Genomic DNA, 72,089 nt, shown 5'->3' on the forward strand with positions numbered 1-72,089 from the left:
ATACTTTTTTAAACTAAATAAATAACTGTTCGCGACCCGACATAGGCATACATTAATGACATTAATGTGGACATGTTTTAAAACATTTAAGTAATCAATTAGTTTTCCCGCAACCTCCCCTTATTCTTTCCTCACTATATATGTATCACTTTTAAAGGGTTATTCTACAATTTCAAATGAAAATATTTCCTACCTGGCCGCAGATCAGCTTCCTGCTGCTTCCTCCTCCGATGCTCTGCAAAATGGCGCATTACGTCGACGCTCACGTCATTACGTCATCGCGTGCATCTAAATTTATAACGGACTACTTTATTTAACAAATCTGTAAATAAATGTTTATTAATGTTAATAAAATATTTATATTATGTTTTAAAAATGTTACTTACATTGCAAAATTCATTAAAAATATGGTTTATTTTTTCATGATTTTTCAGTAAATAAAAATTTTGACAAAAATAATTGTTTGCTGTTATTATTTTTTTATTAGTTATTTAAACTTCAAAAATGAAACTAATTAAATGTTAATTTACTAAATATGTTCCTTACCTCGACTCTATTGTTTTTTCCCTTCAAAACTTTCTCTTTCTTCACTTTCCAATCCTTCTTTTCTTATTCCGCGGGTTGTATATTCTGAAGCTGCCAAAATAAATGAAGGACAAAGACGCTCATAGACTTCAATGGAAAAGCGTGGGAATTTTTTTTAAAAAGTAAGTAATTTTTTTTTTTCCTTTTTTTAACTATTATTATTTTTAAAATGCATTCCTTATTACTCTTTTAATATTTAAATTTTTATTATATTTTTAAATTTTGTTACTAAATTTCTCTAATTTTTTTAACAAATAATCCAAAAGTACTCTTCCTTTTTAATATTAAAATTTTCTTTATTTCTGGAACTTATAAATACTCTAGTATTAATATATCTGATTACTCACCTTTTTGAAAAATACTCTTCTATTAATATTTTTAGAAAGTACTCACAAATGTTTATTTATTAAATTTTAAAATATGCTGTTTCTTATTTTAAATAAACCAATGAACTCATTAATTTTTCGAAATACACTTTAATATTTATAAAAAACTCAAGTATAATAATTTTCTTACTCACTCTTATTTATTTTAAATAAAATATTAAATACTCTTTCTATTTAGAATAATTCTCAATTATTAATTTAACTTTAAAAATACTCACTATTCTCTTTAATATGTATAAAATTAAATATAACAATAACTCATTCTATTTTGAGAAATACTCAAGTATTAATTTAACTATCCAACAAAACATTTCTACTAGACAAAATACTCAAGTATTAATTATCAAGTATTAATATTAAAAAACTCAAGTCTTAATTGTACTATCCAACAAAACATTTCTAATAGACAAAATACTCAAGTATTAAGTATCAAGTATTAATATTTTAATACTCAAGTATTAATTTAACTATCCAACAAAACATTTCTACTTGACAAAATACTCAAAAATTAATATTTTGAAAAACTACTCACTTTATATCAATTACAATTTTTTAAAAAAAAAATAATTATACACTATATATTTATTTAAATTAAAATTCCAACATTTAAAAATGCGTTGTAATAGTATATGCGTTGTAAAAGTACTTACCATGTAACATCTTGCGTTGTAAATGCATGCGTTGTAAATGCATGCGTTGTAAAGGCATTTTCTAATAATGCGTTGTAAAGATATATGCGTTATAAAAGTACTTACCATATAATAGCATGCGTTGTAAAAGCACGCGTTGTAAAAGTTTTTGCGTTGTAAAAAATGCGTTGTAATAGCATAGCGTTATAAAAGTTGCGTTGTAAAGGTGGTTCCCTCCCAAAAAATATTGATAGAATAAAAACATGGGGTGGATCTCCACAACCAGAGCCCAAGGAAAAACTTTATAATTTACGTAGCCACAATACACTTAAACAACCTTATAGGTATCTGTATACTTATACAGATCCTTCTCATTCCTTTCAGGACTCACCCGACAAATTTTCGGAGAGAGTGGAACATCCAGAGTGCAGGCAAGAAGAGTACGTGAAACCGAGAAAGGACTCAAAATGTGCAACTGACATCATTATAAAATAGGAAGCCAAACTTCTACAACAAAAACCCCAATTTAGAAAGAAGAGGCACGTATTTTCACTAAACATGCCACACACATTGAGAACGGCCCTTCAGAACAAGACGTGGCCAACTATATTTCAAGACAGCGCAGCAGAGGTCACAATAGTTCTCCAGGCTCGTTAAGAGTTTTTGGTTTTGAGAGCAACTACTGAATTTATTCAAGTTGAATCACCAGATTATTGGGGTAGCCCTTCTGACACATTGTATGATTTGGACATTCAAACTGAAGGTGACCTACTGCGTACTCTATAAGGATTATTCTGGGAAAATTTAGCAAACACCTATGATATTCTCTTGGCTGAAATGGATTGGCCGCCTAGGTTTGTCAGAAAAGTCCCACAAGGGGAAGACATCATCATAACTTCCTTTGCTGTTCTTGTTCCTGACATTGCCAAACAAGAGCATGCCGCATAATGGGACATTGCACAAGCCTTGTCATTATATTGCAATCATGTCGGCTGGGATAAGGACTCACCTTATCATGTTATACCCAGAAGGCCCAGGCAGCAAGTGCAATCATAATGCCCAATGAAACATTAAGCTAAATACACAGTTAGGCAAATTCTCTCACAAAAAGCGTATCAAGGCTTCATTGGGCCTTTTATTTCTGCAATGAACAATCCATAATTTCCAGTGGCTAAACCATATCATTCCTATTATCTAGTTTTGGACTGCAGACATTTAAACAGTCACAAACGCACCTATGCAATTCAAAATGCACACATCACAGCAATAATGAACAACTTAATGTGCAAAAACATATATAACTACTTTGGCCATTTCCAATGGCTTTTTTTTTTTTTTTTTTTGAATTTTCAAAAACCTTTATTGAGACACAGTAAATATACATAACAGACTGCCGTGTGCTCCTCCTGCAGTTCGTTACTTCAGAAAAAACGGCCATTGTGGTCCAGCAGCTCTCACACAGCCATTTAGCCGACATCCCGGAGGACCGGCGGCATTGCGGTTTTACATAATGCAGTTCGGGCTGAAACGCTTCCAATGCATATGGTACGTGTGCCCACCGGGCCGCGCCATAATGTGATCGGCCATCTCGGCCCACCTGCCGGCAGTCTGCTCAAGTACCCGTAACTTCGCACTTCGAGTCTCAACACCCGCCCCTCCCCCCTCGTTCGCCATCATGCATCTATCTTCACTCGTTTCATGCATACTCACGCACGCTGTCTCTGACCAGAGTACCGAACTCCGGGCCGACATCACCTCCCATGTCTCCAGACCTGGCCAATCCTGTGGTTCCGGTGCCCGCCGCGCGGGCCCGTCTCTAGGTAGCCCTTGCCTCATACAAGGGATGCCCCGTCCCTCCTCCCGCCAACAAGTCTCTCTCTCGAACATCACACAGGCCTCATGGCTTATCTCACCACTATCGCACTCTAGTCCGGAGGCATACTCTCCACTACCCCACCGCACACCGCCGGGGCTTCCTGCTGCGTGTCCCCTTTACCAGGTTCCTCAGCATGTTCCGCGGATATGTAGGTGCTGTACAGCGCCCAGAAGTTCTTAGGGCGACTTCTAGGGGGCAGCAGTTTGCTATATGTTTCCGCCTGCGTGCTACAGTACAACATATCCCTGGCCCACCTCTTCTTAGTGGGAAGCGGCCCTCTCATCCAGCAGGCCGCCACAACTCGCCTCGCGATCAGCAGCGCCACATCCGTCAGTCGCCGCAGCGCCCGCGGAAGCGGCTTGGAGTAGCCCAGTAACGCTAGAGCCGGGTCTGGGGGGATCTCCCTTTCCAAGATCTTGCTCAACTCTCGGAATACAGCCGTCCAGAACCGGGCCACTCCTGGGCAAAGCCAGGCCATGTGTAGGAAGTCAGCCACAGGAGCATGGCACCGCTCGCATTCCGCCGAGGGGCGCAGCCCATATCTGTGTAGTCTTTCAGGGGTGTAGTATACCCGCTGCAAGAACTTAAAGTGTATTAAACGGTGACGACCGTTCAAAGAGACCTTTTTGGTGTTGGAGCAGCAGTATCTCCACATCTCATCCGAGATGTCCATTTCGAGGTCCGTTTGCCAGGCTCGCCGCGCGGCAGAGCACTGAGGCTCCCTGTGTTGATCCCCAATCTTTTTGAGTGTCGAGACTAGCTTGGACGGCGCCGCCGCTTTAATGACATAGGTAAGCTCCGGGATCTCGGGCGGCTCCGCCGCAGTCGGCCCCAGAAGAGACAGCAGTGCACCCCGAACCCGGTGGAATTGGAAGCGTTGGAGTAACGTGCACCCCGGATGTGCCAATACGACGCTCTCCAGCGTCTTAACCACGCCGTCTTGGAACAGGTCTGCCATCCTCGCTATACCCAGGGCGCCCAAAGCCCGCGTCACCCCCGCTTCTCGCAGAGGAGGGAGCCAAACCGCCCACTCCACCCGCATCAGCGGCGAGTATAAGATGGCACAGTCCTGCCGTTTCATAAGCATGTGCCACGCGTGGTTAGTGGATCCGAGCGAGTCCAACAGTCCAGTCCGTCGATCCACGGGCAGACAAATCGTCGCCGGGAGTGGTACCGGCTCCGCGAACAAGCGCTCCAGCAGCACATGTGGGACATCTGGGTCAGCGTGTATCCACGCATGCAGATGGGACGCCTGCGCCACCCTGTAATAACTCTCCAGGTCCGGGGCTCCAAGCCCCCCCATCTCATATGGCAACGTTAGCACTTTCCACTGGACTCTCGGTTGTCTACCTCCCCAAGCCAGCCGGAGGAGGGTCTGAGTCAGCTGCGCAAAGAAAGACCTGGGCAACACTATAGGAATGTTGGCAAAGAGGAACAGAAAGCGCGGTAGGATGATCATTTTCATAATGGCTATCCTGCCCATCAGCGAGAGGGGCAGTCTGTTCCACACTTCCACCTCATCCACGAGTTTGGAATAAGCCACCCCATAGTTTTCCCTCATCAAGACCTCCGGGTCCCTGTGCAGTCTAATGCCCAGATAGCGAATAGAGTCTGTTGTCCACTGCAGTGGGTATTCCATTGGGAACGGCAATGTTGCTGTGGTCAGCGGGAATGCCAGCGATTTGCTCCAGTTGACTTTGAGGCCCGATAGCGCCCCAAATCTAACCACCTCCCGCAGTATAGAGGCGAGATTCTCCTCCGGGTCTCTGATGTAAAGTAGCGTATCGTCAGCATAGGTAGAAATACCTATCTTGTAAGAGGGAAAATTAATGCCCTTGAATCTGTGGTATTCCCTTATCGCGCACGCCAAGGGCTCGGCCACCAGCGCATAGAGGAGTGGGGAGAGAGGGCAGCCCTGCCTGGTCCCTCTAGAGATTGCAAACGGCTCCGTGACTCGATCTCCGAGGCGAAGCCTGGCAGTAGGTCTGAAATACAAAGCCCCTATCATCTGTAGGAAAGGCTCCCCCAGCCCGAGCTTCCTGAGAACCCGCACCATGAACGGCCACTCCACGGAGTCAAACGCTTTCTCCATATCGAGGAAGAGCGCTATGGCCTTACTCTCTGGGCGCACATGTTGCATGACGCCAAGGACCGTGCGGATGTTATACGTAAGGTTCCTGGCTGGGACAAAGCCCGCCTGCTCCGGCGCCACGAGCTCCGGGACCAGGAGCGCCAAGCGCGTGGCCAGCACTTTCGCATATATTTTGGCATCGACATTAATCAGTGAGAGTGGCCTATAGGATCCGCACTGGTTAGGGGGCTTCCCGGGTTTAGGGATTGTAACGAGCAGGGCCTCTCGCATCGTCTCGGGCATACTGCCTTCGAGGCAAATGTCATCAAAAAGGGTCAGAAGATGCGGGATGAGCTGGTCCTGAAAGGCCTTATAGAAGGCCACCGTCAGCCCGTCCGCTCCCGGGGCGGAGCCCGCCCGCATACTCCCCAATGCCTCCAAGATCTCATCTTTTTGTATGGGCAGGGCCAAGAATTCTCGCCTCGAGTTAGACAAAAATGGCATTTTGAGGTAACTGAGGTAGTCGTCTATCTCCGCCTCCATACGCGAGGACTGCGATTTGTATAGGCCAGCGTAATAGGCCCTGAATTCTTCTATGACCCCCTCCTCCTCGGAGATCACATCGCCCGCAGCCGTGACGAGCTCGTCAATGACCAGAGGTCGCCTAGAATTGCGCAGTATTCCCGCCAGCACGGATCCCGGGCGCTCACCCTCCCCGTACGTGCGGGCCGTGGCATACTTCCCCATATGTTTCACCTCTCGGTCCGCTTCACTATTGAATTCAGCAACCAGGTGCTGCAGCCGCGCGGCCACCTCCGGGTCCGCCGAGTCCCCCTGTCTCATCTCCATTTGAGCTATCTGCGACTCCAGTGCCCCGAGCTGCCGCCGGATGGACTTAAGCACTCCCGAATGCTTAGTCATCGCTACACCACGGATATAGGCCTTAAACGAGTCCCACACTATTTGGAAACTCTGGACTGTGCCCGTGTTTACCTTAAAGAACGTGTCTATTTCGTCCGCCAGTTCCCCACGGAACACGTCATCCAGCAGTGCATACGGCGGTAGTCGCCACGTGAACGGCGGTGGCCGCCGACGCGGAGTGGTCAGGACCAGTAGCAGAGGAGAGTGGTCTGACAACGTGCGTGGCAGCACCCTGCAGTCCGCGACGCTCGCGAGCAGTGCCCGGGACACCAACCAGTAATCTATTCTGGTGTGCACATCATGGAAAGCCGAGTAATGCGTAAAGCCCCCTTTACCCGAGTGACGGTGTCGCCAGACATCAAGCATGTCAAGCCTGATCAGCTCCGCCTGCATGTGTAAGGCGGCGGTCGCTGGGCGGCGGGCCTGCCCCGACGAGCGGTCCAGCTCTGGGTTGAATGTGAAGTTAAAGTCGCCTCCCCACACCATGCCAGAGGGCACGTGCTGCCTGCACTGTGCCGCCAGAGCGTCGAAGAAGTCTGGGGAATCATAGTTAGGGCCGTACACATTGACCACAATCAGGTCATGGCCTTTACCCACGCACCGCGCTATTAAGTATCGCCCGTCCGGGTCGGCAAGCAGCGACGTCAACCGGAGTCTCGATCGTGGGTTCACCCAGGTAATCACCCCCCTAGAATGCGATGTGAAGCCCGCGGCCGCACTGGAACCCGCCAGGCCCCTCGCCGCCAGCAACCTACTCGTAAGTGGGAGGTGAGTCTCCTGGAGCAGTGCCAGGTCGATGTGATGTCGGTGGAGGTAGTTTAAGACCTTTCTGAGTTTGCGATGGTCATTCAGCCCTCGGACATTCCACGTCAGCGCTCTAAGAACTTCCCCGTCAGAGTCATCCATTCTTTCATCCGTTCCAGTCATCCCAGTTACGCGTTCTAATATCAGCACTGCACGTGGGGCAGCAGGAAGTCCCCTCCCGCCCCTCTAGTTCAGACAGTCCGAAACAGCCACACATCAGTAAATCAAATAACTTGCCATGCAAGAGACAGTACCGAGCACAAATGCACAACGCCGAACGTCCCCCAAACTTCCCAGCCCCCCTCCCACAGCCGACCGTCCCCAACCTGGCCAGACAGATCCCCCGTCCCTCCCCCCACCCTACCCCACAACAACAACCATACAAAAACATCCCCAAACCAGCCCCCGTGGGGGCCAAGAGAGCCATTAGCGCTGGGGCAGGGGCCTCCGTTGGGCTGCTCCTCAAAACTCTCAAGAGTCCGCCGTGTGGCCGTGCCCCCGCCTCCAGACCCCCAAACGAAGCTAAACGCAGCTCTAGCGAATAACACCTCACCTCAGTGGCAAGCGCCCCAGTCTATCCGAATCTGCACAGCACCCCCCAGCCTCCCCCGGACAGTCAACCGGGTCGCGGCCCATTGCTCGCAGATCAATCCATGCGGTGCGCTCCAGTAGCCCTCCCCACTAAAGTCTCGCAGTGCCTAGGGACACCGGGCTCCCCCGCCCCCGATCAGAGCCGTAGCAGAAGTCCAGTCTCTCGCCCCCCCACCGGCACTAGGGCAGCGAAGCCCAGGGCTCCCACAACACAGCATAATGGCCTCACCCAGCTGCAGCCTCAGCGTCCTCCATGGCGTTCGTCGCCTCGTGCGCGCCAACATAGTCCCCGCTGTTGCCGAGCCACCTGTGGAGCGGCAGCCCCCGTCACGGGTCGGTGTCCACTCACCCGGAGACAAGTCAGATCAAGCAGCCACCGCCAGTGTTCTAGTCCTGGTCCCCCAGGTCGGAGACCTCCGTGCGGGCAGTCGCGTCGTCCTGCATTCCACGCCGCTGCTCCCTCGACCACTCTTTCAGGGATCGCTGCAGCTCCCTCGGGTCTGTGAAGAAGTGCGACTGCCCCTGCCTGTTGATACGGAGCCGCGCCGGGTATAGCATCGCGTAGTCCAGGCCCAAATCGCGGAGCTGTTTTTTGTAGGGTGCAAACTGCCTGCGTTCCTCCTGCACCTTCGCCGTGAAGTCGGGGTAGATGGAGATATCCACCCCTTCATATTGCAGCTTCCCCTTTTCTCGCGCCAACCGCAGGGCCGTGTCTCTGTCCCTGTAATTGAGCAGTTTTGCAATTATAGGTCTGGCAGGCGCCCCAGGCTTGGGTCGAGGGCCCAGCGAGCGGTGGGCACGCTCAACCACGAACATTGGGGAGAACACCTCCTCTCCGAGCAGGGCCCGCAGTAGTTTTTCCACAAATAGTTCCATTCGGCCCGTGTGCGTCGACTCCGCCACGCCGGTGATACGGACGTTCGATCTCCTCGAACGGGCCTCCAAATCCTCGGACTTATCCTGGATGACCTGCAGGAGTTTACTGAATTGCCGGCGGTCCGCGTCCCATGCCATCTGCGTCTCCTCCACCTGCATTATCCTCTGCTCGGTCGCGTCCAGCCGCTCTGCGTTCTTATCCACTCGTTCCGACATGCGGTCCATGCGGTACGTGAGTGCATCAAGCTTAGTGTCTATCGCGGTCAGACTGCCCTGCAGCCCTTTTTCCATTGCTGCCAGTGTTGCTTTGATGTCGGCGCACATGGAGCTCTCCGCAGTCGCCCCGTCCGGGGGTCGCGCCGGCGAGGCCTCGACCGGTCCCTTCGGCTTGCGGGGATCAAAAGACAGTTTGGACTGTAGTTTATCACTTTTGCCCATGGCTGCGCCTGGGGACGGCCGCTGGCCCGAGATCGCCTCCACTGCACAGAGGCCCAGTCCGGCTGACCACCGCCGTCTCCACTCGATGTCGACCTCCCCGCCACGCGGTCCCGCACTCCGGCGGCTATGTGCTACTGCAAGTGTCCGGTCACCTCCTCAGAGCGGGAGCGAGAGGGGCACGCCGTGCCTGCGCAAGTGGTTCTCCACTACTCCAAGTGTGGCGTCTCCCAGCGCCAAGATGTCTCGGGTGAGGGCCTCCGTGCCCGCGTCCCCGGGGCGCCCGAAGACCGACACGGCGCGGGCCGCAGGTCGCACTTAGCTGCCCACTCAGTCAGCAATCCAGGGGGGGCGGGGGGGGGGGCGCCACCGCAGCCGACCCCCCGCACTCGGGTCCAGGGCGCTCGACCGCACCACGCAGCCGGTTGGACCCCGTTGGTCGGGTCCGCCTCGTGCCTGGCAGCCGCACGTCGGCTGACGCACGTCGGGTCGAGCCGCAGGCCAGTCCGGGGATCGTGGCCCAGCCCGCCTCCTCGCCCCGAGTTCGCCGGGATCTGTGCACCAGGGCTCAATCGCCTCCGCCGGACTCCCGGGGTGACACCACCCAGTGCCAGGGGGGACCCTCCGCATCAGCGCGTAGTACAATGCTGCTATTCAGGATCATATGTACGGATAGAAAGGGGTCTCGAGCGGGAGCTCCGCGCTCACACGTCCGCCATAGCCGCCGGCTAGCTCCGCCCCCCCATTTCCAATGGCTTTTTCTGCCAAAATATAGCACCTGAAAGCAGGGACTTAACTGTGTTTAGGGCTTTGGGAGGTCAGAGAAAATTCTATTGACTTCCTCAGGGGTATAAAAACAGCCCAGGTCTGTTTCCTGCCAGAGTAACGTCAATTCTACATTACACTTGCCCAGATGCATTTTCATATGTTAATATCGTAAAACTAGCCGTCGATGACAGTAGAAAGGCAGGATACCTTTGCTCGTCATACGTGTCCCCAAAAGTGACAGGTGCTAAGCCCCTCGCTGTGTCCCCAAAAGTGACAGGTGCCACACCCCCTTGCTGTGTCCTTAAAAGTGACAGGTTCCAAACCCTATGATGGATGTAGGTGACCATTTGACCCAAGGGGCGGTCTGCCATAGGCCGGGCTGTTTTTGGAGATAGCAGCGAATCAGAGCCCTATGACGGCGGTTTGCCATGTTGTGGTGTAGAGGTGCCCGCCCCTTTTAGGGGCTGTTTAGGATACATATAAGGCCTCCTTAAGAGCCTTGTACAGCAAGCAGACGCCTGAATACGAAAAGGTGCCCATAGCAAAATGAAGAGATACAATCTGTTCGTGAAAAGGCCCGTGTTGGGTGGCTCCCCGCCCACTATCAATAGATATTACCCCAGCTTAACACCCCAGGTAATGGACGAGAATGTTCAACAAGAAACACCTAAGGATATGGGCTGCGACGTTACTGGTTTTGGCAATAACCTTTGTCGGAGTTTGGAAGAAGGTCTCAAGGATTGGGTATGCCGGATGTCCCCGATTATGATCGACAGCAGCAAAAGTGAGGGCTTATGTAGTGGCAGCGTGTATGCTGGCCTTAGCATCATGGACATGGAGGAAGATGAAGAATCCATAGTTCCACCTAACACACCCATCTATAAAGACATGGGGCTTCAGGAGGATATGACTGCTGAGAAGGTCGGTGTGCAACAGCCTGGTACAAGCGGCGAAGATGATGGGGCATCGCATGACATTAGCAACTGTCAAGATTTCAGAGCTGCTGCAGAGGGCGGTGAAAATGCTGAGGTTAGTAAAAATGTTATGAGCAGACAGTTACATAATGATGTATTTTATTTCTTCAGCTAACGGTCCATCAATCTTTCTTCTTTTTGACCCCTAGAGAGCAACCCCAGCTGGATGCACCTACTTTAGAATGTTATGTTATGTTATGTTATGTTATGTTATAATCGGTATTTGTAGAGCGCACAGCTACTCCCAGGAGTGTCCCGGCGCTGAAAATAAACACGCAACCACGTAACCACGAAGGAAAACACGGATACCAAGCAACAGATGCCAGTGGAGCCAAATTAAAGTTGGAAAAGCCATGTCTTGAGCATTTTTCGAAAAGTAAGCAGATCCTGAGCCTGACGGAGAGTCAGGGGGAGGTTGTTCCATAGACCGGAGGGGACCGCCTGAAAAGAGCGGCCTCCGGCCCGAGCAAGTGCAATTTTCGGAACAGAAGTCAGGAGTTGGGAAGAGGATCTCAACGTACGTTGAGGGACATAGCGGGGGAATCTATGTCTTAAGTAAGGAGCTCCAATCTGATTAAAAGCTTTAAACACGAGAATCAGAGCTTTAAAATAAATTCTCTTTTGAACCGGCAGCCAATGCAGGGAGGACAAGAGAGTGGAAGTACGAGTGCTGGGGGCGGCCAGAAATATGGCACTAGCAGCCGCATTTTGAATAATCTGCAAACGGGAGATCAAGTAACTGGGAAGACCCAAATACAAAGAATTTGCATAGTCCAAACGCGAGGTAACCAAAGCTTGGACTATGATTCTTCTATGAGGGACAAAAAGCAGGGCTAGAAAATTCTTCATCATTCTTAAAATCCCGAAGCAGGTCCCTGCTACAGACTGGATCTGGGATTTCACAGAAAGCGAGGAGTCCATTCTGACTCCAAGGTTCTTAACCACGGTCACTGAAGACCCAGGGGGGGACAGATCCTGCGGCCACCAGTTATACCAGGTCTCGCAGGGACGATGGCCGAAAAAGATGATCTCGGATTTATCAGGATTACATTTCATTTGATTATCCTTCAACCACAAAAAGACTTCTGAAAGACAAGTATTTATTACCTGGCCATCAAACTCGGCGCACTTCGCACAAGTGAACAGCAGCTGAGTATCGTCTGCATATGATACAATCTTTGCCCCATGTTGTTCAGCGAGACGAGCGATAGGGGTCATGTATAGATTGAACAAAGTAGGGCTCAAAATAGAGCCCTGCGGGCCCCCGACATTCAAGGGTGGAATAGCTGCTGCAAAAGGAGGGGACCATAGAGTTTGAAGACGATTACTGAGAAAGGACCTGATCCAACTCAATGCAATGCCGCCAACGCCCTCCTCGACCAATCTTTGCACCAGTCTGTTATGGGGCACGGTGTCAAAAGCCACGGATAGGTCCAAAAGAACCAACACTGCGTTGCCTCCCCTGTCAAGCGTGGCTTTAATGGTCTCGGATATTTCTAAAAGGGCTGTTTCAGTACTGAAATTAGCCCTAAAACCAGACTGACTAGGGTGCAAGAGATGATTAGTCTCAATATATTCAGTGAGGATGGAGTTAACATATTTCTCCAAGACCTTTGCAAAAAAAGGAAGCAGCGATATGGGACGGTAGTTACCAGCTTCCTCAGGATCCGCCGTAGGATTTTTAACAAAGAAAGAATTCTGGCATGTTTCAGCAAGGCGTTGTTTAAAATCCGATTCACTATAGGATTGATTGCCTCGGAAATTACCGACAGCACCCTGGCAGGACAGGGGTCGGCTGGTGAGCCCAATTTCAAGGACTTCATAATAGTTAATGACTGGATCATGGAGATAGCAGGAAACTGCAAAAGGGAACATTCAGAGCTTACAGCAGCACTAGAAAAATCTAGGTCTGATGTTGAGTTCGACGGCTGTATTTCAAAAGAATTCTGGATCTTTTTAATTTTATCATAAAAGAAAGAAGCCATCATGTTAGTCCATTTACTGGATGGAACAAACGGGCGTCTAATGACTGCGGGAGAGGCATCATTTTTAACAATGTTATAGAGTTCTCTACTTTTATTGCCGGCCTGGTCGATTTTTGTTGACCCTCACGAACTTTCCGGTAGTGATCTCTGAGGAAATTCAAAATATGGCTCGTCTTTGCTTGTAACGCCACCACGCTGTTGCCCTCACTCAGGCCCCTTCAACATTCATAGCGTTTCTTTCACGTTCTATACTGTTGCACATATTACACGACCTTTCCTGTTTCCCCGAGCCAAGTCCATTCTGAGACCCGGCTCGAAGCAACGAATCCCCCAGATAACCATCTATTGACCCTTGGTGACCATTCTCAGCCTCTCCAGTTGTGTTACGAATCACCATCTTCAACACGCAAACATGTCCTGTCGTAAATTAATTCAACCTAGGAATGGCTATGCCACCTGACCTATAGGGTCGGGTAGAGAACACGACCTTAGGGAAGGAATTTCTATTGCCCATTATCCTGTATCTTGTACAAAGAATGTTTTCTTGTGGATGATTTGTATTTTTATTGCACCTTGTGGGGGTTGTTGCTTCAGGGGATTCAAGCGCTACAAAAGACTGTGAGCCACAGATTGAAGTGGCAGTCTCCTGAGAACCTACCACCGATGTACCTCTAGGACAACTGTGCTTAGCTGCAGCTAATAAATTGAAGTTCCTATGCCAGACAGAGTGTTTCGTGTCTCTGTAATTTGGAAGGCGAACTCAGAAGATTTCAGGCGTACCCTGCGCCGTTGGGTTTTAAAAGCCCGGTTCTTCATCTCTTAAAGCTGTTTTATAAGTCAATTTGTCATGGGCCATGTAGTTTGCTCGCCATATCCTTTCTAGGTGTTTACAAGTGGTTTTACTTTTCCTTAACGCTTCAGTAAACCAAGGGGCAGAAGCACGATTCGTTATTGTCACTCTCATGGTAGGGGGGGCAAGTTCTGAAGCTCTAAGGGATAACCATTGTTCCAAGGAATGCACATCATTTTCGAGGGTCCCACAAGATGGAATGGGGTGGGATTGCAAAGCACTTTGTATGGCCTCGGGAGTGATTAGGTTGAAAGGCCTAAAACTGCTGGCGCGGACATTTCCCTGTGATCGGGACCTATTGAGACCCTTAGGGACTCTAAAATGTAACAAACAGTGGTCCGACCAGGTAAGGGGAAGAGGTGCTTCCATGTCTATTGGTGTGGAAGAAAAAATCTGATCTAAAATATGGCCTTTGTCATGAGTAGGTAGGTGTACAAAAGGGGTCAGATGTAATATATCAAGGGATTCGTACAGTTTGAGCACCTCCGGTGCTAACAGATTGTCCATATGTAAATTAAAATCACCGAGGACCATGCAGTGACTATATTTAGCAGCTAAAGGGGAGATAATGTGGCTGATCGCCTCCAGAAACTTCCCAGCCAGCCCTGGTGGACGGTAAATAACCACCCCGGCAATAGACTGATGGGCCGAGATGGTTAGAAGGAAACCCATGGACTCAGCCACCTCCATCTCGGTAAGAGCTAGCGGGACGCAACTGAAGGTGCTTTTGTAGATAAGGGCCAGCCCCCCACCCCTCCCTTTTCCCCGATCTTTCCTCAGGATCTGATAGCCTGAGGGGATCGCCCCGGCGATGGTGGGATTAGAAGCCTCGGTTAGCCATGTTTCAGTTAGAAACATCATGTCTGGGCTAAAGTCCTCTAATAGTTCCTGAAGTTGAAGCTCATGTTTTTTAACTGAGCGCATATTGAGCAATGACGCTAAAAGATGCAGGCCATCCCCGCCCCTGTGCATTTTGTTCATCGCTGGATTCGGTGTTTCACCCCATAACCCATAGGCATGAGAAGCCGACCATACGTCTGCCGATACTGAGTAAATGTTCCCTTTCATATGTAATAAATGGTGACCGTCCCGTAGGTGAACCAACAAAATGTCCAGCGCCAGCCGCCTCCGGGACGCTGACGGGCGCAGACGGGCTTGCCTTTAGGCGTGCCTTTGGCGCGCCAGCGTCGAGCCCGCTGCAAAATGTCTGATTAAAAAATTACGGGTTCAAGCGCGCTCATGCAACGTCCCGTTTTGAAGCCAGCGTGAAAAAACAACTAGACCGCGTCCGTCCCAAAAGATGGCGGTGTCTGTAAGAATGATTAAAAAGATCAGGGTTCGATTCCCCCACCCTCTCCAGCAGCAATAAATCTGTTATTTTCAACAAACACCTCCGTGTTCGAGCCCAATATACAATTTAAAATACACAAAGTTAAAAATCAAAGTGCAATCATTAAAAACACAGGCTAAAACTAATCGGAAGGCAATTCAGGCAAGCAGCAAGTGTATCGTGGTAGCAAAATGTCTGGTTTGAAAATGACATAACGCGCTATGGTAAAGAAGCTGTAGCACCTCCTAACACACCCGTCTACGAAGACATGGGCCTTCAGGAAGATACTGCGCCTGAGAAGGTTGTTGTGCAGCAGAAGTGTACAGGCGTCGAAGATGATGGGACATCACAGGACATTAGCGACTCACAACATTTCAGAGCCGCCGCAGAAGGCAGTAAAAATGCAGAGGTTAGTAAGAAAATGTTATGAGCAGGCTGTTACATAATGTTGTATTGTATTTCTTCAACTAGCGGAATGTCAATCTTTCTTCTTTTGAACCCTAGAGAGCAACCCCAAAAAGGCCTGCGGCAGAGTGGAGACCTGCAAAAGCAAGCACTGTGATTTTATATTGTCTGTGGTGTTCAAAACAGGCTGAAAGTTCCACATGCCAAAACAGTGATGGGTGCGACAAGTGTGTATGCGGCTCTAAGAGCGGCGCGGGTGAAAAGGAAGATCCAGGATTGTTCTACAATGACCGGCAGGGTGTTAAGGGTTTCACATCGGTGGTTGTACTAAACTGTGTCAAGCGTGACTATAACAGCCTCTGTCACGGACACCAAATGAACGATCCACAGCAGGCGGTGGACGAATGTTTGTGCGAATCATACAGAACAAGAACAATACGATATATTTGTAGTTTGATAGACCCGTACAAGGTGTATAAACTGATAAGGGTGGTGTACGGGCGGTACACTGGAAAGAAATATGTCCACCCTGATATGTTAAGGATCGTGTCAGCGGCACACAGTGAGATCCGATACGCCCATGACCCGAGCTTAACATGTATGCAGGGGCTGTGCACAGCTTTTGATAGAAAGATGATAGAAAGATTCATAGAAAGACGTATGTGTAATCTGTATAAAACAGTAGAAAAATAGGGTCTTTGGCCCCCAGAAAACTATTTTAAATAGGGTCTAACGTTACTTGATAGCATGTATTCAGAACAAAGTAGTAGAATGTTACACCGCAAGGTGGCTATGTGTTAATCCGTCCTTACGACGCTTACTGTGAAAATGTAAAGTACCTTCTGTGTATGTTTTGTTAAAATTTTTCTTTACTTTTAATTAAAGGTCCTTATGCAAAACAAGCGCCGTTCATTGCCTGGGGTGTAACGGATGATAACATGTCGGGGGCCCGGTTAAGAAAACGTTATTATGCTACAAGGGGAGTTGGTAGCTTGGGAAGTGGCGAAGCTCTGTATAGAAGGGCTGTTGATGAAAACAAACCAGTAAGCAGAGACCTGGTGGAGATGTGGTTATCAGGACAGGAGGCGTATTCACTCCATAAACCCGCCAGAAGACGCTTTAAAAGGCACCCTACAATCGTTAATGCGCAAATAGATTATCAATGGCAGGCGGATATCATCAGCCTTCAAGATATAGCAAAATATAACAGCCACTCTCATTATATATTAACCGTCATAGACGTCTTCTCCAAGTACGCCTACACAGAAGCACTACACGATAAAAGTGGGACCAGTCTCATGGGCGCTTTTAAAGCAATCTTCGAGAAGGGCCGAATTCCTCAAAAACTACAAACAGACGCCGGTAAAGAATTCTCAAACAAGACATTTCAGAAATTATTAAAGCATCACTGGGTTCAACATTTTGTAACACACACAGAGGTTAAACCAGCAGTTGTAGAGCGGTTTAACAGAACTTTAAAGTCATAGATGTCAAGGTATTTTACGGCCCACAACACCTACAGATACGTCGATGTTCTATAGGCTTTTTTAGCTGTATATAATGCTAGTTATCACAGGACCATCAAAACAGCACCCATAGGGGTAACTCCTAGTAATTCTTGATCTGTTTGGAGAACGGTGTATGGGCGTACTTTCGCTATAAAGGTGAAGAAGCCTATTTTAAAAAAAGGTGATCACGTAAGGATTTCCAAATTAAAAGGTGTCTTTACGTAGGGCTACCAACAGACTTTTAGCGACAAAATATTTATAGTGGAAAGTGTGGAGCTTAAAGAAGTGCTGAATATTTACAGGTTAAAGGACTACGATGGGGAATCGGTGTCGGGGGTCTTTTACTAGGAAGAGTTACAAAGGATACCCGACGATCCGCACAGGGTGTATAGGGTTGAAAAGATTCTGAAAAGGAAAGGTAGAGTTGCTATTAGCCAGGCATATGTCAAATGGCGGGGTTGGCTAGAGAAATGTAACAGTTGGGTGTTGGCCAGCTCCCTGAAGGGTGTGTGAACTGAGGACCATCTAAAAGCTGCTGTTAAGATGGAGACAACGCCCTTTTATATCACCCTGCTGTCCAATGCTTCTAAAGGCATGTTCCCCGACAACCAGATTTCTAATTATACCGTGAAATTGGCTAAGCCTGTGGACCTGAAAGGGGATTGGGAGGAAGCCCTAACCGAGATCCAATACCCTAGAACCTGGAATACATTTACACAGAGCGAGGCTACGTTTTACATAAAGCGTGAGCAGGACCCTCTGAGAATGCACAAGAGCATCCCATACGGCTACTACTCAACCGTTTCAAGTGTTGTCGACGCCATCAACAAAGCCATAGGCAGCATCGAAACATATACGAATTCTCATCTGTCACTAGATAACATCAGAAGGAAGGTGTTTTTTAAAACCCCTAATCGCACCACAACGTTTAACTGCTCCGGTAAATTAAGAAGAGTTTTAGGCACAGTACAGAATGAGAAAAGTCCGATCGAACAGGATCACACGTGCCCTGATATTAACGGGGGGTTCTGTACGCTCTATGTGTATAGTGATATTGTAGAGGTCCAGAGGATCGGTTATAGTTCCTCGCCGCTGTTAAGTTGGGTCCATATACAGAGCGAAAATAATACAATGGCCAATATTCAATTCAACAAGCCTGACTATGACGCAGTTTCTAAAAACCATTTTGACACTATTTAAATTATGATCTTCGATGATCAGTCCATCCCAGTGTCCTTTAAATAGGGGAAAGTTATTGCTAAGCTTTATTTAAGGCCGAGACGCGACAGAGGCTATTAAGCAGGCATCATGGTGGTTGTGAAAGCATACGGGGACCCGTCTTTCTTCAGGGACTATTACCAAAACCAGGCCGGCTATAGAGGCCCGCCGTACTTTCAAGGGTCCCCGGTTATGTACGGGGCTGGTCTAGGAGGTTTCTTCCGCTGTCTGTTTAGAAGAGTTATGCCCTTCTTAAGAAGAGGCTATGAAATTGTAAAACCGCATGTTAAAGGAGTGGCTACGAACATTGCCCAGGATGTGGTAGGGTCTGTTACTTCAGCAGTTGCCAAACGCATGAACAAGCAGCCGCAAGAAGGCGCTGGTGTCATATACAGGCCTTGCGCCAATATTAAAAGAAAGCGCCACGCTTCGAGACACAGAGGACCGCCTGCCCCCTATAAAAAAAGGAGGAGTTCTTCAAAGCATGCTCAGAAAAGAAAAACCCCAAGACGGAAGAGAGCTTCAAAGAAGAAGAGAACCGTCTCTCAAGTGAATATTTTTTAAAGTGGCGCAAGCTAAAGAATGGCCTTCGTACACTGTGCATCGGGTGAGTGCTCCAAATCCGAGTTAGACTTGTTTACTCTAAAGCCCACGCAGACAAGCATCGAAAACAGCTTCTTCATGGAGGTATCACCTCTAGTCGCTTTGACACCTTTGGCCCCTATAGATTTTTATGTATCAGGGTCCACGGATATGTATTTGGATATCAACAACATGCTACTCCATCTTATGAGTAAAATCGTAAATCCGGATGGTTCCGACATACCCGCAGACACTAAAGTGGCGATGATCGCTTACCCCCTAGCAACCTTGTTTAATCAGGTGGACATCACCCTGGGCGATCGGCTCATCACACAGAGCAATAACATGTACGCCAATAGAGCCTACCTCGAAAGCATTCTAAATTACAGTAGCGATACCCTTGACACGCAGCTTTCAGCGGGCCTCTTCTTCAAGGACACAGCCGGACACTTGAAGCCAAGGAGCTGGATGGTGACAATCAAGGTTTTGTAAAAAGAGCAAGTTTTGCCGTGGGCAGTCGCCAGTTTGACCTCCTGGGTCGTATACGTTCAGACCTCTTCTTCCAAGATAAACTGCTCATCAACGGAATTGATCTTAAGATCAAGCTCACTCGCAACAAGGGCGCATTCTGTCTCATCAGCGGGCATGAGGACCAGTACAAGCTGGACATACTGTCAGCAAGTCTGTTGGTAAAGAGGGTGAAAGTGTCCTCGAGCGTCAGACTCGCTCATGCCGACGCTTTGCAAATATCAAACGCTAAGTACGAGGTGGAAAGAGTAGCTCTGAAGGTATTCAGCATCCCTGCCGGTACCCGATTAACTCAGCAGCAGATTTTATTTCTGGGACAACTACCCAAGCTTATCATCATTGGATTTGTCGACAATACAGCTTTTAGTGGCATCTACGGCTCAAATCCCTTCAATTTTAAGCACTACAACATCAGCTATTCTGTGCTGGTCCACGAGTGCACTGTGATACCTGCGAAACCCTACACACCCAGTTTTACTACCTCCAACTACATCAAAGAATATCAGGGGCTGGTTTCGATAACCGGGAAGCATCTACGGGACTGCAGGTAGCCGTGTCAAGATAAGGCTACAGGGCAGGATACAAGCTGTTCGCATCCGACCTGACTCCTGACATGGAAGAGGGCGATCACTACAACCTGGTCAAAAAAGGCAATCTAAAAGCTGAAATACGATTTAGTAATCCACTACCTGCAAATATGAACATGGTCGTATTCCCCGGTATTTGACAGCATCATTCAGATCAACCACGCCAGACAGATTTTGTTTGATTATCTTTAAAAGTTTGTGAAATGGACATTGTGCAGATACAGGACTTCTTAAGCAGGCATAAATACACTAGGAAATACTTTTCAGGTGCTTTCCCTAGCGATGGGTTACCAGCCGAAATAGGGCCGGAAAGACCGCGCACCCAAGTCTTTAACAAAGACCCTCATTACAAGGGTGGAACACACTGGGTGACTGTGTTTATAGATAGTGACAAGGTTACAGTGTTTGACAGTACAGCAGAGTTCCACGAGCACTGTATCTATACACAGCCCATATTCAAGTTTGTGAAAAAAGCCGTAGTGAGGGTTGAGTATAACAAGCCCAGGGTCCAGGATTTGCAAGCCATCACATGCGGGGAATTTATTTTATCAGTAAAATGTTGGAGGGTGTGGCGCTTAGAAATTTCTTAAATCTATATTCGAGTGACCTTGTTAACAATGACAGTCTAGTTGTGAAATATGTAAAAGAAAACAGAAGGGCATTGGTCAGACCTGTGAAAACAGAATATAACGTTAGTCAAAATTGTAAGGGCCTGTAACATGATGAACATTTAAAATAAAGTCATTTTTAAAACAAGCATTCAGACTATGTTTTTCTATGTTGCCGCATACACCATAATTTTAAATGTTTTAAAAGACGAGTGGGACGGGATGAAAAGTTATAAAAGTGTTTATTACAAACAGTAATATAGGTTGCGCATTACAATGACATCCATTACTGAAGGAAGATATGAAGAAAAATCAGACACGATTATACATGTAATAGGTACAGTTATTCAAAAAGTCTGCAGAAACATTAAGGATTAATCCACGTATGGGATTTGGAAAGCGGCCTTTTTCTCCGTACAGATGGCGCAAGGGGGGTGCTCCAAGAGGGGGTTAGTGGTGGGGCGTCAGAGGCGTCTGGCGATGGCGGGAGGCGTGTCTTTAAACTTTCAAGCATACGATGGTGATCGTTATTACCCACGAGTGTGGAAGGGATGTTGAGTTCAGCGGCGGCTCGTAGAAACTGATCCCAACCTCTAGGAGCATTTTGAAGCGTTAGGGTCTTGGGGTACGTGAGACCTTTGACTAGATCATACATGTGTGAACCAACAACCGGCTGTCCCTTGTCGAGGAATTTGCCTTGCTCATTCCACACTGTTAGGTCTTTAGAAGCGGCTAGTTTACTCATCAACATTTGCGCTGCCCCCCTGTGCCTCTGACTTATATTTATTAGGAGATCCTCAACAAAGTTATCCTAGGGCGGGGTCTGGGCCGGTTGCAGCTGTTTGGGATGCGTAGCAGGTGCAGGCATTGCTGGCTGTTCAGAGTGCTGGGCATATGAAGCTAGCTTATTTTTTTCGGTATACCACTGCTTGTAGTAGCTTAGAACATTTTTAAGGGTGCTGGTGTAAAGGTAGCTTTATTGTAAGGGTTTAGATCTGCCCGGTTCAAAATGTCTTTAATTTCAGCATCCAGTCGTAGAGCCTCATTTCGCCGTATATACCAGGCATTGTCCGCAGAAAGAGCCCAGTTGCTCCAGCTGTTGTCTAGGAACTAAATACGTCTTTGCAGCATACTCCATCACTGGCCCTTAGAGGAGGCTTGTAATTAAGGGTATAGCTATGCCCAGCAATGAGCCAATAAAACCCCCAGATTGTTTCACCAGTTTCTTTTTGGTAATGAGTGAGGCCCTTTTATTACTGAGCTTCTTAATAAGATGTTGCTTCTTCTTCAACACCTGTAACTGGCTCTTTGATATAGGGACGTTGCCTATTAGGGTGTTTAGGACTATTTCTGAAATGGCCCCCACTAAATCGTCAGAAGCAGCGCAGAGGAGGGCCTTTCTGTGCTGGGGACTGGCTGTAACCAGCATTTTCAGGAGAGATAAATTGCGGCATAGGCGTTCAGACATGGTCAACACAGGGTGTTTTAAGGGTTGGACTGCAAATGTCTCTAAAGGTCTTCAGCGCGATTTTTTATAGGCTCGGCACTTGATCTTTGCGGTGTAAGTGACGGGGAGATCAGGGGAAAAAATATCAGTCCTCAGTCTGTAGTCTTCTAGAGTGTTGTTTTTTAAGTCGACCAATAAGTAGCCGTGGGGTTTTGCTATAGCGTCGTTAAAGGCCTCCATGAAGAATTGTGTATTTCCTGGGTACATCTGTTTAGCTACGATGGATATTTGCTGTTTGTCACAGGGATTTTTAAATAAAACAAGGTATGAGACATTGAGTGCTATAGAGCGACTGTTCTTATCCTTGTAAAACAAGTTCTGCACAATGTAGCATAGGCTTAGATTGTGGTGGTGGGAATATTGAATAAAAGCTCTCTCTAACTAAGGATGGCCACCACCTTCAAGCATAAGGTCATCGACAAATACCATGTTTGCAAGGGTCGGTGGCAGCAACTGATCGTCATTGAGATTATCAGGTATACCTTCTGTAAATCTGATATGAGGGAAGCTGCGGAACAGGTTGGTAATAAGATCTTGCCAGCACGAATAAAGCAACACAATATTATTAGGTGTTTGGGATAAAGCACCGGCAGCATTTTCTAAGAGCTTTTTTATAAAGTAGCTTTTATCACAGTTTGAGGGCCCTGATAACACGCAGGAGACCGGATGCTGTAATCTGGTGTCCATAGTGCGGTGTTGACCTCTCTAATGCGTCTAATAACTGGACGGCAGTGTTTGATAGTCCTTAGTCAGGACCCTTTTGTCAAAAACAACGCGTAAGGTTTTATGTAGGGGCTGGATTGTAATGTCCCACTTCATTTTGGATCTGACTATGCAGGGCTGATTCACAACTATGGTTTTATTGTTTTCACGATCGTCCAATGCAGAGTATTCGTGTACCAGATCCTTCAGACTGTCAAAATTGATTTTTAGGGTGTTGCTGATGTTTAATGTTATACCTTTGACCTACATGCACACTTTGTTGGTTGGTGTTTGTTTTGTAGGAGTATGTCTTAGGCCCGGAGGAGGTAAACTCTAGTATATGTTCATCCTTATCGAGTTCTCTGGTCAAATTACCTAAGTAATCCCCAAAAGGAGGGTCTTCATCCCCCGGTTTACTCTAGGTGGGCGTAAAGATGCTATGACGATGTTTATGTTGTTACACGTTGTGGGGTATTGTTTTGTCTATTTCCAACACACCGCCGCGGTCTCATCATCTATAAACTCGCAGCTGGACACCTCGTAACAAGGGGCAAAAAGGTACTTAAACATTTTGTCATGTTCTGTTTTTAACATCGTATTTGACATGTTTGTACGTTGTGCGAATTTTCCCTAGAAGGAGTTGAGGCAGAGTTTGGCTAACTGTCGGCTGGCAGGGTTGACCTCTATCAAATAGGGTCATAAATAACCCTGGGCGTAGTTCGCGAAGTAGCACTTCGCGAAGCTACGCAAAGTGCAGTTCGCACTACGCGAGCTACGCGTAGCACTTCGCGAACTGCGTAGTACCTTGTTCGCACTGTGCCAGATGTCATTTTCAATGATTGCACAGTGCGGACAAGCAACCGGCACTGTGCAATCATTGAAAATGGCATCTTGCACAGTGCGAGCTGTAGTTTTCTGCTGCTCGAGTAGATTTTTACTCGAGCGGCAGCTTTCTCAACGCGAACTGGTTGTTTCTCATCGCGAGCGGTCGCGAGCTTACACGACCACTCGCAATGAGAAACCTGACCTCCTCGCGTTGGGAATCTCGCCGGGAGGTTTATTTTCCATGCTCGCGATCGCCAACTTGACGTTGCTGATCGCGAACAAGGAAAAAGTCCCGCCGGGATGTAATTTTGCTTGCTCGCGGTCGCCAACTTGACGTTGAGGACCGCGAGCAAGCAAAAAATGACCGCAGCACTACGCAACACTAAGCTACGCGTGTTTGCACTGTGCTACATGCAATTCGCGTAGTGCGAAGAAGCGCGAACTTCGCAAACTACGCGAGCGTAGCGTAGTGCTTTGCCCAGGCTTAGTCATAAACGTATACCCTCATGAGCATAGTAGTCATCGATGTATTTCTGCTTTGCATCTTGACTAGTACACCATTCGGGATATCCTGAGGCCTCCTGTTTGTCTCTGAGAAACAAATTAATGTAACGTGAAAAGAGACGTGTTGTGGTCCTCTTAAATTACCACACCTCGTGTACTCTCCCGAGTCTGTAGCCTTTCTCTAAGGCAGCTTGGACCTCGATGATACACCAGGTCCCTGTGAGCATCCTTTGTTCTTCGGTGTGACTACAACCACCAACCTCTTTAAATACTGCGCATGTTCGACAGAGGGGGGACATCAGCTTACCATCGACTCTGTATGGAAACACTGGAAAGTAAAGCTGCCTTGGAGGATAGATTTCACATTTGATTAGCCCAAAGTATTCGGAAAGGGGCTTAAAGTCTCTATATATGATGGTGGTGTGTCCTAAGGGGTGTGCCTTCATTTTGTTCACAAATGGGTACAGACTGGTGAAATCATAGTAGTGTATTTTCTCACCCTCACCAACAGCTCTGTACAGTTGTATGGCATTTGTATGACCCCCGAATAAGGCATCGCGGGGCTCCAGAGGTTGTGGTAAATCATGACTCTGAAGGAAAGAGCGGAGCTCTGTGTCAGTTGCTAGCATATCTAACCACTTATGCTCCCATAGCACCCTCACAGCAAAGCCAAATTTTTCAACATATTGGGCCCTCATCAGAGCACGTCTGTGCAAGTGCTCAAATTTGGCACCCATCATTCTGTGAAACTCGTGGGGTTTGTAACAGTGAGGTCAGCCGTGGTAAAAACAGCCATTCTATTCAAAGGCCGTCGGCACTCCCTTAATTACAGCGTACCCATCCAGGAAATAAGGACCCAGGCGGTATTCACCACCCTGTAAGGCGTGTTGAATATGTATGTCTTCCTTCTCAGAGATGTACATGAGCCACTGAATACACGGGGTTGAATAACACTCCTGTTTACGGTTATAGATGTCTGGAGGCACTAGAGCGATACTTTTTGGTCTTTAAAACATGTGCTTGTAGATGGACATACACATGGAGGCCAACGTAATGTTTTGAAAAGGGTCTATGTATTCAACCGTCTTTGTCATTTGAGGCACCTTGGGTTTCGAGACCCTGACTTTCTTAGTCATAGATACCACAGCATCTCTGAAGAAGTTGCATGCTTGTCGCAGGATCATTACATTAGCCTGATAATAAGCTTTCAACTCTGTTTGAAAATGAAACTCCTTTTCATGGTTTTCAGAGTACCATTGTAGAAAGCTCTCTTTCTCAGAAGACATCATATATTCAACCCCATAGCTGTCTGGAGGTGGCATGTGAACCACATAATTCTGGTTCGCCCAGGGGTTAAAAAAGTGTGGAAAATAACATTTACACCCGGGGAAACCAAAGGCTTTTGGCAGCTAGCTCAATTTCATGGGTAGGTAATTCAGGGTGTCTATGAACCTTATTTGTATCTGGCCAGCCATTAACAACATTAGCTTGGAACCTTGAGTGATGAGTTCTGCTTGTACCTTTTCACGAATCATATTTTGTAAAATAAAGAATGAATCATAGGCTTTTGAGTTATGTGTCAGCATGGTATACCCTTTGAATTTGGATTGAATGAATGTATTAAGGAAATCACCAACGCATATTCGCCCCTCAAACTCCTAGCTGTCACCGGAAGTTAGATGGTGTGCGTAAATATAGTTAGGTTGGTGTACCCCATCTCCTGTGCACTCTATATCAAACACTATGTAGTCTTCGGTTTTGGTCTGGGGTCTGCCTTTAACCAAGTAACACCAGTGTACAATTCCTACCCTACATGGAGTCTGACACCTTGGGCATTTCATGCCTTTGCATTTATGATCTGTCGCCACATATCGGCCGCACACACGGCTGTCCATTTTAGGGGTGCATTTAACAGCTTTGCGGTGTATGCTCAAGCAGGCTTGCGAGCGACAAAACATCTTTCAGTTGCGGCATCTCACCTTCAGGGAGGCATCTACGACGCACCCGTCCCTCTGACACATCTTACAGTGCATTTCACACTGACGATGTGCCTTAGTGTTGTAGATGTGGTCGCAGTGTGTGCATACATACTTGACTCCCAGAAAACCTTTAAGGTTCAAGATACCGCAAAAGTGATTTTCATGGTGAAGGACATATACGGTCTTATATTTCACACGTTTCCCAGTTGTAAAGTACTTCCAAGATCCGTTGTGATAAAGAACTTTCACCGTAACGGCGAAATAGTTCTCAAAAAGACCTGTGTCGCCAAAGCCGACCATGTGGTCTGGAGGTATTTCAAGAACCTCATGGGCTTCAGCCACTCTAGACAGGAATGCAGCTTCGGTGGTGTTGCGCCCCATCAGCAACCCCACATTGCTGGCCGCCAGACATGTGTTGGCCGCTCCGTTGTGAAAGTTGAGCAGCCAACATTGTTTCTTACCAATTATCTTGCTGTATAGGATGCTCTTTAAAGGCCTGGAAACACCCCCTAACGGCCCCGTACAACGAGGGCTATGACTCTGAAAGTGCCATAGGCGACTAATTCAGCCTTACTCTGTAAAAGCCTCAAGAGTTTTTCTAAAAATTCCACGGCGTCAAACACATCGAGGGACCTTCATTTGGCGAACAAAGGACTGTCAAAACCCTGCCTCTGGAAGCGTAGCTGGAAAAAATCATTAGGCCCCGCATAGCGTAACAACCTTTCTATGAGTGTTTGTACAGCCTGATGCATGGCTCAAACCCCATGAGTGGAGGACCTTATCTGGTGAAGGTTAATAAACCTAAACTCCTCATAGTGTTCTGTAGCGTTAAATCTCTCTACAGTACGACTGTAGCTTCTAACGCTCACTAAAAATACGGTCTCTGAATGCTCATCTTGAGGAATTTGCCTGGATGGGGAGCTTGCTGCTGTATCATTTTGGGGATTCTGGTTTAGCAAGGGCTCTAGGGGTCTTTTAAGCCACCTTGTAGTGCATATTCTGGCTTTCTTTAGTTTACTTGTTAAAAGCGCTACTAGCCCACTTTTGTTTTTAACAGGACCATGCTTTTCTAGATAGCCTACCCCATCCTATCTGAACAGTATGGTTTGTGCCTGTGGGTGGCGTGCTTATAGAGGCCTCTGCTACAGCCCCATCCCACGGACCTTCTGGGTGTTCATGGTATTGAAGTGCAGGCTCTCTACCCCTAGAACCCTTCAATTTCACACCCGCCGGGATGCTCTCTCCTGAACTTGTGTAATGCAGGGTGCTTGGTTCCTGTGTATGTGATTCAGGAATTATTGGTGAAACTGTATGACTTTGGTTGAGGGGTTCCCTATACTTTTTATGCTTGAGCAGGCGTAAGAAGCACAGGGACTTTGTCAGTACCGTGTTGACCTTACTGCTATAATTGGATTTGTGTCTACTTTTATTAATACCTGGGACATGTTGGGTCTTTAGGGGACGGGGTAGGTCTAGTCACGCAGGGAGACACAGTTGCTTGACACGTTTGGAGGATCACGCTTTTACACTGGTCAACAATTTGCAGTATATGCCGCTGCGCCTCAAGCCCGACCTTGTCGTCGCTACCACACATCCCCAATTTTAAGGTGGCTGTGCTCGCTTGGCGTTTTAGCTTTCTGACAGCCAGTTGTATATGTTTTATGTTTCACAAGGGCCCCTAGTACCTCTTTTGGGTTTACAGAATCAGATTGCGGTGGATTAGGGATGAATACAGTGCCTGGTTGTACAATGACCAGTAACACCCCTGGACCTTCTCTCGCCCCGTCCGCCACAACACCATTCTGTAATGGAGGGCCTGGGGGGACCATAGAAACAGGGTCCCAATGTGAACACCCTGGGGAGGCCGTGTAAGGGTCCCCAGTAATTACGCCCTCCAAGCCCTGATTTGACCAGTCGTCCCAGCCCTTACTGTTATCGTCGTTGGGTCGTACGCTCCTGGAGTGGTAATAGGGGACATAGGGCATGGCGAGTGTAAATGGCTGTTGAAATAATCGAGGGTCCTAGCTGCTGAGGAATTGTCGGAGTTGTGGTTGGGTGAATGTCTAACCGACGTATGCAAAGCCCCATTGTCGGTGTTAGAAGGCCCCGCGTGCGCTGCTTCTGAGGGTCGATCAAGTCTGTCCACCAGCCCTGTCAGCGTTTTGAGACACCCACTGCTGTCGGTATAAGGGGCTCTGAGGGTTAAACATTTTCAGACATTGCGTTCCTAAGCCCATCAGGCCTGATTATAGCCGGTTTTGGGGGTTGGTCTATGGACAGACCCTCTACCGGTGCTTCTAGTTTATTTGAAACTATAGAGAGCTTCAGGGTATGGCTAGGGTCCTGCACTGTAACGGGCTTGATTAAGGGATCTGCTACTGCTTCTAATTGTAATGCCAGGACCCCTTGCTTCTTCTTAAGATATTTTCTTTTTTTTTTTTTTTTTAACATAACAGCTCTATTATACCAGCCTGTTTACAAACATTACAACAAAAAGACATCAGATTACCTCTTCGTAATACACCCCCAGCATGCTTTTAAACCCCTACCACATCTAAAAAAAAACCTTCACCATTACATACCGTATTTTCAAACACGTTAATTTACCACATGTCTTTACATAACAGTTGCACCCTTCTTACACACATTTAGTCTTCTATTCTCTATCATACCATACCTAAGAAAATAAACCATTTCTATACACACATATTATATGGCTTTGATACAGCTGCTCAAAAAAGCATACATGCTGTAGCTATAATTATTACATTTACCCACTGTGCTAGCGCATTAATCTGACAATGCATACAATTACTTCTATTACATATATCTGTACATATAGAAGCCATTTTTTGTAAACTCTTTCTCAAAATATATATTTTTGTTAACAAGCTAAACAGGCATTTGCAATGCAATAGGTCCCGCACCCACACGAGTTCAAGCCACTGGCACTGCAAATGACAATGCCTTATACCTATGCTTTGGTTTTTAAAGCATAAAATGAAAGGCATTGTCATTCACAATGCCAATAGCTCAAACCCATGCAAATGCGAGACCTACTGCACTGCAAATGCCTGTTATACTTCCCGTGGAGGAAATCTGATAATTGTCTTCTTTTTTTTTTTTTTTTTTTTTTTTTTTAAAGTTTTTATTGAACAATAATTCGATTACAAGCACGGGCCTACAACCACCAGGGCCGGCCGCTAAGTACAGAATAAAATATACATTTATCAAAGCTGCAGTCGGTTCCCGGGGCTCGGCCCCGTAGTGACTCCGGATAGTTCTAAAGGAACAGGAGACTTAAGTCCAACAAACACAAAAAACTAAAAGAAAAACAAAAGGCGAGGCATCAAGACAAACAGTGCAGGTCAGGCTTCCTCCGGGGAACTCCAGTTCAGACCATTAAGCAGCACGCGAAAGGAAGGAGTACCGGGAGGCTGGGGACGGGGGGGGGGGCCAAGGGAAACGAACGTCCATATGTAGTCATTCCAAAAGGTGCCCGGAACCGTCAAGGGTCAGGGGGACATGGCGATATCGGTGTCCACCAGGGGGGGCGTACAGATACCCCCGCGATATGCATTCCATTGCCCCCAGATTCTGCCCCATGCCCCCGGCTTACCACGGGCAACATACACAGTCTTCTCCCTGAACATACACCAGTCCATATTCTCCTTCCATACTGACACGGTGGGCAGCCGCTGGGCACCCCAAAGCTGCGCTATATCTCTCTTGGCAATCATGTTCCCCAGGGCCGCCCACCGAGTCTGAGCTGCACTATAATCATTGGGCTCCCACACATTCAGGACACAGCGACGCACCTCCGGCAGCAGCACAACCCCAGTGACCTGTCCCATAACCGTATGTACCCGGCGCCAGTAGTCCGCCACCTCGCGGCACTCCCACAGGATATGGAGAAAGGTGGCGCTGAGCCCACAACCCCGCTTACAGAGCCCATCATCGGAATATCCCATCGAGACTAAGCGAGGACCCGTCACATACACCCGGTGAAGAATCTTAAGCTGTACCAACCGGAGACGGGCCGGAATGGCGACCTCCTTGGGGGACGACAGTGCAGACTGCCAGTCCTCGTAGTCCAATTCCACCCCATCCCCCGTCCAAGCCTCCCGAAGGCGCACCAAGAGGTCAGCCCGATGATTAATCAGTTTCTTATAAATTAAAGAAATAGTACTGTCAGGGACATGTCCGTCAAGTATGCGGTCCTCGTGGGGCGAAGAAACCGGGATCTTGGTCCCCTCTCCAAAGACTGAAAGCAGGGCGTGTCGAACTTGGGCATAGCGGAAGAACTCCCTGTCCGTAAGCTCATATTCGGCCTGAAGAGCCGCGAAAGTCTTAACCGCGCCCTTATGCCACAGGTCTCCCACTTTACTGATACCAATCGTATCCCACTGGTCAAACCCCTTCGTAGTCCAGAGGCTCCCCAGGCGATCGGAGGCAAACAAAGGAGTAGCACATGTCAGTCGCTCACTCCAGCCCGTGGCCGCAGTGGCAGCCCTCCAGGTCCGCACCGCAATCTTAGTAGGACCCGTAAGGGTCCGGCCAGCCGAGCGGGAGTAAAGCGCCCTGTTATAGTCCCCGCCGGGAAGCAGGAACTTGTCCATCTCATACGCCGGATTCAGGCCAGGCGCATACGTGGCATGATTGATGGCCGAAAGCTGCGCGGCCCAATAATACCTGCGAATGTCGGGAAGCGCGATGCCCCCGTCGTACCAGGGGAGAGTAAGCTTAGCAAGAGCAATACGCGCCCGCCCGTCCCACACCAATCTCCTCTGCAGGCTCTCCACCTCCCGAAAGTAGGCCACTGGGATGACGTCGAAGGAATTCTGGAGTGCATAGAGGAACCTGGGAAGGGACATCATTTTGAACAGCGCGGCCCGACCCAGCGGGGACAGGGGCAGCCTGCACCACCGGGCCGTGTCCTCTCGCAATCGCCGAAGCGGACGCAGGAGATTCTGCTCATAGCGAGCCACCGGGTCCAGCGAAACGTATATCCCCAGGTACTTAAAGCCGCTCAGAGATACCTGGATCGGAAGCCGAGGCGGCAGGAGAGGAGGACCACCGGAGATCGGATAGACGCAGGATTTAGACCAATTGATCGTGAGGCCCGAATTATTCCCAAAGGAAGTCAAAACGTCAAAGAGGACGTTGAGCGACTGCCGCGGTGAGGTGAGATATAGGAGAATATCGTCCGCATACAGCGAAACCCGATCCTCAAAGCCCGGGGCCCACCGGATCCCTCTAAGCGAGGGCTCCCAGCGGAGCCAAGCCGCGAGTGGCTCCAGGGCGAGAGCAAAGAGCAAAGGGGACAAAGGGCATCCCTGCCTCGTGCCCCTGCCGAGGGCAAAGGGCCGAGAGACCCGCCCATTCACCACCACCTGAGCCATGGGTCCCGTGTAAAGAAGCTTCACCCAGCCAATAAATCCTTCCCCAAAGCCAAACTTAGCCAAGACAGCCCAGAGGAATGGCCACTCGATGGTGTCAAAAGCCATCGTGGCATCCAAAGAAACCAGCACGGCCGGTTCGGAGAGGAGCTCCGCCCTGGCAAGGGCGCCGTGAAGACGCCGCAAGTTAAGAGCGGTGTTACGATGCGGGATGAATCCGCATTGGTCCGGATGAATAAGATCGCACACGACGCTCAACAGACGATTGGCAAGGACTTTCGCCAGGACCTTAGGCTCCGCATTTAGCAGTGAAATAGGCCGGTAAGAAGTACAGCGGTCTCGCGGCTTGTCCTCCTTGGGGATAACGACTATCGTGGCCAAACGCTGGTCGGCCGGGAGGGAACCCGCCGCCAGAGACTCACGGAACATGCGACTGAGGAAGGGCGCAAGCTTGTCAGGGCGCAATTTATATAGCTCAATGGGCAGACCGTTGGGACCCATAGCCTTGCCCGAGCGAAGGGAGCGGATCGCGGTCGCTATTTCATCCGCCGACAAGGGGGCGTCCAGCCGCTCATGGTCTTCAACGGACAGGCCGGGCAAGGCGATATCCCTCAAAAGAAGGCGAGAGTCGTCCTCATCCCTGTCAGTCACTGGGGAGTACACAGCCCGGAGGTGGTCGGCAAAACATTCCACAATCTCGTCAGGCTCCGTCACACACACACCATCCGCAGCACGCAACTCCGGGACCACACGATTCACTCTCTCCTTCCTGTCCAGCCACGCGATCAACTTTCCCGCCTTGTGCCCGGCATCGTACAGTCGACCCTGCTGCTCCCTATACATAGTTTTGGCCGCGTCAGTGGCCAGGGACCTATACTCAAACTGTTTCAGGCTGAGGGCATGGAGCCCGTCCGGAGTGACATTCGCCTCCAAGGCCGACTCCAGCCCCACTATGTCAGTCTCCAGCCTCACCACTGCCTCACTCTTGACCCTCTTAGCCACCACTATCTGGGAAAGGGCGTGTCCGCGGATCACGGTTTTAAAGGCTTCCCACAGGGACATTGCAGACGACACCGACCCCTCGTTATCCAGGAAGTATTGGTCCATAGCCTTGACCAGGCTGTCACGAGTCGTAGGGTCTCGCAGGTACCATGGGTTAATGGGAGCGATCCGCCCTGCAGACCGCGGCCCGGTGTCGAAAAGAAGCCACAGCGGAGAATGGTCGGAGATACCCCGCGCCAGGTGCCTGACCTCACGAATCCGACCAGTCTGCGCCGCGGGCATAAGGAAGTAGTCTAACCTAGAGAGACTCCCATGCGCCCCCGAGTGAAAGGTGAATTGACATTGGGTCGGATGCATTAATCTCCAACTATCCACCAGGCCGAAGGTATCCAGCATCCCACCCAGCCATGCCTGGGCAGCGGGGAGGGTCCTTGGTGGGTGACGATCCAGTTCACCCGAAACCACAGAATTAAAGTCTCCGCCCATGAGCAGGAGGCTGTCCGGAAGGTCAAGCAGCATTCGACCCAAGTCAGTGAAGGTGGAGTTCTGGAGGCCCGGGGGGACGTAAACTGAAACCAGGGCAAGGGGCTGCCCCTCCCACCTCCCAATCAAGCACACATAGCGCCCTCTGTCATCCGAGACTATCTTAGTGATCTCCACCGGAAGTGAGGTTCGCAGGAGAATGCCCACCCCCCTGGAACCAGTTGTGAAGCCAGAATGGGCCACGAGGCGGTATCCCCCCCTGTTCATTGCATGACAAACATTACCAACCAGATGCGTCTCCTGGAGAAACACCACATCAGGAGCCAAACGACGCAAATATTGCAGTACTACACCCCGCTTGATACGGTCCCCCAACCCATTGACGTTCCATGACATAAGCCTCAACCCGTCCCCCCCCATCCCCCCCAATAGATCAAGGGTCCCCCAGCCTGCAGCACAATTCCCAAATGTGGACAAAAATCAGTACCTCGCCCTGTAAACAAAAAACACACAGCAAAACAACCCCACCTCCCCCCCAACCCCACCCCAGGACCAACTCCCCCCACCCTGCACCCCTGCGGGCCAAAAAACCCCCCCAACTTGCAGTGTGCCTGTCGCCCCTCTAACCCCATTCTACGAAAAGACCCCAGAGGAGGTAAGGGACCCGTCCCCGCCCGCCCCCCTCACTGGTCCTGGTTAAACACAATATGCAAGTGAAATAAGACCCGACTGTACAGTGCAAAACGGCAAAATCAAGGACCAAAAGTCATTCTAAAGGGGACCCGTCACCCGCGGTGCCCGCAGAGGGTCCGGGACGGCCACCTCCGTCCGGCAGAGAGTCCAGCCAGTCACTTGCAGCCACGGGAGAGTCAAAAAAGGCTGTCCGATCCCCATGTTCCACTCGGAGTTTTGCAGGGTAGAGCATCGAATACTTTAGGCCCAGCTCGCGGAGACGACGCTTCACCCCTTGGAATCCCATCCGTTGTTTCTGGACCAGTTGCGTGAAGTCCGGATAAAAATTGATGGTCGAGTTCTCATGACGAACCGGGCCGTGGGTCCGTGAGGCCTGCAGAATAGCGTCGCGGTCCCTGTAGTAGAACAGTTTGGCCACGATAGGCCTCGGGGGGGCCCCCGGCCGTGGCCGACCGCCCGGAACTCGATGGGCCCGCTCCACGGCAAAGAACTTACTTAGGCCAGCCGGGGACAACTGTTTCAGGATAAGTTCCTCGACCACGAGGTCAACCGGGCGGCCGTCAGAGGACTCCGGTACACCTATGACGCGGATGTTGTTGCGTCGGGCCCGTCCCTCGAAGTCCTCAAGCTGCCGGGCCATATGATCGTTGACCACCCTGATGCCTCCAAGCGCGGCCCGCAGATCCGACACCTCCGCACCGAGGGTGGAGGTCCGTGTGTCGAGAGCCTGGACCCTCTCGTTAGTTTTGGAGAGGTCGGCCCGGATCAGGGTGACATCAATCGCGACAGTGTCAATCTTACGGGCCAGGGCCTCATATTGCGTCGCGATGGTTTCCCTGATGCCCTCAATGGCGCCCATAATGTCCTGCAGGGATAGTTCCGTAGAGACGGTCGCGCCTCCCTCCGCAGTATCCGAGGGGGGGCCAGCAGCGCCAGAGGGCCCCCTGCCCTGTGTGTATCGGTCCATGTTATTGCTCTGGACTGCTCCCCCGCGGAGGGAAGCCTTGGTCTTGCGGCCCTCGGGACCCCCTTTGCCCCCCATGTGAACACGGTCACTCAAGGGGACACCCAATCAAGAGGTGTAAGGGCACCAGCAAGAAGACCACAAAATGTCGGTAGAGGGGGTCCGAGGCGATAGGCACTCTAGTAGCAGGTGAAAGAAAACCTCATTCAGAGGCCCAGGAAGCACCTCGCCACCCCGAGCGCACCCCCCTGCCGGTCTCCTGAAGTGCAAAACCGAAACCGAAAGTGGTGGATCGGCAACTGGCACCGCGCTGAAGCCGCTGTTGTTCAATTGCAGCCCGGCCCCTCGGGTCACCTTCACCCCGGTCACCTCCGTCGGGTGGGTCCCAAAAGTTCCGACGGCGACAACTCAGGATTCCCAGGTCCGATTTGAGTTTTGAAAAGAGATATATGCTCAGCTGGTCTTTATCTCCCAGATTCCATAAGCCACGTCAGGATATTCTCAGGATAGATTCCGAGGAGCAGAGAGGGTCCGGGGAGCCCTGTGCTCACGCGACCATCTTGGATGCGCGCTAGGCTCCTCCTCCTTAAGATATTTTCTTGATAGGCAATTCACTTTATGGGGTTGGGGCTGTACCGTGTCTTCTGCAACCGCCGTCACAGCCGCTGGCCCATTAGAGATCAGGGATGTAGAGGGTTCATTCACAGGCATAATAACATTTTTTAATGAGAGATCTAGAGGTGTAGTTTGGGGCTCAAGGACCAAAGGTTTCTTCTTGAGGTTTAAAGGCATTGTTTGGGAATCTGTGGCTCCGGGTCCCTGGACTTCCTGTTAAGGGTGGATTTGTTCGTCTCTGTTGTTGTCCCCCTTCCTGTGCAGAATAGACATTCCTGTAGGTGTGTTCACCATGTTGGAGGAGGGCTTGATTTGACATTTCACTGCGGTGCCGGTTCTCTGCTGTATGTGCGTGTAGTATGTGCAGAGCGTATCCTGTTGTACATGCCTACTCACACATTTTGCTGTAAGCTGTGCATTCTGGACTGTCTTTGTTATGTCCCTTAACGGCGTCGTTGCCCTCTAAACCTTACACTTATCTTCTCCGGTGTTCTTTTGAGCAGCTCCTAGAATATAACATAAAAATATATATATTAGACAGAATAAGGAATATGCATAAGTTGTTTACACTACCGACAGACACCCCACCACAATATTTTCTACACAACCCTCCTTTATACATTCGGTACTACATTGCGCTGGCCCCTTCCGCTTGCGAGAATAAAACCCAGAGAGTTCTTTTTTCGCACCCTTTTGTAAAAACACACCTGTTAGAGGTCTTTTCCCAGCTTTTTTCTTTGTCACACGTCCCTCTTTAGATGTTTAAGATTTCCTTTTCATCAGTCTTTCTATTGTTGGCTGAGCCGTCTCTTGCACAGCCACGTTGGCCGTGCAAGCCACCATGGGCCCTACAATGACAAAAAAATAAGCACATTTGCGGTATAAACACGGCCTTAGCAGCCCCTTCTGAGGAGCCACCTTACAGTTCGCTCCTGTGGTATTCGGTCTAACAAAACCTAAGTCTTAGACGGTTTAAAGGACCCTGGCATTTTTGATTTACCTGAAAGAACTGCGTTATCCTGCACACTCTGAGACACGCTTTGAGCCCCCAGGTACTGCTCTAGATCGTCAAGATCTAGTTGTAGATCGGCATCATAATCTATAAAATCTTACATACATGAGAATACCATTAGAAAAGCAGAGCTTCTGAGACAGCGTTGTACAAAAACTACTCAGAACTATACAACTCTAAAAACATATACCTGACTGCAGGGTGAGCATTTCTGCATCTTTGACGGTTATTTACGGGATGACCTATGTTTGGGTTTAGAGCAAAAATGGCTGTTTTAAAATACACCTTATAATCAAGGCATTACTATATATTACTTAGAAAACGCAAATACATGTTACATAGAGACACGCATCCATATGTAGAACAGGTATAAAACACCCACTAGGTACATGTTACATCTGTCAGAGGTGTACAAACTGTAGGCATTAACCTCTGCGCATATCTATACAATGGCCTATGCCCTCTGTTCTTTGACAACATTTAATAAGATCTACTCTATGCTAGGATAATAAATTATAAAATGTGTTTAACAATAGGATATCTCATAGGAAAAAGCAGTCACAATCTGACCCAAATACACGAATGCGCCTCATGGCCTACAGGGTACACATTCTATGGAGCCTGCATATTACCCTGTGTGGTAATTGATGCTCCCTGTCCACTAGACAAAACCACATATCCAAATCCAAAAAGAGCATTAACCACAGGAGTTATCTGGACATTTTTTTTTTTCCCATGGCCGCAGAGTTAACAGTGATCTTGGCAGCAGTGGTTTTATAAATAGATAACCAATCTGGAGATGGCCTCCAGCATCCATTTTATGGGTGCAGGGCTAAGAGCTCAAAAGCTTTAGAAACGGTCTGTTCGTTGACCCCCTAATATAATTTGAGAGCATAGGGGACTGTTAATGAACCTCTACAACTGCTCAGCAACCTGTGCTTCTGGGCAAATCACTTTATCTACCCGCGCCTACCTAAAATGAATGTGACCTTGTGTAAGATAGCCATAGCGCACGTACAAAGCACTCCAAGACCTTCAGGTCGAGTTTGCGCTATATAAAATGACACCATTAGAAAAATTAAAAAAATAAAAACTAAAAGCCACAGGGACACTGCTATATGTTCCCTATGGCTGTAAACACATTTTTATTCATTTATTGCCCACACACAGGAGCGAGATCACGCTAAATAAAATGACTCCGTGGAAAAAAAAAGGAATTAAAAGCCACAGGGCCATTGCTAAATGGTCCCTGCAGCTGAAAAAAATGCTTTTTTAGTTATTTTATGTTTCCAACTCCTCCTCTGCACATTCACAGGGGGAACTACATTGCCCTATTTGTGAGGGCCGACCCTGCCCATTCCATGACGTTGTCACGGGGACACCCCTGTTGTCACGGAGGGCCGGGGATGGCCCTCGCAGCCATGGCGAGGAAGATTCCGGCAGCTCTGCCTGCACCGCCATCAGGACCTTTGTGGGGCTACAGAAGAGCCTCCAACGAGCCCCCACAGACCCTGAGCAGTGCCTGTGCCTGTGGTAAGCAGGCTGAGGGTATTTATTTATTGAATATGGGGACATGAGTTCCACATCGTGCATAGTCCCTTCGGGGTCCTCATATCACACCGCGCCCCGGAGCCCGCACATGGAACATCGTGGGCTCTGGAGACCCAATTTAAAAGCGCTTGGTGCCTCGAGCACCCCACATTGGAACCGGTCTCCCCAGCCCCCACCATTGCCGCACAAGCCACCCCAGAGTGCCGCATGGAGCACAGCGGACTCAGGGGTGGTTTTATTTTTAAAACAGTGCTACCGCAATCCCCAGAGCACCGCCAGTGGACAGCGTGCTTTGGGGCCTTTATAAAATAAAGGGGCCTCGAGTCCCACACCACCCCATGACCTCACTCAGCCCACAACCCCGGAGCACCGCTCAGACCTCTGCTCTGGGGGGATTTATTTAACGACAACAAAAAAATGCTGGGGCCGGTGCTCACCACACAGCGGACCATGCTACAACCTGCCCACAACCCCGGAGCACCGCCCTGACCTCAGCGTGCTCCAGGGGCTTTATTTAAAGTATGCTGGGGGCATGTGACCACCACACACATCAGTCCATGGCCCACACACCCAGAGCCCTCCCGGTCCTCTGAGGGCTCTTGGTGACCTCTGAGGGCTCGCGCTGCATATCCCCAGAGTGCCGTTAATTACAGTGCATTAAATTCAATTGGTGCCTGTAACACACCACACCCTGGACAACGCTGCTGAGCCTGCCACATCCTGGAGCAAAGTGGACACTCCTTGTGCCCCAGGGCCATCCTTGAGCCCCCAACACATACTGCTGTGTCCCTGCCTCACCATGGTTCACGTGGGAAACCATACGTTTGACCCCCACCTCTGCAAAGCCTGTACACATGTTGGTGAGTACCTAGTTTATTATTTATTTATTATTATTATTTTTTATTTTATTTGTAAACAATGTATATTATTTAGTATGCTCTGACAACCTTCCAGTACCCCCAAACTGTGTAAAATGTTTCTAGGGTTGTAAAATATATGGTTACCTCTGCACGTAGGCTACCAGCGCCTCTGTCTTATACACCTTAAATACACACCCCTTTAGCCTCTTTGTCAGCCCCAACAGCACCACCCATATTAACATTAATTGCCTCAACACATAGCTTTACACTCAATGCTTCAAAAACACCATTATTCACTTCATATACAAGCCCATTATGTTTTAAACACGTTATAAAACCTTAAGTTGCAAGCATTTACACCCTCATACCCTCTAGCAGTACCAACATTAAATGTACCCCATCATGGTAAAATGTTTCTATAAACTGCATAATCTTAAGGTTACAACCCTGCATAACACACACCAAAACCTTCCTTTATACACTTTGAATACCGCCCTCCTTGCGCTTAGTGCCGTTTAAAAAAAGTAATATTACATCCACATATCACCTCAAGGTCTCTAGCAGCATTCAACTTAAGCAGCATCCCGTAAGGCTTTCAAGTTACTAACATGTCCCAGCTTTTTTCTTTGTCACACGTCCCTCTTTAGATGTTGAAGATTTCCTTTTCATCAGTCTTTCTATTGTTGGCTGAGCCGTCTCTTGCACAGCCACGTTGGCCGTGCAAGCCACCATGGGCCCTACAATGACAAAAAAATAAGCACATTTGCGGTATAAACACGGCCTTAGCAGCCCCTTCTGAGGAGCCACCTTACAGTTCGCTCCTGTGGTATTCGGTCTAACAAAACCTAAGTCTTAGACGGTTTAAAGGACCCTGGCATTTTTGATTTACCTGAAAGAACTGCGTTATCCTGCACACTCTGAGACACGCTTTGAGCCCCCAGGTACTGCTCTAGATCGTCAAGATCTAGTTGTAGATCGGCATCATAATCTATAAAATCTTACATACATGAGAATACCATTAGAAAAGCAGAGCTTCTGAGACAGCGTTGTACAAAAACTACTCAGAACTATACAACTCTAAAAACATATACCTGACTGCAGGGTGAGCATTTCTGCATCTTTGACGGTTATTTACGGGATGACCTATGTTTGGGTTTAGAGCAAAAATGGCTGTTTTAAAATACACCTTATAATCAAGGCATTACTATATATTACTTAGAAAACGCAAATACATGTTACATAGAGACACGCATCCATATGTAGAACAGGTATAAAACACCCACTAGGTACATGTTACATCTGTCAGAGGTGTACAAACTGTAGGCATTAACCTCTGCGCATATCTATACAATGGCCTATGCCCTCTGTTCTTTGACAACATTTAATAAGATCTACTCTATGCTAGGATAATAAATTATAAAATGTGTTTAACAATAGGATATCTCATAGGAAAAAGCAGTCACAATCTGACCCAAATACACGAATGCGCCTCATGGCCTACAGGGTACACATTCTATGGAGCCTGCATATTACCCTGTGTGGTAATTGATGCTCCCTGTCCACTAGACAAAACCACATATCCAAATCCAAAAAGAGCATTAACCACAGGAGTTATCTGGACATTTTTTTTTTTTCCCATGGCCGCAGAGTTAACAGTGATCTTGGCAGCAGTGGTTTTATAAATAGATAACCAATCTGGAGATGGCCCCCAGCATCCATTTTATGGGTGCAGGGCTAAGAGCTCAAAAGCTTTAGAAACGGTCTGTTCGTTGACCCCCTAATATAATTTGAGAGCATAGGGGACTGTTAATGAACCTCTACAACTGCTCAGCAACCTGTTCTTCTGGGCAAATCACTTTATCTACCCGCGCCTACCTAAAATGAATGTGACCTTGTGTAAGATAGCCATAGCGCACGTACAAAGCACTCCAAGACCTTCAGGTCGAGTTTGCGCTATATAAAATGACACCATTAGAAAAATTAAAAAAATAAAAATTAAAAGCCACAGGGACACTGCTATATGTTCCCTATGGCTGTAAACACATTTTTATTCATTTATTGCCCACACACAGGAGCGAGATCACGCTAAATAAAATGACTCCGTGGAAAAAAAAAGGAATTAAAAGCCACAGGGCCATTGCTAAATGGTCCCTGCAGCTGAAAAAAATGCTTTTTTAGTTATTTTATGTTTCCAACTCCTCCTCTGCACATTCACAGGGGGAACTACATTGCCCTATTTGTGAGGGCCGACCCTGCCCATTCCATGACGTTGTCACGGGGACACCCCTGTTGTCACGGAGGGCCGGGGATGGCCCTCGCAGCCATGGCGAGGAAGATTCCGGCAGCTCTGCCTGCACCGCCATCAGGACCTTTGTGGGGCTACAGAAGAGCCTCCAACGAGCCCCCACAGACCCTGAGCAGTGCCTGTGCCTGTGGTAAGCAGGCTGAGGGTATTTATTTATTGAATATGGGGACATGAGTTCCACATCGTGCATAGTCCCTTCGGGGTCCTCATATCACACCGCGCCCCGGAGCCCGCACATGGAACATCGTGGGCTCTGGAGACCCAATTTAAAAGCGCTTGGTGCCTCGAGCACCCCACATTGGAACCGGTCTCCCCAGCCCCCACCATTGCCGCACAAGCCACCCCAGAGTGCCGCATGGAGCACAGCGGACTCAGGGGTGGTTTTATTTTTAAAACAGTGCTACCGCAATCCCCAGAGCACCGCCAGTGGACAGCGTGCTTTGGGGCCTTTATAAAATAAAGGGGCCTCGAGTCCCACACCACCCCATGACCTCACTCAGCCCACAACCCCGGAGCACCGCTCAGACCTCTGCTCTGGGGGGATTTATTTAACGACAACAAAAAAATGCTGGGGCCGGTGCTCACCACACAGCGGACCATGCTACAACCTGCCCACAACCCCGGAGCACCGCCCTGACCTCAGCGTGCTCCAGGGGCTTTATTTAAAGTATGCTGGGGGCATGTGACCACCACACACATCAGTCCATGGCCCACACACCCAGAGCCCTCCCGGTCCTCTGAGGGCTCTTGGTGACCTCTGAGGGCTCGCGCTGCATATCCCCAGAGTGCCGTTAATTACAGTGCATTAAATTCAATTGGTGCCTGTAACACACCACACCCTGGACAACGCTGCTGAGCCTGCCACATCCTGGAGCAAAGTGGACACTCCTTGTGCCCCAGGGCCATCCTTGAGCCCCCAACACATACTGCTGTGTCCCTGCCTCACCATGGTTCACGTGGGAAACCATACGTTTGACCCCCACCTCTGCAAAGCCTGTACACATGTTGGTGAGTACCTAGTTTATTATTTATTTATTATTATTATTTTTTATTTTATTTGTAAACAATGTATATTATTTAGTATGCTCTGACAACCTTCCAGTACCCCCAAACTGTGTAAAATGTTTCTAGGGTTGTAAAATATATGGTTACCTCTGCACGTAGGCTACCAGCGCCTCTGTCTTATACACCTTAAATACACACCCCTTTAGCCTCTTTGTCAGCCCCAACAGCACCACCCATATTAACATTAATTGCCTCAACACATAGCTTTACACTCAATGCTTCAAAAACACCATTATTCACTTCATATACAAGCCCATTATGTTTTAAACACGTTATAAAACCTTAAGTTGCAAGCATTTACACCCTCATACCCTCTAGCAGTACCAACATTAAATGTACCCCATCATGGTAAAATGTTTCTATAAACTGCATAATCTTAAGGTTACAACCCTGCATAACACACACCAAAACCTTCCTTTATACACTTTGAATACCGCCCTCCTTGCGCTTAGTGCCGTTTAAAAAAAGTAATATTACATCCACATATCACCTCAAGGTCTCTAGCAGCATTCAACTTAAGCAGCATCCCGTAAGGCTTTCAAGTTACTAACATGTCCCAGCTTTTTTCTTTGTCACACGTCCCTCTTTAGATGTTGAAGATTTCCTTTTCATCAGTCTTTCTATTGTTGGCTGAGCCGTCTCTTGCACAGCCACGTTGGCCGTGCAAGCCACCATGGGCCCTACAATGACAAAAAAATAAGCACATTTGCGGTATAAACACGGCCTTAGCAGCCCCTTCTGAGGAGCCACCTTACAGTTCGCTCCTGTGGTATTCGGTCTAACAAAACCTAAGTCTTAGACGGTTTAAAGGACCCTGGCATTTTTGATTTACCTGAAAGAACTGCGTTATCCTGCACACTCTGAGACACGCTTTGAGCCCCCAGGTACTGCTCTAGATCGTCAAGATCTAGTTGTAGATCGGCATCATAATCTATAAAATCTTACATACATGAGAATACCATTAGAAAAGCAGAGCTTCTGAGACAGCGTTGTACAAAAACTACTCAGAACTATACAACTCTAAAAACATATACCTGACTGCAGGGTGAGCATTTCTGCATCTTTGACGGTTATTTACGGGATGACCTATGTTTGGGTTTAGAGCAAAAATGGCTGTTTTAAAATACACCTTATAATCAAGGCATTACTATATATTACTTAGAAAACGCAAATACATGTTACATAGAGACACGCATCCATATGTAGAACAGGTATAAAACACCCACTAGGTACATGTTACATCTGTCAGAGGTGTACAAACTGTAGGCATTAACCTCTGCGCATATCTATACAATGGCCTATGCCCTCTGTTCTTTGACAACATTTAATAAGATCTACTCTATGCTAGGATAATAAATTATAAAATGTGTTTAACAATAGGATATCTCATAGGAAAAAGCAGTCACAATCTGACCCAAATACACGAATGCGCCTCATGGCCTACAGGGTACACATTCTATGGAGCCTGCATATTACCCTGTGTGGTAATTGATGCTCCCTGTCCACTAGACAAAACCACATATCCAAATCCAAAAAGAGCATTAACCACAGGAGTTATCTGGACATTTTTTTTTTTTCCCATGGCCGCAGAGTTAACAGTGATCTTGGCAGCAGTGGTTTTATAAATAGATAACCAATCTGGAGATGGCCCCCAGCATCCATTTTATGGGTGCAGGGCTAAGAGCTCAAAAGCTTTAGAAACGGTCTGTTCGTTGACCCCCTAATATAATTTGAGAGCATAGGGGACTGTTAATGAACCTCTACAACTGCTCAGCAACCTGTTCTTCTGGGCAAATCACTTTATCTACCCGCGCCTACCTAAAATGAATGTGACCTTGTGTAAGATAGCCATAGCGCACGTACAAAGCACTCCAAGACCTTCAGGTCGAGTTTGCGCTATATAAAATGACACCATTAGAAAAATTAAAAAAATAAAAATTAAAAGCCACAGGGACACTGCTATATGTTCCCTATGGCTGTAAACACATTTTTATTCATTTATTGCCCACACACAGGAGCGAGATCACGCTAAATAAAATGACTCCGTGGAAAAAAAAAGGAATTAAAAGCCACAGGGCCATTGCTAAATGGTCCCTGCAGCTGAAAAAAATGCTTTTTTAGTTATTTTATGTTTCCAACTCCTCCTCTGCACATTCACAGGGGGAACTACATTGCCCTATTTGTGAGGGCCGACCCTGCCCATTCCATGACGTTGTCACGGGGACACCCCTGTTGTCACGGAGGGCCGGGGATGGCCCTCGCAGCCATGGCGAGGAAGATTCCGGCAGCTCTGCCTGCACCGCCATCAGGACCTTTGTGGGGCTACAGAAGAGCCTCCAACGAGCCCCCACAGACCCTGAGCAGTGCCTGTGCCTGTGGTAAGCAGGCTGAGGGTATTTATTTATTGAATATGGGGACATGAGTTCCACATCGTGCATAGTCCCTTCGGGGTCCTCATATCACACCGCGCCCCGGAGCCCGCACATGGAACATCGTGGGCTCTGGAGACCCAATTTAAAAGCGCTTGGTGCCTCGAGCACCCCACATTGGAACCGGTCTCCCCAGCCCCCACCATTGCCGCACAAGCCACCCCAGAGTGCCGCATGGAGCACAGCGGACTCAGGGGTGGTTTTATTTTTAAAACAGTGCTACCGCAATCCCCAGAGCACCGCCAGTGGACAGCGTGCTTTGGGGCCTTTATAAAATAAAGGGGCCTCGAGTCCCACACCCAGGGCCGTTTCTAGGAGTTTCGCCGCCCTAGGCGAGATTTGAAAAATGCCGCCCCCTCCCTTTTACTACTATCACTCTCTCCCCCTGTCATCCAGGCTAGAATAATTAATGCATTAGATATAAAAGAACTTGTATTGAACATTAAACAAAAAACACATCAAACATTAAAGAACTAAATAAACACTGTTCATGACATTTTATTCTGTTTTTAACTTTCTCCCTTCTAACTTCAATGGTGTTTTGGGTTATTTCTCTTAATCCAATGATACCTTCCTTGCCTTTATTTTAGCAAAGTCTTTAACAAGATCTCTAATGTCAAGCTGGTAAGCCATGTCTTTTTCTACTGAAATTGTGGCTAGTCCTATGAGTCTCTCTTGGCTCATGGAACTGCGCAGATAAGTTTTTATTAATTTGAGTTTTGAGAAACTCCTCTCCGCACTTGCCACTGATATCGGTAAAGTCAAAAGGATACGAAGAGCTACGGACAAATTAGGAAAACCATTTTCTAACTTGTTTTGGCACAGATAGTTCAGCACATATTCGGGTTTCGCATTTTTTTGTATTCGATGACTTATTCCTGAAAGTTCAGAGCAGAGAGCTGCCGCGTCAATGTCCTTTAGAAAAGATATGGTTTCTCCAGGTCTATGCTGGGTTAGAGCTGTTTCCAATTTGATACACAAATCCATGAGTTCTTTTGAAGTTTTCATCTTGAGGTCACTTATATTGTACAGAAAACCAAATATTCTTGCAATTTCATTCAACTGTGTGAATCGTTCTTTTACAGAACTAATTGCCGTGTCCAATATTGCAAAATAGTAATTTACTCTGAACTTCTCTTTGGGGTCAGCGATGGGTTCATCTTTTGATTCGTAAGCGAACATTTTCCTTTTCCTCCTTCTTATCTCTGGCTGAAAAATTGGCTCAATATTGATTTCTTCAGCTAGCTCTCGAGCATCAACCAAAACTCGCTCAAATTCCATGTCACACCTCATGTTTTTTAAATACTCCTCTGTATTTTTAAGCTCATTTACTGTTTTCTCAATAGTAAAGTGCTTCTCTTGCAGCAGTTTACTGGTCAAATTGATTTGAAATAAAATACTGTGCCAGGTTACAACTGCCACAACAAACTTAAATGAAGATATGCTGTTCAGAAGACCTTCAGCTTCAACCTTAGTCATTGTACCAGAACAGCCTTTGAGAGTCGAATCTTCAGTAATGTCAAACAACGCATCATACACATGCGGTAACTGGTACCTGATGGGAGTTAAGGCATCGATCCTGCTTGACCACCGAGTATCACTCAGAGGTTTTATATTCAAAGATGGTATATGGTGTTTCAGTATATCCCATCGACGTGGAGACGCTGCAAAGAATACATACAATCTTTGTATAACATCAAAAAAGGCTGTTACTTCAGTGCAACACGAAGCAGCATCATTTACCACTAGGTTCAGGGTGTGGGAACTGCAGGGGACATAGAAGGCACACGGGTTAATATCCAGAATTTTCTTCTGCAAACCTATTTCCTTGCCCTTCATATTGCTCCCCTTATCATAACCCTGACCTCGTAGGTCTTCAATTGACAATGACAAGCTTTTGAGCTGATTTCTCAGAAAATGACACATCGATTCACCTGTGGTTTCGGTTAGTGGCACAAATCCCAAAAAGTGTTCTTTTATTTGCACGAGGCTGCTTTCTTGGAATTCTTCACCTGAAGACTGAAATGACTCTGTTCCTGAAAATTGCACGATGTCCACAAATCTTATGATCATGGTCATTTGTTCCGTGCGACTGATATCTGGGGTGCAATCAAGGATGATGAAAAATACTTTGTCTTTTTAACCAATTAAATGATTTTCTCTTTGATAACGTTTGATAGCACTTGGATCAGTTCATTTTGAATAATGTTGCCTAAATAGTGAGCATGTCTTCCACCCTTATTTTGTATTCTCCTGAGATGTTCATTCATAATAGGATCAAACATGGCGAGCAATTCCACAATTTTAAGAAAATTGCCATTATCATGAGCATGAAGTTTATCACTGCTGCCACGGAAGGCCAAATTTTGTGCACCTAGAACTCTTACAAGAGATATTACACGCTCTAAGATCTGATGCCAGTACTTTTCTTCTTCTTTAAGCTTTTTTGTATTAGCACTATCTATAGTTGCGTCTTGTTTTAGACTTGTATACAGGCCCTTCCAGTTATGGAAGTTGGTAATATGTTCAACACTCTTTTCGTGTGAAGACAGAATTGCTGATATGTTATGCCAATCGTTGCATCCATTCTGAGTGAGACTTGTACTTGAACTTGAATTTCCGCCAAATACATTGCAGCAAAAACAGAAAACCTTATCGGTTGATACTGAATACTGGAGGTATTCACGGTAAACTTCTCCATTTGGAAGTTTTCTTTTATAATGTACAGCTGAAAACTTCCTTTTTTTCTCATCTAAAGGAAATTTTTTGCTCACTTGTTTTGGCCCATTTTCAACCAAAAGAGTTCTTAATTTGTCTCTACTTATTGGTAAGTCTTCCCAGGAAGCAGGATCTGAATAATCTATTTTAACGCTTTCTTCAGTTATTTTCGGGCGTTTACTTTGATCACCATCTTCATTTTCAAGGTTATCCTTTGCAGTATCCACTACAACCTGTTCTTCTTGCTCTCTGCTGTTAACTTCTAAGTCCTTGTCTGGTAGGCCTATATCGTCATCTTTTTCTGAGGTTGAAGTTGATGCACAAGCAACTTCAAGAGAACTCTTTGGAGGAAGTAGAAATGTTTCAATAGACCTGTTCAATTTGGATAGTTCTATTTCTCTAGCCGCTTTTCTTTTTCTGTACTGAGCACCTGAGAGTTTTTTCCTGTCTGCTATTTTTGATCCTTTCTATTCTACCTGAAAAATATAGGGCAATATTAGTTCTGAATATTGTATATAATAATTCTGTATATTGCATTAGAAAATTGTAACATTATTACTGAAAGATTTAAGAAGCCAGTAACATTAATGGAAACGATTTTCGTAAATCTATTTTAAGATCAATTTAATGATTTCAGCAAGCTACTCTGAGACCCATAGACGATTAGTGTTGAATTAGTATAGTGAAATATGAAAGTAATTTAAGTAGTGGATAGGTTAGTCAGTCATTTGGATTCGGAAGGATAGAAGAGGAAAAAAGGTTCATATTTATATAGCGCTAGTTACCCCATATGTTTTCCCAGGTCGAATTTGGCCAGCAGTGAAACGCAGATTTGTTCAGTGCTCACAAACCACTACTACCACTCACTTGCCAAGGCCCATTTTCCGATGGCCAAGAAATAGGCTCTGGTAGTCCCACTCCTCAAGAAACCTTATTTGCCTCCTTAGATTCCCAGTAACTATAATCCGGTCTCCTCACTTCCCCTTCAATTCTTAAGTTCTAGAAAAACTGCCCCCTCTACTTTTAGAGGCTATTTCAGCATGCTCTTCCACTGCTACCTGGTAGCCAAAAACTCTGGAATACTCTCCCACTTTCCCTTAGGCACAGAACTAACCTTCACTCCTTCTGTAAATACTTGAAAAAGTTTCTCTCTTCAGTTTCATGAGTCTATTTTTTACATATTTGAGCGGTGTGTTTTTCAGTTTTTCTCTGCGGCGCTAGGACACAACCTGTGGGTAATCGTGAGCGTTCCTAAACCTAGAGGGTTCAACCTCAAAATCATGCACTGTGAAGAAATATGGTAGTACCTAGCATAACAATTCATATATAAAGCAAAGTATATGGCAAGATAGCTGGATGCCAAAATCAAGAAGGACTTTTAACTCAAACACTTACCTGGCCTATTGCCAAACTATTATGCAACAGCCAACAGAGAATACGCTTTTGAATGCCTAATTCCTGAAAATCAGTTGTCACTCCAATTTCCACCTTTTGCCCTTATCTCCAGTACTTCACACTAGGTTTTAGTATGCCCTCCTAAAAAACTGGGCCTCGGTTTCAATAGGCCCAGTAACTGCCGTCACTAGACCCGCAGGAATGCACCGGGCAATCAAAATTATGGCCTAAATGGGAGAACTATTACAGAAGACCTACAGAAGAGCCACTGACTGTCAAACTCAGTTTTTTGGAAGTGCAAACAGCAGAGCAACCTCATAAAATATTGGGTCATTTCTGAAACAACAATACTGATCACCCAATGAAAGATGCGCAGACTGCAAATTACCTTTTTTCAATCCCAGCAGGGCTCCTCGGATGTAATTAGGCACAAAGGCAGGTCTAAACAGCTTAAGGTCTTCTTGCCATTACATAAACACTAAAGTTTAGATACATTTAAATAAGGGGCAGCATAGGATGCAAACATCTATGAGCAATACATTTGATTAACGGGTTTAATTCTGTTATGTAAGTGTCAGCTGTCCTGGATGAAGGATTTTTTTTAACAAAGTGTTATATAATGAGTAAGTCGTTTCAATTCGTGAAATACATATAGTATAATGATTGCAGTAACACAAGCCTGTAGACACAACCCTACAGGCATACGGCTTTAGAAAACAGAACCTACAGCATCCCTCAACCACAGCGCCGGATAAAAACATGGGCTGCTAATCCCCTAAGAGGGAGGCGGCGGCAGCGCCTTTGCAAGAGGATGAGACCAATTAGTGGCCTTACTTGCACATACTCTTTGCCACATAACGGACGCACTTTCCTTTCCTCAATGTGAAAGACTTCCCCCTCCATCATGCATCTCCACTCAAACATGAAGTCACTCAGAGACCACTTCCCCCCTCACCAATGGGCATTCTGCCCTCCCCCTTTTAACTTGGGACCAAGCCACTGGGATGACCCCAGTTGAAACTCTTCCCTAGAACCTTTAAGCAGGCAGCAGTACACGATGACCATTGATGCACATCTGCAATAATGGGTAATAACTTGGTACTGTCGAACATCAGGCATGCCAAGCTTCGCCTCTCATGACGCCGACGGTACCACTTCATAATCCCGTTCGATTCCATGTGTAAAACCTGAACTCCATCCATACATCCGATCCTCACATTTCACCAACAGCATCTGCCATGACACATCGCAAAAAACAACCCCGCCCCCACAAGTAATATGGAGGATGCCATCTATCTCCAGGTCATAGGACACTAAGGAAGCCACTAGCCACAACCGACCCTTTCTATTAAACTACGGTCTAAATATATCATGCAGAGAACCTTACACTGCTGCTGCAGAGTCAATGGCCGAGGCCAGACACACAGCGCTACGACTGCCTGGATGAAGATCAGATCACCAAGAACAGAGAGTTGAGTAAAGTAAGTTTTGCTACCCCCACCCGAGTATCTGTAATAGTACTAGATTAGTGCCCTTCAATTTCGGGTACTGTGCAGTATGTTTAAAATCTTCTTAGTGTTTCTCGTTGCTGAAATTAGAGCATTTTCTGATATTTATGTGCTTCCCTCATCTTTATGTTGCTTGCCAGAAAGTGTCACTCATAGTCCCTGAAACGGCACTCATAATTACACTGAAATTATGCACGTCACATCACACATAGCATTAACAAGAAATAAGCCATTCCAGGTGTAAAATGATGTCTAATTATTTCTGCAATTAGTGTAATCCTAATATATTAACTCTATTATAGCCCTTTTATCATCGTAACTGATTGAACCACGTTCAGGGCCGGCTTTAGTGCTGGTGGCGCCCTGTGCGACAATGTTTGTTGGCGCCCCCCCAATGACCACCTCCACCACGGATTCTCTCACTAGCACCCTTTAACAGTGAACAAGTCTCCATAACCACACTCTCTCAGATGCATTGAATTAGTTATATAGCGCCACTCATACCAGTGTAGGGTGTCCGAGCACTTTTCATCACACACACACATTACACAGAGACAATCAATCATACGTCTGTAAATCAGTGTATAGGACATGTTACACAAGCCAAAGGACTAAAAATGTAGGAGTCACATGTCATCCATACTGGTAGGCAGTATAGTTTAAGAGTGATTGGTGTGGAGAAGCACAAACGCAGAGTCGAAAAAGAAACAGCATAGTTGAGAGTTCTGTTTAATAATAAGAATGTATACTTTGCAGTGTGTATGCAGTTCTAGGATGAAAGTTGATAGCTCCCTATTCTATATTAGGACTTTAAGTTATAAATTACAAGTAACAAAAGGATGTCTCTTTTGAAAGCAGTAAACTGCTGATCTGTTTACATCATACGCACTCTGTAATCTACTTGATACACGTCCTTGCAGCAGGCATATTAACCCTCTGCACTAACTTCACATAAGTCAAAACCTCAACTATGCAAAAAACTGATCTCTCTCCAGGACGATAATTAATCACAGGAGTTATTGTGACATTTATGTGAGGCCCGGGAGAAAGAAATGCTGCAGCAGGTGCTTCAAAAGCATAATAAACTTTCAAGCAAGGCGCCCCCAGGAAGCCAGCACCCGGTGCGGTGGCACCGGCCGCACCGCCGTAAAGCCGGCCCTGACCACGTTAGTCCTAAGTCAAAAAAATAACATAAAAATATGGCCAGATATTTACATCTCCAGCTAAAAGAACTTTTCTTTTCTATTCAAAAACGTTTCCAGAGGTATGCCTAAAAAGCTGCCCCAGCCAGACAGAGATTTCCGTGCATCCTGGGAACTCATGATACATATTCCAAGGGCTCCTCTTCCACCTGTGCACAACTCTTCGTGCCTTAGAGTTTTGGCAGCTATGGTTTAGTGGTGGCGTGCCTGGAATGAGCCTGCCCTGCTGCACGCACTTCAAACCACCCTCGGCTCCAGACAGACACGACCGCTCAACTAACTTACTGCTTGCTTACTTTACTTTGGTTAATACTTAGCCTGGGCCAGGTTATAACTAACTGACCAGGCCTTTAGCCCCCTATACATTTTTTTTACATCTACCTGCCTGCCGCAGGCTGCCAACCCGGATGGATCCCACCGCTGCCTCCCCCGGTACCTGATAGGCAAGCCTCCAGGCCGCAGCGGGAACTCTCTGTCTCTGCCTCATGGCCCTTGCCGGCCGCGCGCGCACAGCCTCCGCCCGTGGCGCCGAACGTCGGTCGGAGGTAGAATTGAAGGAGCTACGTTACCTGGCCTCACGGTAACTGCACTGGGATTGCAAAGTCATGGATGCAAGGATCGCAGCTAATTTTTGATGATGATTATGATAGATACATATGGGGACTCTGGGGAGAAAGCACACCTGCCCAGTCTCGACCGAGCACACTAATGTTTATGGCTGATTATGCGTTCCTGAATTTGAGCTTCAACTCGGACACGCACCTGCTTTATTAGTGCTTCCTGACAGTTGACGTTTCATTTTTTTGCTGCGGCCGCCCTTCACCTTTTGCCGCCCTAGGCAGCCGCCTAGGCCTGCCTAGTGGTAGAAACGGCCCTGCCCACACCACCCCATGACCTCACTCAGCCCACAACCCCGGAGCACCGCTCAGACCTCTGCTCTGGGGGGATTTATTTAACGACAACAAAAAAATGCTGGGGCCGGTGCTCACCACACAGCGGACCATGCTACAACCTGCCCACAACCCCGGAGCACCGCCCTGACCTCAGCGTGCTCCAGGGGCTTTATTTAAAGTATGCTGGGGGCATGTGACCACCACACACATCAGTCCATGGCCCACACACCCAGAGCCCTCCCGGTCCTCTGAGGGCTCTTGGTGACCTCTGAGGGCTCGCGCTGCATATCCCCAGAGTGCCGTTAATTACAGTGCATTAAATTCAATTGGTGCCTGTAACACACCACACCCTGGACAACGCTGCTGAGCCTGCCACATCCTGGAGCAAAGTGGACACTCCTTGTGCCCCAGGGCCATCCTTGAGCCCCCAACACATACTGCTGTGTCCCTGCCTCACCATGGTTCACGTGGGAAACCATACGTTTGACCCCCACCTCTGCAAAGCCTGTACACATGTTGGTGAGTACCTAGTTTATTATTTATTTATTATTATTATTTTTTATTTTATTTGTAAACAATGTATATTATTTAGTATGCTCTGACAACCTTCCAGTACCCCCAAACTGTGTAAAATGTTTCTAGGGTTGTAAAATATATGGTTACCTCTGCACGTAGGCTACCAGCGCCTCTGTCTTATACACCTTAAATACACACCCCTTTAGCCTCTTTGTCAGCCCCAACAGCACCACCCATATTAACATTAATTGCCTCAACACATAGCTTTACACTCAATGCTTCAAAAACACCATTATTCACTTCATATACAAGCCCATTATGTTTTAAACACGTTATAAAACCTTAAGTTGCAAGCATTTACACCCTCATACCCTCTAGCAGTACCAACATTAAATGTACCCCATCATGGTAAAATGTTTCTATAAACTGCATAATCTTAAGGTTACAACCCTGCATAACACACACCAAAACCTTCCTTTATACACTTTGAATACCGCCCTCCTTGCGCTTAGTGCCGTTTAAAAAAAGTAATATTACATCCACATATCACCTCAAGGTCTCTAGCAGCATTCAACTTAAGCAGCATCCCGTAAGGCTTTCAAGTTACTAACATGTCAAGACTCCATACATTTAAAACACCCTTATTATTCACATTAAATACACCCCCCAAATGTATTAAGTAGCATTTAAAATTACAACATTATTCCACCCCATGGGCCCCTAAAGAATTCACATTAACCAACAGGCCACAACACTTCAAACATTAATTAAAACAGCGTAAACACAATCCTACATAGCGCTAGGTACCATTTTAAAATGCAACCTTGTTCACCTTAAATAGTTTACCTTAAATGCATTCCCCTATATTTTAAATAAAATCTTACATCCTTAAACAGGCAACATTGCACCACCCCTATTTTATTTACGTTCATCAGTGTGTAGCAGGCAGCATCAATCTGTGAGAAGTTGCTCCGAACCATTGTGGCCTTAAGTTTCTCAAGCAGGTCTGCGCAGCAAACAGTCCAAACAAGGCGTTCCAAAAGGGGTTTTAATTGTCTGTTTCAGCGGACCCCATTTTGGCATCCGATAAGCAGCCCTGAGCTCTGTCGTGGGAAGAGCTGCGTAATCACCTGTGTCTGGGCCTCATTCTCCTGGGAAGGCTGGCTCCCACTGAAGTTTAGGGTCATGCCGGTTGACCAGTACATGACCTGCCCTGGGGTGCTATTTTATTGTTTTCTGCCAACAGCTGCGGCTGTGTCACATTTCTAATTATAGAATCTGCTTCTAAAGAAAGACACTTTAAAAAAAATCACCTCTGCACCGCATACCCGAATGTTAGACATCCATGCTGCTATGGGTTGGGGGGCCTTGGGGGCTGCCTGCTCAGGCACCATCTGTCCCAGATCTGCAGCACACATTTTAAACATGCCCAGAAATATCCCTCTTCCATGAGGGCACTTTTTTGCGTACCCATTTAGGGACACTTTTTCTTTCCGTAACCTAAAGGACCTGCTAACCTAATACAGCCTTCAGCACTGTCTCACACTCTGACACACACCCTGTGCCACACCCCCAGCTCAGCGTAGGTTAGGGCTGCCACACATACATCATGTTCACATATTTTCTGTGCACGAGCTGTCAGTTTTAAGGACAGAAACGACCTGTCACTTTTGGGGACACGCATGACGAGCAAAGGTATCCTCACTTTCTACTGATGACTTAAACACACACATAGTCAGAGTAGATCTCATTGTTTTTGGATTTACTGAACATGGCTACAAATTCAATTTCCAGAAAATTAAAATTGCTTTTTCTAATGTCCTATTCTTAGGATGAGAGCTTTCAAATGAAGGCAAAAGCCTTGACCTGAATTTATCACGAAATGTGGTCTCTCACAACCAGGAACAGCATTAAAAAGCTACAGTTGCATTTAGGCTTTCTCAACTTTGGTAGAACATACATACCAGATTATGAACAACGAGTTAAATCACTCTAAGACTTAATAAGTCCTTATTTTTCAGACAGACAATTGACTAAAGAACTTACTAATTTCTTCTAAAAAATTACAAACTAACATGCGTGCATCCAGGCACTTGCACACATGTGCCAACACAACTAACTTGGTGAGCCGCAAAACTGCGGGATCCAAGGAATATACATGTCACCTTTATAGAGGGTGACACTGTGCCAAATCCATATAAATGACATTTGTATTCAAATCCTGAAATGCATTTTCCATCAACTAGAATAATTCTGACTGCCGCACAGATAGCTGTTATAAAGGAAAGATTGTTGGCTCAGGGGAAATTCATTATTGTGGTTACTCCTGTTACAGTCTTTAAGGCTGTAAACAAGGCAATCATCCTGGAAGAGGTGTGGTGCCACGGCCAGGGCGACTGACTCTGGAATCTGGGGATAACGGTTCAATCCCCAGCCCCAGCGGCAGATTAGCCCAGCACCATGTGACTCTGGGCAATAGCTTGCTTAATCTTCCTGAAGGCCCCCAGCGCCTAGAGACCCTTACGGGTGATTGTTTATGCTTTACAAAATGTGAATGCAAAAGCCTTACATCCAAGATGGATAAAAATGGCCTCCTCCATAAGAGCTACTGAGGTTGACTATGTCTGACCTTACCTTGCAAACGCAAGAGTTCCTCCAGTATGAACAAGAATAACCTCTGCCCAGTGATCAGTTGCCTCTTGATCAGTATGATTATATAATATATACTGATGATTCAGCTCAGCCTGATAACAGCACTAAGCAACAATATTCACCTGCTTGCTCAGTAGTTCATTGTGTCATGGAAAATTGAGAATTCCATCAAGAAAAAAACATTTACACAATCCTTAGGAGATTCTTCTGCTTATCTGGCTGAACTCAAAGCTTTCATTCAGGTACTAGAAAATACAGATCCTGAATTCTCCACACTTACAGTGTTTGATTAGTAGGATTGTGTCCAGTCTTTTATTGAACATTTACAATATTGTTGCCTAAATGGATTCAGAGATTCTAAAGGCAACACGATCAAGCATAGATTGTTTTTGGGAAAGCGGGCACATCTTAAATATTGTTTGCCACGGGCTCATGTAATTCATATATTGAGTCATTAGTGTTTTGGAATAAACATTGTAGGGAATTCACTGGTTGATGAAGCAGCCAAATCAGTGGCTCAGACTGCTGTTGTTGCTGCAATTACTCATTCACACATGAGGGTGGATGAAGACATGATTGATGTCAAGGCTTCAGGCAATGACACTCCATTACTACAAAAAAATTATCCAGCAGAATACTCCTGCCACTGAGTATACAAAACATAATGTTTGCTCACATTCCCGGGGTGGGTGAGTGAGTAATACCCAACTAGTACCTCAGGCTAAAATTAATCATAGCTGCTCATAAAGGATTGGTGTATGGCCATGCAGTTGTGGTTGGTACAGTTTCTTTAGTACAGAAGCCCTATCAGTGGCATTGTCTGTACAGAAAGACTAAACAATTTGTCTTTAGATGTAATGTTTGCCAGCAAATTTAAAGCTCCACCATGGCTCACCCACCGCAGACACCCCTTCTCATTTCAAACAAATCTTTGACCTGTGTCTATTTGGATGACTGAGGACCTCTGAACTCAGATTGTGCATTTACATTTATTGTTTTGGCCAAAGATTCATGTTCTAGATTCCTATGGGTGTGGCCACAGCGATCAGCTGACGCTTGAACTTTTATGAAGGACTTGCAAGTCTTTACCTGGACATATGAAGTGGCAACATTCCACTGGGGACAGGGCCCAGCATTTGCCTCTAGGGTTTACCGGGATACAATGGGTATCTTGGATATTGTTGTGCATTATTCCTCCCCATATTATGCTGAGGGAAATTCAATAGTGGGGAGGAAAAACCATGACTTAAAGCAGTCTTTAGCAGCTAGAGCATTAGTTGCACATTGTAGTTGTATTGATCACTTGAATGGAGTCCAGAGGGCTGTAAATAATCTGCCTAGATGATCCTTGTGTGGCCAAACTCCCTGTGTTGTCCTCTTTGGGGTCCATATGTACATCGCAGATCTTGAGAATCCTGGCGCATTTGCTGTCTTGTAGTAGCTCCAAGACCTTCGAGATGAGCACTAGAATGAAATTTCCAGACTTTCTGCCACGAATTAAGTGAAGGAGAAACCAGCAACATCTGTCTGGATTCTTAAAGTTGAGGATCTAGTTAATAAGAAGATTACTTAAAGAAAATAATTTGGCCCATCATTCAGAGCACCAGTGCCAGTGCTTGGCATTCAAGGTACCAGAACTGTGATTTGCCACCGCATGCTGGTTGTAGAAATAATCAGTTTATTTCCATTAACCTGAACAAACCACACCATGTGGCGAGTCCTATACAGTAGGCCATGAGGGGTCCTTGGTAGTTACTGGTCTCCTCTTGCTAGCATACAAGAAGTCCATATACAAACATTAAGTAATATAAATATTGCTTGTCCCTGGCTTGGGACTTTAGATACTGACATTTACTACTTCCTGTTACCACTACAGATGCAGGATGCACATCATAAATCAATTTACAGTTTTCCACTGTTACTTCTAGCAATGAAATTGTTTATTATCATCCACCTTCGGGTGTATTTACCAGTTCTCCATTACTATTCGAGGTTCCTGATTTTGCACATACTGCCTCTGGCTCCCCTGCCAACACTGATGATTTTTCTTCTGATTCCTTGCACACTGTACTACATGATGCACATGCCTTTCTTCTTTGGCTGAAACAGACTTTTCTGATTCCTCCAGGGTGCTATATTTGGATTTCGATTTCACTGCTTTTCCTCGTCATTTGGATTGGATTTGTTACAGCATTTTTCTTGCTTTTAAATAGTCATTACCTTCCAGAACGCTCTGCTGCAGAACTGTTAGCCGAGGTATTGGAGTCTCATTCTTCTTCACTTAATAAGAGTGAAAAGACCTGTACCCTGTGAACATTTCTGCATTTCCTATCTCTGATGGAATTGTTTGGGATAAGGTACTAATTGATGTTTTTTGTCCTACAGAAATTCTGCAGATTTCTTATTTGTTTAGGGAATCTATGGACAAAATTATTACTGCTGGCTCCATCTTTGATGAATGGGATGTGGACAGTGTTAAGGGCATGTTTTCTGAACAAGAAAATTATACAGTGTTTGAAACTGAATATTTGTATTTGATCTGCTAATTGTGGTGAAATGTTTTGTTACCACTAATACCATCATTATGTACACAGAACTAGTACTCTATTACATGCAATGGGAACATTTCTCAACATCACCAGTGGGTAGTTCTAAAAAGTATGTTTCATATTTTTCTGGTAACAGCTCTGTAAACTCAAATTCAGTTTATTATAAGCTTACCCCTGCGAAGAAAAATATGCTGCCTCACACAAAATTGAGGTATTCAGATTAATTTATTTCCCAGTTGGCTGTGCAAGGCTATGATTATTGGAACAAAACCAATTTGGGCAACACGACACTTGCAAGTACGGTGCATTGACGCTTTTTTTTAGAGCTTTTCTAATCCCTATGCAAATTATTTTACTGAACAAAACAGTGCAGTATGGTACATATAATTCTTCAATTTTAGGTTCTAATGGGTATTGGAAAATACACACTAAAGGTTGTAACACTCAATTTTTAAACTCCTCTACTGGTTTTCATGCTAGCAGGCCAGGCCCCTGAGACAAGCAGTCCCTACATTCAGGGTTAGTAGAAACAGATAGTTTAGGAAATGTATGCCAGCAAAGGCTACAACATTCCACTTTGTCTGCAGTTAAAAAATGTCTTTTTCTCCTTTTCAACGAAACTTTCTTATTGGGTCCTAGTTCACCACGACCTAAGAAATTAATTTATGCCACGTATAATGAACTGTGGAAAACAATTCTCAGTAGGAAGCTACTGAACGCTTATGACAAATTGACAGGATTAATTTAGAAAAAGCATTGGTTGTTGTGGACAATGGCATGACTACATTGTTAACTTTAATTTATTCTTTGAAATATATTGTATCATATGTACAAGATGAAATACAGAATGACATATCTCTCCTCCAGCATGAGTTAAGTCAGCTGAGATAGATTATGACACTGAGTTGGCCATTGCAGGTTTTAAAATCAAACTGTGTGCCATGAAAATATCTGAAAGCAACAGAATAGTTTTTGCACACACAAAGACACACACACAAAGACTAATGGCAAAGAAAGATGCGCCTTACACAATGCTAAACATAGAGTATTTAGAGAAATTGCCTTTTACAGTAGCTGAGACATCATCAGCGGTATGGCTTATCCATGGTTTTGTGTCTCCACACAGAGGATCTTAATGGATCAAAGGAACCAGAAATGTACAGATCCCTAATAGACAATAAAATCACGATTTGTACGTCTGGTTGTTTAATCAAACAGGACAAACAGATCACATGTATCGAATTTTAGTCCTGTATGCTCACCAGTAACTGTGTGTAATAGAGCTGCCGGAAACAAAATCTTTTTAGGACAACAACACTCACTCACCCAAGGGTGACATGCTTCATCATTCGGTTCCCTCCTCAGACCTGGGCTGCAAAGCCTATGGTGTGGGCTCCGATTCCCAAACGGGGAGGAGCTGAGGTGTTTTGCAAAGATGAGCGATGGAAAGTGGTTAGTGAGGCACAGAGTGCAAAAGAGATGTTAGGGTGATCGATACAACTATCTCCAAGGGTCCACATAGACTTTATTTAATGGCCTCTGGGAAAGTGTTGAAAAGAGGACTGGGGATTATGAAATTTGGCCCTCTCAGGTGTCAACATGTTTCTGCCCAAATATGGTCCCATAAATGGATTCAGGGGCATTCGTCAACATCTCAATGATATATAGTCACTCTTCATAAGCTTGTGATGGTCAAAAGAATAGAAGCAATGTAAATATACTGGCCACCACTTGATCAAAGTGGCCAGGATAGCGTTGACCCATATTATTCTCCGGGTACCGACTTTCTGAAAGTGATAATGAAAACAATGGTCATGATTCAATTATCATCACAGTATACACGGATATAAAAATAGCAGTTCAATACTAAAATTATCTCATATCTGTAAAAGATCAATAGTAGTTAAGTTATGTAGAAACTGACATAGTTTCACTAAGTTATCCATAATTGGTCTTACCTAATGATAAGAGAAGTAGAATCTACTCTGGAACCACTCTATACGTTTTGTGGTTCCCAGCTGTAAATGAAGAGCCCGGCAGTTGCAGACAAAAATGTGTGGAATCACAAACTATGGCAGAGATTATCAGTATGAATCTTGTTAGTTGTGAAGAAATAAATAAAATACATTGTCATTTCAGCAATGGTGGTATTCACACTAAGAGCAGGAACATCAATATGTTGTGGAGATCTATATATGTCAGACTAGCAATCTCTTCATAGATATAAAACAAATACCATGTTCACAAATTCTCCTTGCTCTTTCCGATATTTCTTGTGTTGCTTAACTATAAGAAAGAGTTAAATCAAGGTGCAGTGGTGCTAACCTAAATCCATGTTAGAGAGTCGGTGGGCACGCCGACTAGCGCTAACTAGCAGCCCAAGCCGCTGCTCGGAGCCCGAGATTAGCCTGACTCAGCTATCCATGGTTTTATCACATTACCTATTTCAACATTTCAGTTTTCACCTTGTCTGAAACACTTTCAATTAGGCATATATAAATCTTTAGGAGGAAGTTTTGTTCATGAACCCTGGGTTTTACCCTTCAATTGCAAATGTTTGAGTGGGAAACTGAAGTATTCCTTAGCAGAAACGAATCTGAAACTTCTTTTGGCCATTCATTAGTAGGGAAAAGAGGTGACACTTCATGGGGCATGCGATACATCCATGGCCATTTGGGCGTGTTATCTGAAGGGTGTTCCTGCATCCTTAATTCGGCCAGTATGCAAGTTACTTCCAAATAGAAGTTCTTTTATCCTGAATGACTAAGGTTGTTGTCGGATGAAACTGGAATTGCCATATGTAGTGATAGTTTCCAGGGTCATTACTTGTTGCAATAACATTCTATTCCCCCTAACGCACAAGATTAAGGAAGTTACAGTATTGCCTTCTATTAAATTCTTAACATTAACTTTGATAAATTAAGCTGACTTACAGCCTTATTGTTTCAAAAGGACGTTTCATCAACATCTGCACGAGAAAGGTTTGAAATCCAAGTTGCAAGGTCTCCTCTAAAGTACAATCGCTCTTGTGCACAAACTTGCTCCAGCATTTTGGAGAACTTTTATACTGAATATTGGTACACGTTTTTAAAGTAATTGGGTCGGGGTTTATTAGCACTTCCCAGACAGTATTCGTAGATATTCTGTCCTTTTTACATTCTTTAGTTTCCAGTGTATTTTGAGGAATATACCGCTAGTGGTATTCCTGCTTATTGTGCTTTTGTTCCTTTTTTTGTTGCTCTGCAATGGATGTTCTACTTTAAAGCCAAATGGTGATGGATTTACCACACATCCTGCTGTGCTGCAAATGTATTATGCAGTGCTTTGGAGTTTCTTTACTCTAGGAATTGAACAACAACTGGTACTTGCCCTTTAGACCTGTGTGGTTACGCTGCGTGCGCCCTATGTTCTGTCTGTTGCCCTTTTGAGTGCGCATTGGATCTATGTCTTGCTATGGAATTAGTTCGATCTACGGATATGGAACTGCAAGGGCATCCATTGAGGGCTTATCTTCAGTGTTGTCCTATGAGACTGGACTGCATTGTATCTTATGAGACTGCCATGGCTGCAGGATGCTTACTATGAGCTATTATCTCTAGCCAGGATAAATGCTTCAGCTCATGAATTCCTGGAATATGGCTTTGCTACTGTGGGTACGCTTTCAGCTGTCACACCATCAGCATCTGCTTATCGCGATGGATATGACCATGTTTGCACTTTGGAATTTTATCTTGAGGCAACTGTGATCTGTGGATACATCGTCTGTGAATGTGGGTTCCTTTATAGATCCCTGCGACTGCTTACTCTTTTTAGCTGAGTAATCCTCTGGCCAAGAGAGGAGTGTTGTGATGTACAAAAGGGCCTGTGGCTGAGATGCAGTCCTGCTGACTCGGACCTCTATCCTGCAAAGGATACATCATACTCAGGTATGGAGGATTAGTCTGTCCCAAGGGATCTGGCAGATGGTACTCCTACTATACTCTCAAAAGTGTAGGTAGTGATAGGTATGAGTATAATCATAGTAATGTCATAATGGTTGAGCTCTTTATCTTTTTCTCCATTCTTGTAATGCTGTTTGTCTTAAGTTGATATTATTCACCTTTCTACGGTAATGCCTGCAAAGACACTTAAGAGACAGAGAGACAATAATGCAGCCTAAATGCATAGGCTACACTGGCCGCGTCTTCTTTTTGAAGGGAAAAAAGGTAGCTAGTATAATAGATTTTGTGCAATATTTTGTGGTATTTCACACACAGAAGACTCCCCTTCACAAAACTCCTTTTTTCATGATAGAGATGAAAGGAGAGAACAGAATAGCCCCATAGGCTGCAATTATATAGAACCTATGCCTTTAAGAATCTAGAGACCACCAGCATCCTATCATGCACAGCCAGTGACAGTTACTTCAGTTCTTTTTTCTGCCTCCTGATCAGGACCCTGGAGCATTCAGCACTACCTAATAGGATTTTCTTCAAAACTTACTTTGAAATGTATCAAATAGCTATTTCACTAAATGTCTTTGGTCTTACTCCACATTTTTCTTTCTTTTCTGACAGGAAATTTTGCAGTTTTCACTCAAAAATGCCATCTCTTTTTGATAGGTGTCCAGACTGTGGTTGGAAAAAGGCCAAGACTGATCCTCACAGAATGTGTAAACTTTGTCTACCTGCTTCTCAAGTACCTGACACCTGTTCCATCTGTAAAACCTTCTCTAAGCGTACTCTGCGTGACAGAGAGAAGATTCAAATTCAGGGAGCAGAAGAGCGATGAAAACAGCGGGCCCAGTCTTCAGGTTGGACTTTAGAGCAAGAAGAGGGTCAGTCCTCTACCAGAACTCTGTCTTCAGCCTCTGGGTGGCTCCCTGGAAGAAGAAGGGCTAAAAAACGGCGCTGGTCTCTGTCAATGTTGAGGATGATGAGGAAGATTGTCGATTACAAAGCCAATGACGAGTACTCCTCATTCGGCATCAGGAAGCCCACTGCAGACGGTGACACCTCACAGGTCGCTGTCGAGCACCTTATCCCACAACCACAGTGGTTCAGCATCGAGACACATCGTCGATCAACGTAAAGTCACCACTGTCGATTGTTGTGGAGTCACCACTGTCGATCACTGACGCACTCCCACCATTGGTCGACTCCGAGAGACTGGTGCTTGACGTCGAGTCACTAGCCTCCTTCAAGGCGACATCGAAGGTAGCTGTCAACGAGTAGTTCGATGTTGAGAGGGATGGAAAGATCTTCCTCAGGGACTTTGTCATACTCTTCAAGGCTTCATGAGGTGCAAAAAAGGAGAAGACTTGTTTACACTTCCCGGACCTATTCTCCATCTAGGATCGTTCCTTCTCCGACTCTTCCTCCTCAGCAGTTTCCACCTCCTTTTCCAGATTAGGAACCAAGACTTCCGGCATCGCCTCCTCCTCCACCGCCTCCAACTCCTCCACCGCCACTGCCACCACCACCACCACCACCACCACCACAAAGACCAAGGTCTAGAACTCACATGAGACATCGGTCTCACAGTCATAGAAGCTCCTCTACGCATTCACATCATCGCCATCATGGAGGAAGGTCTCATTCCAGACATACCGGGGACACCTCCTCTTTAAGCAGAGGAAGATACTCTCCTACACTGTCGGATTCAACCCCCGCAGATTTCACCATTTGATATTTCAACCTTTCAAAAGCTTCTATTGTGTGGTGTTTCAAAATTAAATATTCCAGTGTCCACTCCTACAATAATGACTTCCGTCATATTTGCAACTCTTCAACAAAAACAAACTTCCTCTGGTGACGGGCCCCTTAGAACCAGCGATGGAAGTTTTTTTGACACCCTCTTCAATTAAGTCAGCTCCATCCAAGCTGCAGAAGAAATACCAGCCTCTGGAACAGGACCCTACTCTCCTACGGACAGACCCAACTCCAGATTCTGTTATTTTGGTGGTGGCAAAAAAACAACATGCCACGGCTCCAACCTCAAGAGTACCACCAGATAGCGAGCGGAAAAATAGGCTCAGTGGGGAAGAAGGTTTGCAGCCCAGCAGCGATGGCCATGAAAGCTGCATGTGCCACAGCCTTATCAGCAGATATGACCAGGCACTGTGGGAATCGCTCCTACAGTTTATGGATTACCTCCCTAGAGAAAAAAGAGAGGACTTTAATGTGGTCTTGACAGAAGGTCTTATGGTCTCTAATCAAGTTATAGGTGCAGCGGCAGACACATCCCTTCTTGCTGCACATGGGTATTGTCACTGCGTGGCACTACGGTGGCACTCATGGCTACGTCTTACATTGATTAAGCCTGAATCACAGCAGCGCATCCTGAATCTGCCATTTTCAGGTGCAACTCTTTTTAGGACTCATGCAGACAAAGAGATGAAGGCAGAAATGGAGACGCTTAAAGTTGTTGACTTGGGAAGACCTAAGGAGCAGCGTAGACCTAAGGAGCAGCTTAAATATTTTGGACCTTTTCAACACGGTTATTCTACACAGAGGGTTCAAACGCCTTAGTGGTATCAGGGGCCAGAGTTAGGTACACAACAACAGTACCAATACTCCTACCAGCCTTATCAGAAAAGACAGGCAAGAGGAAGATCAGGACAGTAACCTGCTCAAGGTGCAAGATGCCAGCTGGTTTAAAACCCAGAATCCTGTCTTCCCTCTCTTCTGTTACCCACTCCGGTAGGGGGAAGCATCCGACATTACCTGACAGAGTGGCAAAAAATCCCGCAAGAAAATTGGGTGCTGAATATTGTTCACAATGGATATTCTCTCAGATTCATCAGCACTTCCCTGTCAATACTTCTGAAACAATCCAGATTCCAACTGCACTAATTACAACTGGAAGCGCACATTCTCTTTCAGAAACAGGCGGTGAAACCTCTTCCTCCTCTACAGTGAGGCATGGGGCTATAATCAAGATTCTTTGACCCATTCGCCACCTATGGATGGCCAACAAGTGGATTCAGGGAGAGAGATTCCAGATGCTAGCATTGCACCAAATCTACCCTCAGCTACATCGAGGAGATTGTTTATGCGCAATCGACCTTCAAGATGCATATTTCTACATTCCCATCATAAGGAGGCATCGCAAATACTTGAGGTTTGCAGTGGGGAATAGCCACTATTAATACTGTGTACTTACATTTGGCCTGAAGTCAGTACCCAGGACCTTCTTTGAATGCATGGTGGTGCTAGCAGCCATCTGAGGAATAACACAAAGTGCTCCTCTACCCCTATCTAGATGATTGGCTAATCATGGCATCCACGTATCAGACGGCTCAACTATACTTCAATTGGACCTCCGATCTTCTCCTTCGACTGGGCCTTCATATCAACTAGGCAAAATCAACCTCGATTCCTGTGCAGTGCCTGTAATATCTGGGACATCCATCAATACTCACACGACAAAAGATGTGTCCTTCGGAGGAGAGGCGCTTATCGATCCTTTGGAAGTCTCAGGCTCTCATGGCTATGTCTCATCCGACTGTGAGGAAGGTCTCCTCTCTCCTGGGCTCAATGGCATCCTGCAAATATTCATCACACTGAATGCATGTCTCCACATGAGACCCTGCAGGAATGCCTGAAAGCCCAATAGGACCAGTGAACAGGGGATTGGGATGACAGGATTTAATTGTCTCAGCATGCCCTTTGATCCAATCAAGGGTAGTGCTATCCCACCAATCTCCTACGAGGGATCCCTTTCCACAAGGAGATATTTGTTCAGACCATAGTCACGGATGCCTCTCTCCTGGATGGGGAGCCCATACAGGTCAACTTCAAATTTAGGGCAAATGGTGATACCAAGGTACTACCAACCGGGAACCCTGGGGAATGCCCTCTGAATCAACTGGTCAGGCAGATTTCTCTATGCCGTTCCTCCAGTTCCCCTAATCCCGGCAGTCCTCATCAAACTGTCAGAGTCATGGTTCAAAATGATACTCATAGCTCCAGAGTGACCACATCAGTGGTGGTTCATGGACCTCCTTCACCGGTCTATCTATCCACATCTCAGGCTTCAATGCAGATCAGACCTACTAATGAAATTCAGAGGCCAGATGGTGTACCCCAACCTCTCCTCTTTGAATTTGGCAGCATAGACCCTGAGCTAGTACAGTATGGACACTTGAACTTACCTCAGAGCTGCATGGACATCCTCAAGGAAGGAAAGCAGCCATCCACACATTCCACTTATGCTCATAAATGTAAGAGATTCTGTATTTGGTGCTCATCAAAAAATGAGGATCCTACCTCTTGCCAGGAACATTTCATCCTTCCATATTTGGTCCATCTGGCACAATGTGGCTTTCAATTTTCTTCCATGAAGGTTCCTACAGGAAATGCCTTTCACAGACTTCCCTTCACAAACCTCCTTTTTCAGAATTTCTGTCATCAGAGGTTCCCTGGAGGGTTTGAAGAAGGTTTTTCCTCATATTAAAAGTCCTTCTTCTTGGGAGCTTAATGTGGTCCTCTCTCGTCTAATGTGCGAACCTCTTGAACCCATACATAAGATGTCTCTTCAGCATCTGTCTTGGCAGACGGTGTTCCTTGTGACTATTACTTCTGCCCGTAGGGTTAGCAAAATCCAGGTTCTTTGCTGTCAAGAGCCATACACAGTTTTTCATGCATCTAAAGTAGTTATGGGGACTCATCCGAAATTCCTCCCTAAGGTGGTTTCAGATTTCCATGTGAACCAGATGAATTCCTTACCTACCGAATTCCAAGATCCATCTACTCCAGCAGAGAGATCTCTTCATTCCCTGGATGTTAGAAGGGTTTTAAAATTCTATCTAGATAAAACTAAGGATCTACGGATATCTGACCAATTATTTGTAAACTATGGCTCTCTCTGTACAGGTGTAGCAAATTCATAGCAGTCCATCTCCAGATGGATGGTTTCCTTCATCTTACTCTGATATCAAAAGCAAATAAATATCTATCCAGTAAACCTAAAGCTCACTCAACCAGAGTGAAGAGATGTGCAATGCTGCTACCTGGAAATAAGTTCAGACATTCACTGAACACTACTGCCTGGACTCGGATGCCAAGGCAGATGCTCAAGTAGGGCAGGCTTACCTTCGAAACCTATTTGCTTAATTCTGCGTATCATTTTTCCTTTTTCTCTTCTACCACGTTCTATAGGGATGGGCTCGCTAGTCTTTTCAAGTGCTTATGACTATACATGGAAATCGCTTACAAGAGAAGTAACAGTTTTTACCTGTAACTCCAGTTCTCTCGTAGGGATATATCTATGATAAGTCTTAAAGCAACCCTCCCTCTTTCCCGGTGCAATAGACAGAGGGATCCATAACATAGAACATGATTCACTTCTCAATGCCCATAAAAAGAACTGAAGTAACTGCCACTGGCTGTGAATGATGGGATACTGGATGTCGCTGCATTCTTAAAGGCACAGCTTCTATTGTTAAGATTATATAATGGCAGCCCTTGGGGCTATTCTGTCCTCTCCTTTCATCTCTATCATGAAAAAAGGAGCATTGTGAAGGGGCTTCTTCTGTGTGTGAAACACCACAAAAAACTGCACAAAGTATAGTAGAGTGGCTACCTTTTTTCACTTCAAGATGGAGATGAGGCCGGTGTAGCTTATGTATTTAGGCTGCATTATTGTCTCTCCGTCTCTTACGTGTCTTTGCAGGCATTAGTGAAGAAAGGCGAATAATATCCACTTAAGAAGATGTTTCTAAAAGAAATGCTCCGGGTCCCCACATATGGGCGGGACTATTCAAGTGCTTACCTGGCTGTCAGCCAGGTAACAGGAAAGGCTGGGGAAACCTGGTGGACAACCTCTAAGGTAGACACTTGGGTGCATGTCACATTAAATCTGACTTTGGGAAAAAGTTGGATTGATGGGGAAAGTTATTTGATACCAAACATGACACTTTTCAGTAGGCCCATAATAGAGCAGCAACATCGGGGAGCCCAGGTGCCATCCCATGTTCTCCTATGGCCCCTTTTCCACTTGTAGTAGCCCCTAATAGAAATAGGTACTATGGGGGAAATATAGGCTGCAATTATATGTCCACAACTTTATTATGATGCACCCTGCCTCCTGGGCTGATGAGGCCTACATTAGGGGTGACTGACATATATAGAAAATAGTGCGTTGACCTGGCCACTCATAGTGAGGGCAAAGTCGAGGTGGGGCAGTTTGAACTGTTCCCACAGTCTGCCATGGTAGGCCTGCTGTTATCTCTTTACTTGGGTCACTCAGAGTGGCACAACCAGTGCTGCAGGCCCTGGTGACCTCTTTAACTCCCATGCCCTGGGTACCACCTACCAGGTGTCAGAAGTTAACTCTGCTTTTCCAGCGAAGTTTGCGGAGGTTTAGAACTCCGCGCTCCATTGGAATGCGAAGTTTGCAAAAACTCTGCACTCGCAGCGGAGCAGAGTTTACTGGTGCTACGAGTTAGTAGTGACCTCCTTCAAATGGTGTTGATCAATAGCGGTGTAGCCCACCAGTCTCTCCTAGCCTCTTCTGCTGTCCTGCTGGCTGCTGCACACTGCGCTCAATAGGGAGAAGTCTTTGCTGCTCTGGCTCGGATTCAATTCACTGCGGGTGCCAGCTTAGTGCAGCAGCTAACCCTTACCTCCAAAGACAGTAAGAACTGCAGTGCGCATGTCATATTGCGTGATGGTGAGCCTGTCCTCATGAAATCCTATGACTTGCCTGACCTTATCATTGGATTTCCTCGGTACATACATGTAATACAACACATGAACTGTAGTTCTTGCTGTCCTTGTCGTTGGGGATTAGCTGCTGCACTAAGCTGGCTCCCACAGTGAATTGAATCCGAGCCGGAGCAGCAGAGGCTTCTCTCTAGTCCGTGCTGTGTGCAGCAGGATGGCAGAGGAGGCTAGGAGAGTCTGCAGGGCTGCACGACTGTGAATAGTGACCAATGCCCACCATGTGAATGAGTTAAGGTAGGAAACTAGTACTATGCACCAAGATCAAGCAAGTAAGGGCTTAATTGGTGCAAGTTACTCTGCCAGGGCGCGTAGCTCTAGGGAATTTCAAGGAGCTTTCCATTAACTCTGTGGAATTCCGCGGAGTAAAACTCCGCAAGCTCCTCCCAGGCCTACCACACTCCATTTGCTTATAAGGGGGTTAAAGCTCTTGCCAATTAGGGTCGCCAATTCACATGTTTCATATTTTGCAAGAGAGAGCACCTTTAATATCTGGCAGGTTTGGCCTGGGAATATCTAACAGGTATGCTTCTTTATCACTCCTGGCATTTACAGAGTCTGGTAAAACTTGCAACACTCATAATTTTGATATATTCAGTAACAGGTATTACTGCACGTGTCAGTAAATATGAGCCCACTCACAAAAATGGAAATGGTGGGGTGTGGTTGAAAGCGGAATACTGCAAGCCTTGAAAAGGCCTCTCAGATTCTCCTATCCACAAATGAAGACAAAGAGTGGCTCAGCTAAGGAAGCTTAGCCAGAAAATGTTGCCAAAACGTTTTGTGTGCACATAGACCTGTTACATTTAGGCTTAATACATGTTTTGTTAGGCTGCAGGGGGCCATCTATACAAAGAGCTCTGATTGCGGTTTAATGTGTTCCATGATCACTTTCCTCATATACTTCCTGTGTATTCTGAGCTCTCATCTGTGATCAGAACTCTGCCAAATTTACAGGGGCGTAACTTAGTCAGTGAGATTCGGGAGGGTGAATTACACATTTCCCAACTAAGAAAGCATTAGGCCACCGGGTGAATGTGTTATGTGAACAAGGATTGGGATGTACTGGTGCCATGAGGAGAAGGGTCATTACTGATTTCAACTGGGTAGGCCACGCTGGCTAATTTACAGTTTGGTGGACATGTACCCTGTTTGCCAAACTCTCTGCTGGCCGGATACAGAGTCGGGTTAACCGCAGGATTTACGTTAATAGAGTAAAATTTACTCTATCATTGTAAAACACACTTTGATTGTCCAACAGAGAAGGTGCCATTGAAAGTAAGCCATCTGACCATCCACCCTATTTTGAGTGGGTGGTCAGATGGCTTTTATTTACTGCCCATCATTAACAGGTATATCCTGGCAGTGTGGGTTAGTAAAAAAAGCAAAACAACTGACTTCCACACCATGGGAGAAAACTGGTGTGGGGTCATACATTTCTTAAAAATTATTGTTAAAAAACTAAGTCAAGGGGGTCATGCCTTGGAAGTCCAAGATGGCAAGCGCAGCTTAGTGAGGCTCCAGCTGTGACTTAAAGGGATAAAAAGAGACATTAAGATTGTTAGATCTGGGGGTCTCTAGTTGGCAGAGGTATACACCTTAGACCAAATAGGGACCCTTGCTTCTAGTCAGGGTACAGGGACACACACGGTAGATAACCCCTGCTCACCCTCTAGGTAGCTTGGCTCGAGCAGACAGGCTTATCCCCAAGGCAATGTGTAAGGTATTTGCACGTAGACACCACAATGATCCCCCCTCCGGACACCACAAACTTAGACCACACAGGTGAGTTATATCAAAAATAATATATCTTTATCTAGCTTCCGCAGTTGAAATCAAGCATCACAGGTTTACACGATATTCGCTTTCTTGGTCGGTCGGGATCGTCAGACGATAGTCTCTAGTCTCTTGAGTGATTCGATACTCACTGAGAATGAATCAGTTTGTAGGCTCTCGATATTTTAGGCAGCTACGTTGCTCCGGCGGTGTCACTGCGCTCGTTGTACAAGCGCTCCTCGGGCTGTTCGGTGCAAGGATTCCACAACTCCCTCGACGAGCTCCCAGTGACGATGTCGACGTCACCGGAGTCAGCCACTCACAGCGCGGCTTCGTAGAGCAGGGAAATACGACTCTCGATCTGCTTCAGGCCTCCGGGTCGCGGCAAAGCACGTGCCGATGAGCACGTCGATCTTCTTGATGCGGCAACCGGCGTCGGGCCCGGCTCGGTGCGGTACTCTCCAGCAAGACAGAGAGCAGCCAGCCCACCTCACAGGCAGATGTTGAGAAGCTTGTTAGAACAGTCCACGGTCCCTGCGGCACACAGCAGCGCAGGTGGGACACAGCAGAGTCTTGAGTTCTTGGCAACCTTTCTATCCCTGGGTTGCGAAACAGGAGGCCAGCTCTTCTCAGGCCCTTGGAGATTCAGTTCAAGACACAGCACACAGCAAAGTCTTGTTTGGTCAAGTGGATAGGGTCAGCACACAGCAGGACCCCTTCTTCTCCTTAGCTTCAGTTGTACGCCAGAACAGGTCAGCCTTTAGAGCACACAGCACGGCAATCTTCCTTTGGTTCTTCGGCGGCCCGTCTTTCAGCAGAGGTTCCTCTCGATGGTCGAATCTAAAAATCTGTTGTCAGGGGTCTTGTACTTATACCCCTGGAAGTCTTTGAAGTCTTTGTGCAAGTGGGTCCTGAGCCCGGTCTGATCCAGTTCTGGGTGTTGCTGGAGCACTTTGTTTTCCTGGCTTCTACATTCTTTTCAGAGCGAGGGGCAAGGTCGTCAGCCGCCCAGCAGGAGGTGGAGCCAGCAGAGTGGCAGGCAGGCACAGCCCTATTCAATCCCAGGAGCTATCTCCTCCCTCCACTCTCCTTGCGATTGTCGCCATTCAGCAGAGGGCTGACTCAGCCAACCTCCCGGGGGATCCCTAGCCCCTGTCGCTCTCAAACCAGACAGTCAATCCACAAGCGCGCCCAGGCACACAGAAGGGTCAGACAAGAGAACAGCTACTCTCTAAAAAGTACTGTTCTCCAACTCAGGATTTAAAAACAATCTCTCCTAAAAGATGTGTTATTAAATGCTGAGCTCAGGGATATCAAACACTCATGTCTTATCTTGTTCGTATGAGAAGCTAGGCGGATAGCCATTGGCAGCCGCCTCCCTCATGATAGCCTAGGGAGCAAGATAACCTTGCAGTAGTGAACACACAAAATGGCCGGTGTTCACTACCAGAACATGTTACCTGCACTAGCACATGCTCTACCTTCTACATACACTGCACCCTGCCCATGGGGGTACCTTGGGCCTTCCATAGGGATGACTGACGTGTATGAAAAGGGAAGGGTTAGGCCCGGCCAGTGTGGACACTGGCCAGGGGGACATGGCAGTCCGGGGACTGCAGGCAGGCCTGCGGCGGCAGGCCTGAGACACTGTTTTAGGGCTACACAGGTGGGTGGCGCAATCAGCGCTGCAGACCCACTAGTAGCATCCGTCATCACCAGCCCTGGCACACACAGTGCACTTTACTAGGGACTTCATGGTGATACA

At 46.5% G+C, this 72,089-nt stretch overlaps 1 protein-coding gene across 1 annotated transcript; it reads right to left on the reverse strand.

Annotated features, from left to right (window-relative positions):
* Window positions 1-44,967: 44,967 nt before the first annotated feature.
* Window positions 44,968-46,485, reverse strand: LOC146788830 (zinc finger MYM-type protein 1-like). The gene has a single exon (XM_085630975.1). It carries the CDS (start codon window positions 46,483-46,485, stop codon window positions 44,968-44,970), a length of 1,518 nt encoding a protein of 505 aa, XP_085487101.1.
* Window positions 46,486-72,089: the final 25,604 nt, after the last annotated feature.

This window comes from Triturus cristatus, chromosome 10, assembly GCF_964204655.1.
Source record: "Triturus cristatus chromosome 10, aTriCri1.1, whole genome shotgun sequence".
Classification (NCBI taxonomy): domain Eukaryota; kingdom Metazoa; phylum Chordata; class Amphibia; order Caudata; family Salamandridae; genus Triturus; species Triturus cristatus.

What these genes read in the sequence shown, in the direction of transcription:
- LOC146788830 (XM_085630975.1), bottom strand. Translation starts at nt 46,485, where the DNA reads ATGATCATAAGATTTGTGGACATCGTGCAATTTTCAGGAACAGAGTCA.